The 55595-nt window shown below is 36.1% G+C and overlaps 4 protein-coding genes and 1 long non-coding RNA gene across 5 annotated transcripts; 3 read left to right on the top strand and 2 right to left on the bottom strand.

The window, feature by feature from the left end:
• Nucleotides 1-13917: 13917 nt before the first annotated feature.
• Nucleotides 13918-19011, bottom strand: LOC112710811 (uncharacterized). The gene is made up of 2 exons (XM_025763226.1): nt 16771-19011; nt 13918-16671 (listed from the first exon to the last, which is right to left on the bottom strand). Exons 1-2 carry the CDS (start codon nt 19009-19011, stop codon nt 13918-13920), a joined length of 4995 nt encoding a protein of 1664 aa, XP_025619011.1.
• A 6248-nt stretch (nt 19012-25259) lies between these two features.
• LOC112784344 (serine/threonine-protein kinase SRK2I) lies at nt 25260-31509 on the top strand. Its single transcript, XM_025827548.3, has 9 exons — nt 25260-25937; nt 26961-27035; nt 27117-27218; nt 27315-27368; nt 27523-27615; nt 29190-29282; nt 29996-30100; nt 30196-30294; nt 30867-31509. The coding sequence occupies exons 1-9, from the start codon at nt 25761-25763 to the stop codon at nt 31155-31157; spliced, it is 1089 nt and encodes a 362-aa protein (XP_025683333.1). The 5' UTR covers nt 25260-25760; the 3' UTR covers nt 31158-31509.
• Nucleotides 31510-31709: 200 nt separating this feature from the next.
• LOC140184117 (uncharacterized) lies at nt 31710-34372 on the top strand. The gene is made up of 3 exons (XR_011880692.1): nt 31710-32057; nt 32898-33674; nt 33828-34372. It is a non-coding gene; the product is annotated as an uncharacterized lncRNA (long non-coding RNA).
• Nucleotides 32837-48743, bottom strand: LOC112784263 (probable disease resistance protein At5g66900). The gene is made up of 5 exons (XM_025827445.3): nt 47660-48743; nt 35881-36293; nt 34684-35021; nt 33979-34262; nt 32837-33866 (listed from the first exon to the last, which is right to left on the bottom strand). The coding sequence occupies exons 1-5, from the start codon at nt 48300-48302 to the stop codon at nt 33025-33027; spliced, it is 2520 nt and encodes an 839-aa protein (XP_025683230.1). The 5' UTR covers nt 48303-48743; the 3' UTR covers nt 32837-33024.
• Nucleotides 48744-51181: 2438 nt separating this feature from the next.
• Nucleotides 51182-51820, top strand: LOC112710798 (protein FAR1-RELATED SEQUENCE 9-like). The gene has a single exon (XM_025763206.1). The coding sequence runs from the start codon at nt 51182-51184 to the stop codon at nt 51818-51820; it is 639 nt and encodes a 212-aa protein (XP_025618991.1).
• Nucleotides 51821-55595: the final 3775 nt, after the last annotated feature.

Here is a 55595-nt window from a genome sequence, read left to right as displayed (position 1 = left end):
GACAAATTTTACCTGTGATTCCCAGAGGCTCAAGGCAAGATATAATTCAGTCTTCTATTAATTCTTCATATTTGTGGCATAACTGTAAGATTTTAAAGCTTACAAAAAATATGAGATTGTCACTAGGTGAAAACAACAACATACAAGAACTCAGAAATTTTGCAGAATGGCTACTAAAAATTGGTGATGATTTGGCTGGTGATACAACAAATGGTGAATCGATCGTTCATATACATCTGACATTTTGATTAAGAATTCTGAGACAGTTTTGGATGACCTCATTGATTTCATGTATCCAGATATGTTATCCAATTTATCCGTTGAAAATTGTTTCAAGGATAGATTGGAAGTATTGTTCTTATCCCAAGACTGAATCTAATTCCAAATAATGAAACATTGCCGGTCAGGTTTCAAAGAAGACAATTCCCAATTATCATGTCATTTGCAATGATAATAAATAAGTCCCAGGGATAAACTCTATTGAAAGTTGGAATTTATCTTCCAAGGCCAGTTTTCACCCATGGTCAATTGTATGTTGCGTTATCAAGGGTAACGAGTAAAGATGGTTTGCGAGTGCTGTTGCAAGATCATGGACACTTGGAAGATAACTGCACGATGAATGTGGTATATAGAGAAGTTTTTGAGAGCCTATAATAAAAAGGTAATAACAAAATATCTTACTAAATCTATTTATTTATTAAAATTTATTACTATCACTTAAAAAAATTTAGAAATTTTAGGAACTAATAGATGAATTCTTATTATATATTAATAGTTTGAGAATATTAAAATTATCATTAAAATTCGTATAATTTTATTCTCTTGACAAACAATTTTATAATTACGTTAATCATATAATTTTATATACAAATATTGATACAGTGTTGTTTTATGTATATATTTTGCATGTATCAAAGGATAGCATTGAATTGTTATTCAGTAAGTTTAAATTATTTATTGTTTATTACAAAACTTTCTGCATTAGGATTTTCTATTAATTTGTTATTCATTTTGACCTGATTTTGATATTTTATTACTTCGTAGTAAATCAACATATAAAACTTTGTTGGTAGATTTAAGTATTACTAGATTATTTATGGTCATATTGAGTATATATACCTGATTTATTGAAAAAAAGTAGATTAAATAACTATTTTATAGTTAATACAATTAATACTATATTAAGAAAAGAAAAAAAACGCATACAAGTTATTTTTTTATTAATTAAATTATTATAATTAAAATGAAATTTAATATAACAACTTAAAATTATAATTTCAATCTTATCACGTGCATGGCACGGGTGATTAAACTTGTTTAATATACTAAAATTGGGTTTTTCCCCAGCTACTAAAGGTGACGTGTCGATCTCTCATGCCTCTATTTTCCCTCCAAAACGAATAAAATTTTTTTCTATTCTAAATTATTTTATTGTAATTATATTATAATTAATACTAAATGAATAATATATAATTATACTAATTTAGCAACATATCTTCATTATAATTATATCAAATCAATATTTAATGCACTATTAAACTACTTATCAATTATCAATTAAAAATATTTTTAATAATTTTAATGATAATAATAATATCAATAATAGTAATAATAATAATAATAATAAAAAATCTTTGTTACCTGATTCACGTATATCAAATAATTTTTCTAAATTATTTTATAAAAATATTTTTAATATAATTATATTGTAATTAACATTTAATGAATAATATATAATTATACTAATTTAGAAACATATCTTTATTAATTGTATCAAATCAAAATTTAATGCATTATTAAAAATTTATCTTAATAATAAGTAATTTACATATTTATTTTTGTTTTACTAAAATCTGTATATAGTATTTTCCTGTGGTACATGAATCTAAATTTGAGAGTCAATTCATAATTTTGTATTTAGTATTTTTTTTACTACCTCATAAAATAAGAATGTATTTTTTGTTTTTTATTGAAGTTGATCCTTTTAAGGTACAATTTACAATTTTTTATAATATTTTTTATATACTCATTCTATTATATTATTCTTTTGATAATTTTTTATTTGTTGTTACTCTAAGTTATTCTTATAGTCTAATGTTCCAGTTTGATTGTCTTTTGTCACAATCATTTACAATGCATCACATCCATGAAATACCTCATCGAGTTGTCTTCACTGATTCGGGTTCCAACTACATGGATGTAAGCGTTCAAAGAAGAGGCAATAGTCTCTACTTTACCGAAGGATGATTGGATCTACTCACCTATTATGACCAATCCAATGGAATGTGGTTAAAGTTAGATTTTTTAGGAGGAGCTCGATTTTTAATTGAGGAATTGCATCCACGGAACTTTATATGGCAAGTTCAAGTTCCATCCCCTCCATGCTTTTTACGTCTGCCCGAAAATCTTCGAAGTGGAGCACATAATGAAATTGAATTCCCTCATTTTCAGTTCATTTTTGCTAAATTCATGACAAATTCAGATATGCAATTTCAACGATTGGTAATATATTTAAATTTTCTTAGTTTAAGCTGTTTATTATTAGAATAATTTTTTAACATATTTTGATTTTTTTTCAGAAATTACCAGTTTTCTTTTGCATGCATATCATGCCATTGAGGGGAATAAGAGTTAGTTTAGTTTCTCGGTGTGACAATTTTATAACTTGCCGCATTTCATTGATAGCGGATGATGAAGCTTATCTAACAAGAGGATGGTCTGATTTTGCATGAATTCTAAATATTGAAACTTACGATGTTATTTCAGTTGGTTGTCGTTACAAGAATGATTCTATACTATACGTGACTAAGGACTAGAATAGGTTCAATACTGTTTAGATAACTTGGTTTTACTATCAGTATTTGATTAAATTATAATTATAGAATTTTAAATTATTGTCTCAATTTATATATTACGATTATTTTTTGTGGATTTGCTATTTTTAAATAATTTAATAAAATAAAGTAGTGTCAGATATTATTAAGTTTATTTTTATCTTTTATTTCTTTATTTGTATTTTCATTATATTTAACAAAAAATGAACCTACACATATATTAAATTGTTGACCTAAAGACAATTTATTTGCCAATAAAAATAGATTTTATTTATAATTGGAATAAAATTTATTTGCCAATAATCGGTGGATAAAATTGAAATTACACCTGTGTCATATAATTATAATTAATTAATTGGTATAAAATGAAATTATACCCGTGCCATGAGTAATAATCTAAATAATTATATCTTAACAAAATATAATTTGAAATAATTTATAAACAATTATCTTAACAAAAATAATTATTTAATAATTGATTTAAAAATCAATGCAAAAAATAATTATTAATAATAGTATTATTAACTGCGTAAATAATATAATTTCAAATTATTACTTGAAATATAAATAATATATCGAAATCTATTGAGTAAATCAATGATTTTGCATCTTCATAATTTGACAATTATTACTCAATTAACCAGTTAATTGAATTAGTAATAACAATTTCCAATTTCAAATTTTGTATATTAAGTAGTTATTAAAAACTGGTAATAACGATTTACACGGAAAAATCATTGATAAATTCAATTAACCATATAGAAGATAATATACTAACAATTTTAGTATATTATTTATGGCAAGCAAAATTATTTCCTCATATTTTCTATTAAAATTGAAATTAGTAATAGTTTAAAAAAATGTTTATTAATAAAATTACTAATAGTCACATTTTTATACACAGGATATATGTTTTCTATATATTATTTAAAAAATATAATGAAACATGAATAATGAATGAGTATGTTATTTCTTCGACTAGTTAATTAATGTAAAATTGAGTACCCTTTTTTATTCGATTGAGGTCATATTCTGTTTGATGAAAATTTCAATCACCTTAATTAAATCCTGTGTTTGTGCCTTAACTTATACAGATAGTAATATGTTACATATTATTTGGTATATCTAAGTAGTTATTTTCCATAGTGGAGATGTAAAAAATCATATTAAGGTTTATTGCCAAATAATTAGTGGATGAATAATAGCAGATTATATTATTTTGGAAAAGTATTTTCATTATAATTATATCAAATCAATATTTAATTATGATAAAATATGTTAGTTATAATTATATTATAGAATTATAATAATTACGATATTTATGTTATATATTTTAATCATTTATGTACGTAAATAATTAGAAATCAAAATATAACTTATAATTTTCTGTGCCATGCAAGATTAAATAAGATTTATAATAACATAGATGATTTGTTACTTATTCTGATTAAATACAATAAATACATATTAATTTAGTTAAAAAAATCACTGTCTCCTATGTTTTCCTATTTATTTTTTTTAATTCATTAAATCCAGTCAATTATAATAAATTAATTATATCAACTAATTAATTCAATCAATTATTTTTTAATTTATTTTTTGAATTCAATAAATCAAATAAAATTAATTATACTAATTATTTATATTAACTAATTGATTTGATTAATTCTTAAAAATATTTTTACTTAATTTATTTTATTTTTTTAAATATAACTAATTAGTTATTTAATTTTATTAGGATAAATATCAAATTCTATTTCTAATATAAAAATACAAAATTTTATTCATTCCATTTTTATTTTACCACTATAAAAGATCATATATACTAAAAAAAATATCATTCATTTACCAATTACTCTTTCATTTGGTAGCTTTTACAACAATTCTTTTTCTTCCTATGAGGTGCCGTCACAAGAAGGCAACTATCATGAACACAAATCAGCACACACTCTTCAACTCTTGTGCTCATCAATTAGAGCAATATATGATACGTTATCCATTAAACATTTATAGAAAATGGTGTTATCATGTTTGCATAAATAAATAAAAAATCCATAATTAAGCTTAAGTCATTTATCTATTTCTGTGGTATATTGTAGTGTAAAATTACTTTTAATTTGTGTTGTGTAATGATATTATGGTTTAATTTAAGCTTTTATTTTAGAATTGTGTTATGATTTTATCTCATCCTTTTTTCTTAGATATTAAGTTGATATATTTTTATTTATTATTATTAAAGCAGATGTGATATAAAATTTGTAAAAAGAAAAAAACTTACATTCAATTTATTTTATTGTAGTCTTCTATTCTTTTATTTTTTTATTCTTTTATTCATTTTATTTTTTTTAAATATCATATAATTTATTATAATTTATACCAATTAATTAATTATAATTCATTATATCAGTTAGTTTAATTCATTAATTTATAATATACATAGTAAAATAGATCATTTGTTACTTATACGTTTATTTTTCTAAAATCTAAATCTGAATAATTATATTTTCAGTTCTTTTTTATGAACAAAATATTAATAATAAATAATAATTAACTATTCATACTTTTAATTAAAGTGTTTGGATGATTTTTATATTTATTAATATTAATTATTGATTATTTTTTCATAAATAAATTATATTATAATTTTATGTTAGTTCATAATTGATTAATAATTAATGTTTATAAAGCTATGTTACTCTAAATTTTATATTTTATAAATATTTTATTTAAATATAATTTTTTAACATAAAAATGTATTATTTTTAATAATATCATAATTTTATATTTCTTAATTATTCTAAATGAATATTTTATCAAATACTAATTAAAGCTATTCTTCCATTTGCTTTTACTAATATATTTTTTAACTATTATATAAAATTAAAATCGTATTGATGAATTAAATATTAAAGTTAATTTGACTTTTTATTATTTAGAGTGTTTTTTAATCAATAATTTTATACTATTTACTTTTTTTTAGTTTCATTTTGAAATTTAATTTAGTACTCAAAGGTAGTAAAATTCTGTTGATACTGAAATAAAGTTATAAAAGGATCCATAGGGTAGAATAAGTAAAATAATGTGATACCCACATTGCAACATTCAAATGAAACAACTTAGGATTTAAAATGTTTATCTTTCTCTTTCTCGCCGTCTATTATATTATCTATCCTATCATATAAAAATCAAATTTTTACCTTTAATGATAGAATCAACGTAGCATGCTTCTGTATTATTTTGTTTAACTCATTAAAGTTAATTCATTATGATGAATTAATTATATCAACTAATTGATTTGAATAGATATTTAAGTATCACATAATTTAAAATTATGTATATTAATTATTTGATTTAATTTTTATGATATATAAATTTAAGGAATAAATTAAAATAAGATAATTTATTACTTATTTAAATTGAATACAACAAATATAAATTAATTTAGTTAAAAATTTATTATTTTCTAATCTTCTATACATAAAAATGACCAAACAAAATTATAAAAATAATCTTTTTATCACTTTTGCTATTTTAATTTTATTTTCTTTGTTTTTTTATGTATAATTTTTTATTTTATATTAACTTTGTTTATTTAATAATAAAATATACTCATATTAATTCTATCATATAATAATATATTTTTCTCCTATATTAATCAAAGAATTTCAATAGTTATCAACTACATCTAATAGAATGACTGAGAAGTGAGAACTACGAGAAGTTAAACCCAGGTTCAAAATGCTGAAACAAAGAAAAGAAAACGGTGGATATATGATTAGAGAAAAATGTATAATAATGACAAAATATACTAAAACTGAATTTTTTCTCTAACTAATAAAAGTGAGGTGTTAATTTCTCATGAATTCATTTTTTCTCTAAAATGAAATCACTATTTTCTTTTCTAAATTTATTTTAAAAAATATATTTATTATAATTATATTACAATTAACATTTAACGAATAATGCATGATTATACTAATTTAGAGAAATATTTTTATTATAATTATATAAAATCAATATTTTATACATTATCAACTAATAAAAGTGAGGTGTTAATTCCTCATGAATTTATTTTCCCTCTAAAATGAAAGTAGTATTCTCTCTTCTAAATTTATTTTAGAAAAATATCTTTATTATAATTATATTACAATATTACAATTAGCATTTAATGAATAATGCATAATTATAATAATTTAGAAAAATAAAATAAAGTCCAGTAATTTATCTTCCGACTGCACACGTGTATAGAATAACTTTTAAGAAGGATTCATGTATAGTAAATACGGTCGATGATTGTAAAACTGTATACTAACATTGATATAATATTATTTTAGGTATATGTTTTGCAGGCATCAAAGAAAAGTGTTGAGTTGTTTTTTAGTAGATTTAAATTATTCATTGTTTATTAGAGAATTTTGTGCATTAGAATTCTCTAATAATTTATTATTTATTTTGAGCTAATTTTGATATGTTCTTATTTGACAGTAAAACAACATATAAAAATTTGTTGGTAGATCTAAGTATTATTAAGTTATTTATGATCACATTGAGTATATATGTTTGATTTATTGAAAAAAGTAGATTACTAAAACCAATTAATAACTATTTAGAGTTAATATATTTAACACTAGCTCAAGAAAAAACAAATAATACATAACATGTTATATTTTTATTAATCAAATTATTATAATTTAAATTAATCTTAACAAAATAATTTAAAATTATAATTTTAATCTTATCACGTGCATGGTACGGGTTAATATACTTGGAAATTACTGCACGATGAATGTGGTATATAGAGAAGTTTTTGAGAGCTTATAATCAAAAGGTAATAACAAAATGTCTTACTAAATCTATTTATTTATTAAAATTTATTACTATCACTTAAAAAAATTTAAAAATTCTAGGAACTAATAGATGAATTCTTATTGTACATTAATAGTTTGAGAATATTAAAATTATCATAAAAATTCGTATGATTTTATTCTCTTGACAAACAATTTTATAATTACGTTAATCATATAATTTTATATACAAACATTGATACTGTATTGTTTCATATATATATTTTGCAGGTATCAAAGAATAGCATTGAATTGTTATTTAGTAGGTTTAAATTATTTATTGTTTATTACAAAACTTTATGCATTAGGATTCTCTATTAATTTGTTCTTCATTTTGAGCTGATTTTGTTATTTTCTTACTTCACATTATACCAACATATAAAACTTTGTTGGTAGATTTAAGCATTACTAGATTATTTATGGTCATATTGAGTATATATGCCTGATTTATTGAAAAAAGTAGATTAAATAACTATTTTATAGTTAATACAATTAACACTATATTAAGAAAAGAAAAACAATATATACAAGTTATTTTTTTATTAATTAAATTATTATAATTAAAATAAAATTTAACATTACAACTTAAAATTATAATTTCAATCTTATTACGTGCATGGCACGGGTGATTAAACTTGTTGACATAATTAATCAATAGTAATGAATTTTAATAAGTTAAAAAATAAATTAAGGAACACCCTAAAAAACATGTCAAGTTAGCTTTATCATTAAATACAAAAACTTAATTTTTATATAATAGAACAAATTTGGTATAAAGCGAATTTTTTCTATTTCGAATGTCTCATTGAAGTAGAGCTAGAAGTGAGCCGCTGAGTCGAGCTACCAAACTCAAGCTCGACTCACAAAAATTGAGCTTGACTCATGCTTTGACTCATTAACAATCAAGCTTATTTCTTAAGTTCAAGTTCGTCCCACCAAAAGCTCACGAGCTGGTTCGAGCTTACGACTTGGTTCAAATAATAGGAACATAATCTATAATTTTATATCAATAAATTATAATTTTTTTATTTATGTCCTACGTCAAAATTATATAAAAAAGTAAATATAAAATTTTAAATAATTAAGATAAATAATATATAATTATATTATTATTTCATATGTATATATAACATTAAAAGTATATATATATATATTGAGCTAACTCACGAGCTAATGAGCTGAAATTATTCAAGTTTAATCTCGACTCATTTAATTTATGAACTCAATTTCAGGCTCAAACTTAGCTTACCAACGCTGTTCAAGAGTTTAGCTTATCGAGCTATTAACTTGTCGAACTCAACCTGGCTCATAAGTTGGCTTAACTCACCTTCAGCCTTACTTTAAAGAGACGCCAAATTAAAATTTGGATATAATTAAATATATAATTGATTTAGAAAATATATATTGTTTTAGCATGTTTGAAAAGTTATTTAGAGTAGAAAAAAATTATTTCGTTAAAAGCTTTATTTTTATTTAAAACTCAATCCTACAATATAAAATAATTATAATATATTAATAGATGTGAATTTAATTTTTAATTCGAAATTACTTTTAAATGAGTGAATATTTTTTTACAAATCTATTACTCTAAAAAACAAATTTTATCGAAAATTTATCTATAAAAAAATTAATATTGCAAATATTAAATATAATTACTGTAAAAATTATTTGAAAATCAAATTATTTTTTATCTGATCTATTTACAAATAAAACAAATATAAAATTTAAAATTCCGAAATGAATATTTATTCCAAACCTTTAAAAGAGAAGACGATTCTTGAATCTTGAGTGAATTGTTATGAAAAAGACTAGTGTATAACGGGATTGAATTCGTATTGTTGCAATTCCAACCACCCTCTCCAAGTAACGCTTTCAGTCTCAGACTCTCCGTGTTCGCTGCCGCACCCGCCAACCTTCCCCCGGCCTCGCCTCCACCTTGCCGTCGTCGCCTCCTCTGACCACTTCGAGGTGCTAAGCTTTTAATTGTAAAAAACTATCCTTTTCAAGTTTTAACTTGATGATGTTGTCAAGAAACTCGTGTAGTTATAAGATTTGATCGATAACTTTGTTCATCAATTTAGGTAACTTGAATTTACAAATCATGTTCTTTATTTCAAGAAAAAAAACAATAATAGTAACAGAATCGAATTGAATTGTACGCAGAAAAGAATGTCATCGACGAGTACACCATGCGCGGTATGCAAGTACCGTAGTCGGAAGTGCACACCGGAGTGCATTTTTGCACCGTACTTCCCAGCGAACAACCCAGAGCGCTTTGAATGCGTCCGCCGCCTCTACAGCGCCAGCAAAGTTGGCAAGTTCCTCGTCGAGCGACCTCCATCCCAGCGCGAGGATATGGTGAAGGCCCTTGCGTTCGAGTGGAAGGCACGCTACCACAACCCGGTCTATGGTTGCACCCTCGAAATCATGATCCTCAAGCACCTCATCGACCAGAACAGTGCCCTCCTCGAAAAAATCAAGATAGAACTTAACGCCTACAGGAACCCACAAGCCATTCAAGGTCCATTCAACCCTCCTCAGGAAATGCCTCCCGCCCAAGAACTTGAGTTGTTGCAACAACCACCACAGCAGCAGGCACTACAACAACTGCAACTTCAGCCGGACCCAGGGGAGCAAGAGTTGTTGCAGCCCCATGAACGTGAGTTATTGCAAGCTATGATGGAATCGGACCCAGGGGAGCAAGAGTTGTTGCAGCCCCATGAAGTTGAGTTCTTGCATGCCCAAGAACTTGAGTTGTTGAAAGCTATAATGGAACCTGTTGTAAGCTATGATGGCCTCATGCAGCAAATGCAAGTATTGCTTCAACAACAAAAACATCAAATAGAACAACTATAACAACATCGACGAGAACAAGAAGTATTACAACATCGACTAGAACTACAAGTCTTACAACAACAACAACAACAACAACCGCAGCAGCAGCATGATCGCTGCTCATGACCTAAGTGGCCCAGTAGTTGCAAAAGCACCCCAATCTTTCATATTTGATAGCCAATTCTACATTTCTTTTGTTTGGACTAGAAATTTTAAGGTCTCTTTTGATTGGTTTCGTAGCATCAAGCATGACATTTTTTGTATAGTTTAATACTCTTTGGATGGGGATATTGGTATCAACAATTATAGTAGTTGCAATGCCATTTTTTAGTTTTAATGAGATTATATCAACAATGAATTTTTTGTATAGTTTGGGAATGTTGTTGGAATTTGCATGGTTTCTTTAGCTTAATTAGGAGATGTTCCGTCCTAGATAAACCGAGGTATGCGTAGTCCAGAGTGATTGCTGGATTCCTGGTCCGAGCTATAAGTCGCCAGGGAACAGCGTTGTGGATGACCTCGGTACCTTGAAACACGGCGGCGGGAGCACCTGCAAAAAGGACTCCGACGCTCAAGTAAGTGTGTGAATTAAGAGATAAAGAGTGATTAAAACTGGAGTGAAGTTTTGTGACCTGTCTTTGTGGGTTGCGTTGGTTGGTTTTTATAAGTGCGTCCTACGTAGAGGAGATGTGGTCTACTGTTCCGATGTATCTGGTAAAGGCCGTTGTTAGTATCTTTGACCAGAGGCGCGATCTTGCTTAAGGAGTGGGTTCTGTTGTTATGGATAAGAGGCCGAGGATAAGGGGGGTGGCCGAAGATATCGCTAATCATGTTAATGACTTAGCAGGGGAGTGTTAATTTGTTTATTCCGGGTTGATTTCTTGGGGCGAGTATATCTTGCCTAGCTGGTGCTAACTCCAAGGCCGAGATATCGGGGAACACGTCATAGCCCCCAAGCTCGGCTGGTGTTGTGTTAGGAACATTAGCTGAGCTTTTGAGAATTTGGAATTTTTGTATGCTGTACTTCGCACGATTTGAAAATGCATGGTGGGCTTGGATGGTATTTTTGATAACCGGTCCTGTTTAGTAACCTGTGTCAATTTTTATTGCACATTAATTCTTGTTTTGGTTCCCCACGTTTCTTGCGGTTATGTTTTTAATGTTGCCCACTAAACTAGTGGGCTTTGCAATAACCACATCTTTTGGAACTTACGCTTTTGGTTCCCTATCTTCTCATCGTTTTTTGTCTTTGCCATGTCTTCGAAAGGTCAGTTCTCTTTCTTCGCTTTTTACTGTTACTGCTTTTTTGTGGATTCATGGCGGGGAAAAATTGAAAGAGAAGCTTCAAGCTGTTGAGGTTAGGGAGGGTGATCCGTACCATTGGGTTAATGAAGATGTTAGGACTCGTTCATCCTCTTTCGTTAGTGTCGATTCCCTTTCTGACCTGAAACGATTGAACTTCTCAAAAAGTGGTTCTGGAGTTACTGTTGAGCTTCTTCCATGTTCTAGTGAGGATAGGGTTTATGAGAGGAGGGGAGATTGGTTGTATTTTTATATGTACACCCCCTGTCTGGTTGAGCTTGGTTTGAGATTTCCGTTTTCGTTTTTCGAGTGCGTTGTTCTTACCCAACTGAACTGTGCTCCGTCTCAACTACACCCTAACTCCTGGGCGTTTCTTCGTGCTTTCGAAGTTTTAATGGATTATCTTTCCTTCCCCTGTTCTCTGAATTTGTTTTTCTCACTTTTTCAAGCGAAAGCTACTCGAAAGGGGTTGTGGGTCTGTCTTAGTAGCTTTCCTGGTCGTTCTGTCTTCCTTCTCTATAAATCTTCTTTTAAGAACTTCAAGTCCCTGTTCGTCAAAGTCCGGTCTGTTGAGTCAGAGTACCCATTTTATCTAGATGATGAGCTTTGTGAAAAATTTCCTCTTTTTTGGTGTGCCGAGCTAAATCAGATTCTTGAGGCGTGTGAGAGGAGTGAGGAGGAGGAATTTGTGTTGGATTTTTTAGTTGAAAGCGTCGCTGCTGGGGAGTGTATGTCTATTTCTGATATTTTACGTTTGTATGATTCGGGTGATACCGAGGGTTTGAGGGCTTACATAGGTAACGTTTTATCTGTTCTTCGTCCATGTTGCTACTTGTTTTACTCTGCTGACGTTTGTTGACTTCTGCGTAGGTGGGCGAGTACCTCTCTTAGATCCGTCGAAGTTGCAATCTTTTTTGAACAAGAAAAAGGAGAAAGGCGTCGGGCCTGCTGAGCCTAAGGAAGGAGGTGATCAGGCTTTTTCCTTCGTTAGCCGGCCGGCCTCATCGTTCAAAAGGAAAAGGGATGACGTTTCCTTGGAAGTTATTTCTGAGGCTGATCAGGAAGTTCATGGTGGTGACTCTGCTTTTGATCGGCAGAAAAAGCTTCATGGCTTTATTGCGGGGTCGAGTTCTCATTCCTTGTGGAGTGAGAACTACAACTTTGCTGAGCTATCTGACCGAGCTTCTCAGTATCCGGGAGACATGCTTATGACTCGTCGGATTGGTATGGAGGGACTTTGCAAGTTCATTCAGGTTTGTGTTTTGCTTATTTGGGATCTTCTTGGCTCTCTCTTTTTTTAAAAAATTCTTACTTAGTTGTGATGCTTACAGATCGTCGGTTCTCGCTTGATGTGTGTTGGTCGTACCGGCGAATTGATTGGTGCCGAACAGCAAAAAGACGTGGATAAGGCCGAGACTATGGAGAAGTCGTACAGGTCAAAAATAGAAGCTTTAGAGAAGTCACTGAAGGAGAAAAATGATGCCCTTGCTAAAGTGAAAGAGTCGGAAGAGGAGGTGACTCGGCTGAGGGATCAGATTCGGCAATTGCAAGATGAAGTGAAAGACAGTGATGTTGCGAAAGGGAGACTCACAGCTCGTGTTCTCGAGTTGGAGGAGAATGGTATGGAGATGTTCTCCTATGGCTTTGAACGGGCTGTGAGTCAGATTTCTTTGTTGGCTCCTGAATTTGATACCGATCTGTTAGATATGACGAAGGTAGTTGTAAATGGGAAGTTGGTTGTGGATGGGTCGGCGGAGGAGCAGGGTGAGAATGTTCCCCCCCTCCTTAGTTATATTTGTAAGCGAATGAATGTGTTTTGTAGATGGAATGTTTAGTTAGTTTGAACTGTATTTGTTGGTTCCGACCGTGTTTTAGGTCGGCTTTTGTTTTGGTTGTTTGGAACTTGCATGTTTATGATAACGAATATATCTTATAATTCATAGTTGCGTATTGTAGAATCTAGAATGTTTGGATAAACTTTGAACACTGTTGGAATATATTGTGCGTCAGGCCTCGTTAAAACCCTCCTTAGGCAAAAACCCCTTCTTGGGAAAAAGGCTCTAAGGGGGAAAAAGAGTACCTTCATCTGCCATTTGTACAGATCAAGATTGGTACATTTTCAAGGATGAGATATTCCAGGTCCTGGCAATTGGGTTGCCTTGTAGTGTTTGCAATTGATAAGCCCCCATGCCGAGTACCTTTATTACTCGAAACGGACCTTCCCAGTTGGCGGCGAGCTTCCCCTGTGTTGGGGGACGTCTGGCCTCTTCCGTTTTTCTGAGCACCAAGTCTCCTTCTGCGAATGTTCTAGGCGATACTCGTTTGTTATGTTTCTTTTCTGCTATCTGCTTTACTGCTCTTTGCCTTATGGCTGCTAGCTCCCTGGATTCCTCGGCTAGGTCAAGTTCGACATTGCGTGCCTGCAGGTTGTGTTGCTCGTCGTATAGGTCGGCTCTTAAGGTGGGGATGCCGACCTCAATAGGAATCAGTGCCTCGGACCCATAGACGAGCTTAAAAGGTGTTTCGCCCGTGGTGGTTTGAATTGTTGTGTTGTAGCCCCATAACACTTCCGGGATCAGTTCCGCCCATTCTCCCTTAGCATCGTTTAGCTTTTTCTTTAATGCCTGCAATATAACTCGGTTAGCGGCCTCAGCCTGCCCATTAGTTTGTGGGTGTTCGACCGAGCTAAAGTGATGTTTTATATTAAAATTTTTTAAAAATGAGCGGAGCTTATTGTCTGTGAATTGTCTACCATTGTCAGATATGATTTCCCTAGGAATTCCAAATCGGCAAATAATGCTTTTCCATATGAATGATCGTACCTTTTCGGCAGTTATCCTGGCTAATGGTTGTGCCTCTATCCATTTTGAGAAATAGTCTACTGCTACTAAAAGAAATTTTACCTGTCCTGGTGCTGTTGGAAATGGGCCGAGTATGTCGAGCCCCCATCTATAGAATGGCCAGCTTACCTCCATGGTGTGTAATAGCTCGGCTGGCCTGGTAGATATAGCTGCATGTTTCTGACAGTTCTCACACGCTTTGACTTTTGCGATACAGTCCCTCTTTACGGTCGGCCAGTAATACCCTGTTCGGATGATCTTAGCTGCTAGTGCTCGTCCTCCGATGTGGTTTCCGCAGACTCCCTCGTGGACCTCGTCCATTACTTCTTTTGCTTCATCGTCGTTTAGACATCTTAGCAGCGGTTGTGAGAATCCTCGTCTGTAGAGTTTTCCTCCTATGTTCGTGTAAAGACTGGCCTTTCGCCTGAAGTGTTGTGGCTTGAGCTCATGTCTTGGTATGGCACCTGTACTAATATATTCAAGAAAAGGAGCTCTCCAATCATGGAGGTGGTTAACATTTATCACATGTAATAGCTCGGTGCTTGGTTTTTCGAGTGAGAGCTGTGTTAATGCAGATGTTTGTGTGTTTGCTCTGGTAGCAGCGAGCTTGGATAGTATATCTGCTCTTACATTTTGTTCTCTTTTAACATGCAGTATGTTAAATGAATTAAATTTTGAAATGAGATCCTTTGCTAAGAGCCAGTATTGCTCGAGCAGCGGATCTTTTACTTGGAATTCTCCTCGGATTTGTTGGACTACGAGGAGGGAGTCGCAATATGTGGTCAGGCTCTGTGCTTGGGAGTTGAGGGCGAGCTTGAGTCCTGCGATGAGGGCTTCATATTCGGCCTGATTGTTGCTCACTGGGAAGTGGAATTGGAGTGCTTGTTCGGCTATCACCTCATCTCCCTCTTTGAGGATTATTCCTGCCCCACTCCCTTCTCGGCTTGATGCTCCGTCAACATGTAGTTCCCAAGACTTGTCTCGTTTTTCGGTTGTCATTTCCGAGATAAAGTCGGCCAACACTTGTGATTTTAGTGCCGACCTTGGTTGGAACTGGACGTCGAATTCTGAAAGCTCGATGGACCATCTGGTGAGGCGTCCGGCCAGTTCTGGCTTTGTCAATATCTGCCTTAATGGTTGGTTTGTCCTTACTATGATTGTATGGCTCTGGAAATAGTGTCTTAATCTTCTTGCCGTGGTTATCAGTGCCAGGGCGAGTTGTTCTATCTTCGGGTATCGTTGCTCCGTTGGCTGCATGACTCTACTTACGAAGTATACTGGTCGTTGTATCTTTCCTGCTTCGATCACAAGAGCCGAACTTATAGAAAAATTTGAAACAGATAAATATAAACATAAAGGTTTACCGATTTCTGGCTTTTGTAGTATTGGAGGTGATGATAGGATTGTCTTAAGCTCGGAAAAAGCTTTCTCGCCTTCTTCTGTCCAATGGAATTTTTTGTTCTTCGATATTGTTTGGAAAAGGTGATATGCTTTGTTTGATGCTGCGGGTATGAACCGAGATAATGCTGCTATTCTTCCTGCTAATTGCTGCGCTTGTTTTATTGTTGTAGGGCTTGACATATTGAGTACCGCCGAGCACTTCTCAGGATTTGCCTCGATACCTCGCGAGGTAAGCATGAATCCGAGGAATTTTCCTCCTCTTACTCCAAAAGCGCACTTTTCCGGGTTCAGTCTCATATTATATGCTCGGATTTGTCTGAATATCTCGTTGAGGTCTTCACAGTGTGACATTCCCTCTGTGGTTTTAGCGACCATATCGTCCACATAGATTTCCATGTTGCGCCCTATTTGATGATGGAAGACCTTGTCCATCAAGCGCTGATAGGTTGCACCTGCATTCTTTAAGCCAAAAGGCATTACTCGATAACAAAAGTTTCCATGTTCTGTGATGAATGCTGTCTTGCTTTGGTCCTCAGGATGCATGAGTATTTGATTATACCCAGAGTAGGCATCCATAAAGCTCAGGCTTTTGAAGCCTGAGGCGTTGTCTACGAGCTTGTCAATGCAAGGTAAGGGGTAGGCATCTTTAGGACATGCTTTGTTTAAATCTGTAAAGTCGACGCACATGCGCCATTTACCTGAGCTTTTTCTTACCATTACCACGTTTGAGAGCCACGTGGTGAAGCGGATTTCTCTGATGAAATTGGCTTGAAGGAGCTTATCTGTTTCTTCCAGGGCTGCCTTGGATTTCTCTGCTCCTAGCTTTCTTTTCTTCTGGGCTATAGGTCGGCTTGTTGGGTTAGTGGGGAGTTTGTGGCAAATGACATCGGGACTTATTCCTGGCATGTCTGCTGGAGTCCAGGCGAATAGGTCAGAGTTGTTTCGTAGCAGTTTTATGAGGTCCGACCTTTCTTGTTCCTGTAGCGCTTGACCAATGTATGTTACCTGTTCTGACTTTGATGTCAATTGGATTTTCTGAAGCTCATCCGTCGGTTGAGGTCTTTCTTGTGTGTGTTCTCGGGGGTCAAGCTCGGCGTGGGACAGGATCTCCTTCCGAATTTGTACTGTTTTGACTTCGTGCTGCTTTTGTTTCGTGTCCGACCTTTTTAGGCTGGAGTTGTAACATTGCCGAGCTTGTTGGCGATCTGAATGAATCGTTGCTATTCTGCCGTCCTGCGCCTGAAACTTAACACACAGATGAAATGTTGATATTACCGCTCTGAACATGTTCAGAGCTGGTCTCCCGAGAATAATGTTGTAAGGGCTGCTGCAGTCCACTATCAGATACTGTATATCGAATGTTCTGGATAGTGGGTGTTGACCCATTGTCGTTTTTAACCATATGTATCCTTTTATTGGTACCCTTTCTCCGGAGAATCCCACGAGTTCTCCGGATGAAGGTTGTATTAGTTTTTCAGACAAGTTCATTTTTAAAAAGGTAGAATAGAAAAGGACGTCTGCACTACTCCCTGGGTCCAGAAGGACTTTTCTTACCAATAGATCTCCTGTTTGGATGGAAATTACCACGGGGTCGTCTGCATTTGGTGCGACCGAGTACACGTCTGATTGATTGAAGGTGATTTCGAGGTTGTCGGCTTCTATGTGGCTGTGTGGGGTTGTTTGTTTGATCGCCAGCATGGTGCGGTAGCTTCTTTTCCGTGCCGACGCTGTTTCTCCACCACATGCGAATCCTCCTGATATGCAGTTGATGATTCCTTTTGGGGGGTTGTTATTCGGCCATTTGTCACTTTCCTTGTTTCTCGGAGTTTGTTGCTCATCCGAGTTCGTTTTTGCTCCCTTATGTCTTGTACCCTCGATGTATTTGTCCAGGAGTCCTTGCCGGGCTAGTCTTTCCAGCAAGTCCTTGGCTATGATGCACTCATCGGTGGTATGGCCGTATTTCTGGTGGAAGGCGCAGTGTTTGGTTCTGTCCACGAATCGTTGGTCTTGGTAACTTCCGGCTCTGACAGGGGGTTTGATAATTTTGGCGTTGAGTATCTCCTTTATGATCCTTTCTCTTTTAGTGTTGAATCTGGTGTAGTTGTCAAACTTCGGTGTGAGTTTAAACGTCTTTCTAATGCCTCTGTCGTCCCCTGATCTGATTGTTCGGCTCTCTTCCTTTCGTGGCTGCCTTCTATCTTTGTTCTCGGCCTCCCGGAGTTCTTCAATTTCCATCTGCCCCGCGGCCCTTTCTCGGAATTCCTCCAAGATTTTCGGCTTCGTAACAGCAATTGTTTCTCTGAACTTCCCTGGTTTGAGGCCGGCCTTTATGGCGTGTAGATGGACAGCAGGATCCAGGTCAGGTATTTCCATCGTCGCGTCCGCGAATCTGGTTAGGTAGTCCTTCAGGCTTTCTTGTGGACCTTGGCGGATGGTGCCGAGGTAATCTGATCCGTGCACGTAGATGCGGGCGGCAGCAAAGTAATCTATGAAGGATCTCGCCAATTCTTCAAAAGAGGAGATCGATCCTTCAGGCAGCTTTGAGAACCAGAGGAGTGCCGCGCCGTCAAGGTAGGTCGGAAAAGCCCTGCAAAGAATAGGTTCGTTTTTAGGTCCGTTAAAGAACATCATAGACTGGAATTTCTTAATGTGAGCCCGGGGGTCACCAATCCCCTTATATGGCTCGAGCGAGGAAGGTAGTGTAAAATGTTTTGGCATTTGGTAGTTGGTAATCTCCTCGGAAAATGGGTTGTCCAAGGTTAGTCTCTCTTTCGGGGGGTTGGTGATCAAAAGGTCAGTCCCGGCCGTGGGCGAGCTTTTGGGGTTGCTTTCATCCCGCTTGTTGGCTTGATTTTGTTGCGATAGTTCGGCTAGCCTTTTGACCTCTGCTTGGAGCTCAGCCATCTGGGTCATAAGCTCGGCTTGTGTGAGTTGGCGGGCCCCGTTGTCTGCCATGGTCGGGGATCGTGTGATCTGAAAAAAGGAGATCAAAGAAGCAATAATAAAAAGAAAAAAGTGGGGTCAATTGCTTCGGGCCCCACGGTGGGCGCCAAGTGTTCCGTCCTAGATAAACCGAGGTATGCGTAGTCCAGAGTGATTGCTGGATTCCTGGTCCGAGCTATAAGTCGCCAGGGAACAGCGTTGTGGATGACCTCGGTACCTTGAAACACGGCGGCGGGAGCACCTGCAAAAAGGACTCCGACGCTCAAGTAAGTGTGTGAATTAAGAGATAAAGAATGATTAAAACTGGAGTGAAGTTTTGTGACCTGTCTTTGTGGGTTGCGTTGGTTGGTTTTTATAAGTGCGTCCTGTGTAGAGGAGATGTGGTCTGTTCCGATGTATCTGGTAAAGGCCGTTGTTAGTATCTTTGACCAGAGGCGCGATCTTGCTTAAGGAGTGGGTTCTGTTGTTATGGATAAGAGGCCGAGGATAAGGGGGGTGGCCGAAGATATCGCTAATCATGTTAATGACTTAGCAGGGGAGTGTTAATTTGTTTATTCCGGGCTGATTTCTTGGGGCGAGTATATCTTGCCTAGCTGGTGCTAACTCCAAGGCCGAGATATCGGGGAACACGTCAGGAGAAAATTTCCATCATTAAAGAGACCTTTTAAAGTGTCATTGAAAATAAAGAGTATAATTTTAATGTACCTTATACCTTTTTTGTTTTTGATGTATGTAATAAGTATTGTTAGCAAAAATTTAAAAAAGTAATTATTATTTACAATGAAAGAAATTTTATTATTTACACGTTATTTGTATTATTTAAAAAAAATTAATTTTTAGATTAAAAAATTAATTTAAAAAAATAAGATAAAAATTTGAGTTTTTGCACGTAACAAAATTAATTTTAAAATGGGTGACTTTAAAATTAAAATAAATTAAATATAAATAAAATAAAAAATTGTTATATATATATATATTATAATTTGTATATATAATAGTAATAAGTATTTCAGTCTAATGGTATAATTTGTACTTGACATGCATGGCACACATGCATGCTACATAAACAAAGATTTCATTTTTTTCATTCATGCATGGTATGCTTACAAGTCGTGTAAGCATAAGGGCAACACGTGTATTGAAATGTGTAGAAACGGTGTTGAGGGAATGGCGCTGATGATTGATGAGTCTTGGTTTTTTTGTTCTCATTTTCGTAAAATGAAAGATCGTATAATTAGTTGTTATTGGGGTTGCTTGGGGAAAATAATAGGTGGGCTGCATGAATTAATGGGACAACTATGTTGTTAAAAGATAATATTGGGCTCCTATATACGTGGCCCTAATTGGAAGAACACGAAATGGAAATTTGTTTGACATAAAAAAAAGAAAAAAACAATTGCTCATGTATAAGGGTGGCAATGGGTAGGGTAGGGTAGAGTTTGGAATTAATCCTAACCCTACCCATGGGTTGAGATTTTTATATAAACTCAACTCTACCTTATCTGCGGGTTGAGAATATCTCAATCCTAACCCTATCCGCTCTTAACCCGCGGATATACGACCCTACCCGCAAGTTACAAAAAAAGATGCAATATTATTAGATAACTTGATAATAATTTAAAATAGAACTGACTTTTATGTAAAAAAAAGTTTATTAAATTATCAATTAATGATATTTTTTTAATAACTAAGGATCTTTTGCATTTAGTGAGAGATCTTTGATTCAACATCCACTTAAAATATATTTTTATATAAGTATATAACATATACATATATAGGGTGCAGGTTGGTTGGATAGGGTTGAGGCTCAACCCACACCCTACCCGACCTGCACGAAAACCCTACCCGCTGCGGATCGAATTGGCAACCCTACCCGACCGAATGGAATCGGATTGGGTACTCGCGGGTAGGGTACATATTGCCACCCCTACTCATGTATATTTTTTTAGTTTTTATTTTAATATAAATACTGTTATATAATTTTTTTATTAAGATTTTTTACCCTTTCAGGTTCCGCCACCGATAACATACAATATAATTATTCTTACTTTTAAATTAGTCATAATTATATTAATGTTTCAAAAATAGAAATAATAATACATAATATATACTTATTATTATTGTAATAGTTTTTATTTATCTTTAATATTTTAATTTGTTACAAAAATATTTAATTTAAATTTTTTTATATATTTTATCACTAATAAAAATATTAAAAATAGTTAATTTTTTTTACTAAAAATAGGAAGGCTCGAACTCGCAATATTTTAGATGAGTATGAAAAGACTATGTTATTTGAGCTATAACTCATTAGCAGTTTAAATGGCATAGTCTCTTCATATTCAACTAGAGATCGTGGGTTCAAGTTTGGTTAAAAAAAATAGTTAAAATTTCTTACATCAATAGTAATATATATTTTATATTATTAATATTATTATAGTAGTCAAATTAATAACATGAAATACACTTTTTATTATATATTCTATTTATTTTTTTATTTTATCATTAATAATGAAATATATAAAAAATTTAAATTTATTTTTTTGTAACAAATTATAATATTAAAAATAAATTCTATTTTCACGAGTTGCATTACCTAATTCTTTTGGACCTTTATGCAAATCCTAACAAAATTTACTAAAATACCCAAACACATCAAGCCCATAAAGAAACAGTCTATTAACCCCACCTACTTTATCATATTTAACTAACCAAACTATTATCTCTAATCAAACTCTTAAACAAAACGGGAGTCATTACACTATGCGTATGAACCATCCACGCGTCTTGTGTTAGTGTTGACACGCAATGACAGTATACTATGTTGATAATTCCAATAAGGACGACATAATTTTTCAAAATAGTATACATATGTTTCATATATAGAGGGATAAACTTAATTAATGAGTAAGGCTGTCATATGAGAAAATTTTTTACTCATATCTAATTTTATTAACCTTATTCTCCTAAATCCTAATAAATAAACATGAGAGTTGCAAACTAAGATGAAAAGATGCATATATAGGCGCCTAATTTTTCAAGGTGTTTTCTTCGATGCCTACTTCTCTTGGTATTTGGTAGGTGGCGGCCACAGAAGTTATTTTCGATTTTCTGTGATAAATTTGTTAGCATTTTAAATATTCTTTGGTAGAAATGATCATTTATCTATATCGCTAATAAAAATAATTCAAAAAAATATGAAAATAAAAAAAGATTTTAAAATATTAAAAAATATAATAAAAATTGATTTGAAAGACACTTAAAATAAGGTTATTTTGGGTTTGAATGTAAGGTTCAAATTCCTTTTAGGACAGCATCTAACTTCGACTGATGTTGAGGCATCGCTGTCTAAATTTCTCGTGAAGAGGTGGGGGTGATACTTGTAAGGGACTTCAATACTTAAGTTAGTAAGGGTTTAAAGCAGGTTTTTAGTAGATTAGGTCCTAAATATACTTGAGGCTATCAGTGTATTTATAATAGAGTAGATAACCACATTTTTAGAATAGTTTCACTTTTAATGGTGGGTAACTGTTTTCCTTTCCTAAGGAAATTGTTGATATCTCTTTTCTAGATAACTATGAGATATCTGAGGAGTTAGTTACTTATTTGAATAAGTAGAGCCGAACTGCCGTCGTCGCGTCCGACCTCTATAAGGTCGGGTAGTTGTAGTAGTTGAATCTCTTGAGTGGGCTTATATTCATTTTGGGTCTGTCTATATTTTTGGATCAGGGTATGAATAATGTCCCTGCTCGAGTCCGAGCTTTTTGAGGTTGGACTCAAACATTTGTAGATTAGACTGGTCTCTGGCGGATTAAAACATTAGCTCAAGCAAACTGTCTTCCTTAGGGCAAGGTCTGCCACTCGACGTGTTTTAAAATTTGAGACATTACGTCTTTTTGTTGTGTTGCGTACATTACTCTACGGTTATCTTAGTAACCATGCGCCATAAATGAGGTGGCAAAATTACTCTTTTGCCCCTGGTGTCTTATAAATACCCAAACTCATTTCTCTTTCTTCTTTTTCGATTTTTTTGAGACGTTTGCACTCAATATTTTTTTTCCTTTTTCAATCTTTTCAACTTTCTTTCGTGCAACCACTCTTGCATTCAATATTTCTTTATCTTGAGGCTTAGAAGACTTTGCTCACGCTTTTGAGAGAAATTTTTGCATTTTGCTACATGTATGTGCTTCGTTTTTCCAATTAAGGTTAGTCTTTGCCTTTCTCGTTTATTTTGTTCTTGGCTAGATAATGTGCTTCTAGATTTGAATTTATTTTTATTGATTTGACGATGATTCTTTGTTTATTTGATGGTTCTGTGTCATATTTATTTGAGAATTTGCTTCGTTCTTGAACTTTTATTGTTGTCGCTCTTGAACTTTTATTTTTGTTACTGAGAAACTGAGTGAAATTTTACTTTGTGTTGCTTCCAAATAGTTCCATATTTTTCATTGAAGATGTGACCATTTCGTATTTGTATGTTTGTTTGGCATACGAAGAATTGTAAAAATTGTGACGTTCTTAGTTGACGACAACCCAACCTCTTTTGATTTTGTGTAAATGCTTATGTTGTTATACCTGGTCTGCCAACTTATAGTGATGATTTTCTTTTATTGTATTATAGGTATAACTTTTATGTCTCGGTCAGTAATTCACAACATGTTCTCTAAAGTCTCGTCTGACCTGACTTGAATAGATATATCTGTTCTTACTCCTATTTCTATTATTGATAATGAGTATGCTGAAACCTTTCGTAGGCATTAGAGGTTATGTTTAACTCGAGACAATGAGATAAAGTACAAAATTGTAGTTGCCGATCATGAAGAAAGGGCATGTTTCTCCCGACTTGATAAGTCGGAGTGTCATTTTATCTATATGTATGATTGCTTTTTCACAAAATTAGAAGTTATCCTTCCATTCTCCGAGTTTGAATTTGAGGTCCTTAAGGTCTGTAATGTTGTCCCTTTCCAATTGCATCCTAATTCTTGAGATTTTTTGAAAATATATCAACTTTTTTTTATCATGAACTTGACGTCCTTCCTTTTCTTAAGGTCTTCTTTTATCTCTTTGTTCTCACCAAACCTTTCAGCTCCAAGAAATAGGGCTAGATCTCCTTCTGAGTTGTTCAGAGAATAAAGATTTTTGCCATTTTGATGATTATTTTCATGACTTTAAAAATTACTTCTTTAAGATATGTTCTATGGAGGGTGTCCAACCTTTCTTTTTAGGTGAGAAAGATGAGCCCTTTTTTTCTTTGTACTGAGAAGAACATCCCGTAATAGTTAAGTATAATTTGGACGACTTGGATGAGGTTGAGGAGAGGGTAGTCGGTTTGTTCCAGGAGTGTTGGGGCAGTCTCTTTATCTGGATACCAAGAAATTTTAAGGAAATCCAAACCAACTTCAATCCGAACTAGGTAGCCTTCTTTTTCATTCTGTAGATGTAGTTTTGTTAATTTTTGTTGTGGCTAACATGATCTGACTTTGATGTCGTGCAGAGAATATAACTTTCAAGACGGTTGTTATGAAAACTCTTTGAACAACCAGAAAAAATGTTGTCACTCAAAAACATTCAGTTGAAAGAGATTGGTGAATCTAGCGACCTCTTTTCTCCTTCTAAATCGGACTCAGGTGCCTCAGCCTCAGTAAAAATTATTACTGACCCAACTTTCCACCTGACTATCCCTTCTAACTCGGATAAGCAAACAATTCCTATTTCACCTCCTAATCTCTAACCGAACCCTAAAAAACATAACACTACAAAATTGGTGGGCATTTATGAGCAAGGTTTTGATGCAGTAGTTTGGAACGAGAAACACATCATTCTAAATAGCTTTATTAGCATTGATGATGTTTATGTGAAAAGCCATCTTCAAGTGCTTGCCCAAGATAGAATTTGGACTGTTGGGGTGTGTGTGTAGTTTTGTTGAGGAAATTAGATGATGTAGTTGCATCGGCTCAATTAATTTCTGATTCTTCTCTATTTGATGTGTTCTGCTATTGTTGTTGGTGCCTTTATTGTAACAACACGCATGTTTCATAAGTACAAATAATAATTTTTTTTAATGAATAAATGTGTCAATATTTTTAATTTTTATGGATAAAAATAATAATTTATTTTAAATTAAAAGAGATCACAAACAAATTATTCCATTTGAAAATAATAAAGAGATCAATCTTTTCGATAGAATTAATTTTTAAGAATTTTTAAAGAATAAAACTTTACTAAAAACAAAACTTTTAAATCCAAAATATTTTAGAATTAATTCGGATGCTTATTCATTTGTTATCTCTTTGTTCTTTCGCCTAACTCAATAAACAGCGGGGGGCAAGGTGAGACCGTGAGAGCAAAAACCGACAACATTGCTTACGAGGCAACAGAGCACAACCTGCGTCATCATCTTTCGGATACACACACTTCTCTAACAAAAAAGAGAGTGCACTGAGCAAAAACGACATCGTTTTGCAGTCTCATTCTACTCGACTACTCTCCAATCCCATCTGCACTTTGCTTCCTTTCCAACCCAATCCACACTTATCTATTCCCTTCCCCCCTTTTTTCCCCAATAATCAGCATCCCATTTCCCGCATCCCAAAACCACTAAGGCACTAACCGTCCTTCCACCTCCAATTCCAAAACGACGCCGTATTAATTATTGACCCCCCCTCCCTTTCTCTCTCTAATGTAACGCCGTTTTGCCCCTTCAAGAAAAATATAGAAAGAGGAAAATAAGGTTCTGTTGCGTCGTTTTGATCGAAACGGCGATGGATCGGGCGGCGGTTACCGTCGGACCCGGCATGGACATGCCGATCATGCACGACAGCGACCGTTACGATCTGGTCCGTAACATTGGGTCCGGAAACTTCGGCATCGCAAGATTGATGCAGGATAAGCAGACCAAGGAGCTCGTTGCTGTTAAATATATCGAACGCGGCGACAAGGTTCGTTATAGTTTTTAATTAACCTCTTTATTATCATCTTTTTGCTTTTTTCACTTTTATATCTACTTATTTTGGAAATTTTCTTTTCTTTTTCAACGTTTTCGGTAATGAAAGGGGGAAGAAAAAGGAAGACTTTATCACATGATTTTTTCGGTGCCGGATGAGTTTGTCTTTTAGTTGCTGACGTATGATGTATATGAATATGTATATTTGTATATATACTATTTATGCTGTGTTTATGGTTTCTATTTTTGTTCAAGTGCTTTGGCTAGTTGGTGTATGATTTTATTTTTTGTTTTTGGTTTTCTTACAAATTTTGAGCTATGGAAATTAAAGTTTCGTACGTTTTATCCTCCGGTTTTTCTTTATTTTCTCGTTTTCAATTTTAACGAGCTTATTAAATTATTCATGGGTTTTGCAAGGTGACCAAGGAAATGGGAGAAAAAATAGTGGGTGGTCTAACTAATCCATGTTTTGTTATTCACGACTTTCGGATTTTATGGATTTATCTATATATTTAATTTTATAGTGCACAACGCGGTTTAAAAGATCTCAATCCTTGTATGAGATGATGCTCAATTGTGGACATGTTTGATCGGTAAGAGTGGATGTGCGCAATTGTGGCTTGTTATTTTGATGATGGAAAATGGTGTCACTCAGTTTATTTGAGTTAATAAGCAGCAGCACTGATCAATTTTTCTGCGTTTACCAGTTATATTTGGCTGCTTTGATAATCGAAGGGGTTTTAGGGTAGGGTCAGGTGGAAGTTGGTCCATGTTGGATTGGTTTATTTTGCATCAAACGCCAAACTTCAAACCTTGAACTGAGTAACAGGGACTGGTTTAGATGATTTATGGTTCACTTCATTTATGGGTTTACATATTCTCACTTTCTCGATTATTCATGAACTTTGAGACGAACCATTGTGATTCAATAGTTGCCAGATTTTTTTAATCACCATTTTCTTTGGGATCTATTACTTAGTGCTGGACTCATCTCCCCTTTTTTTATTGTGTGGCGCAGATTGATGAAAATGTCAAGAGAGAAATCATTAATCACAGGTCTTTGAGACACCCTAACATTGTTAGGTTTAAGGAGGTTTGTGTACTTTACACATTGACATTGTATCTGTATTGAAGTGGGTGAACGATACTTGACCTTATATGTAATTTCACTCAGGTTATTTTAACACCTACGCATCTGGCCATTGTAATGGAATATGCATCTGGAGGAGAACTGTTTGAGCGAATCTGCAATGCTGGGCGCTTCTCTGAGGATGAGGTTCTTACACTATTTATTTACTGTTTCTACACTGGCCAGTTTTTCAATCATATTTGTTCCATATCTAACTTGCCAACCCATTTTCATATGCTGCAGGCTCGTTTCTTCTTTCAACAACTCATATCTGGGGTCAGCTACTGCCATGCAATGGTAACTAAATGTTCCTCTTTTTCCACTGGCTGATTTAAATTGTATTCTATCTACACCAATTCTGGACTGTAGTTTAGGACTTTAGGTTAGGTATTAGTCTTCTCAACATCAAATCTGATCTATCAGTCTCTTGTTAAATTATTTATTCTTGAAGCAAGTTTGTCACCGGGACCTGAAGTTGGAGAACACTTTGCTGGATGGAAGCCCAGCACCACGTTTGAAGATATGCGATTTTGGCTACTCCAAGGTCAGGGTTTCTATGTTTTCCTGGTGTAATTGGTTAGGCAATCTTTTGTTTACCTTTAAACGATTCTCTGTCACAAATTTTAATGCATAATTCTGCTACCATTTTCTATACAGTCCTGAACTAGTATGCTTCTGACTTATGTTTTCTTCTCTTTTAAAAGGAAAATTATAGAGTTACTTTGCTTTTCATATTTAGATCACCATATGGAATTGGATAGCTTGTTAGCTATCTAATGTAATTTAAGTAATTTGGGATATTTGGATGAAGTAATACTGCATGAAATTTCTAGGTGAATTTTGGTAGTCTGAATTCTTTGATGAACTATTGTTTCATCATGCATTCACATGTACTATAGTTGACTTGTCTAATGTAAGGCTATATCTACAGCTTTGATTAGAAAAGGTCAAAAGGATAATTCGTCAACTATCTAGCAGTGGAAGTGGTGATAATCTGCTTGGGAATTAGAGAGGGTCAAATTTGAATTTCAGATGAAAACTGGAAAAATTGGTCCCTGAATCTGTTCTGGTGTGTGAATTTGCTTCTCTAGCTTTCTCTGTTTTGCACATAGGTGCATTAAGAAAATTTCTAATAAAGACAATCTTTGGAAGTACATGGCTTAGACGTAACTCGCATTAAGATAGAATTATATGGAGTGTAAGTACAACATGGTAATGGGGAACTCTTACATAGAAGTGAAAATGGGAAAGCCATTATACCATCTTGATTGTATTATTCAAGACAATGGGGAAATAGAGAATGATGTAAACCACAGGATTCAAGCGAGTTGGTCAAAGTGTAGGAGGGCTTCATATGTGACATAAAAATACCTTAACACTTTAGGGTAAGTTTTGTCATATTGCCACTAGACCAACTATGTTGTATGAAATAGAGCGTTAGGCGGTAAAGGGTAACATGAACATAAGCTTATTGTGGTCGAAATGAGGATATTTAGACAAATGAGTGGTTATACGTGAATGGACGAAATAAGGAACGGGGACAAAAGAGAAGGTTGGAGTGTTACCTATTGTTAAAATGACGATGGAATCTTGTTCTACGTGGTTTGAATGTATGGGGAGAAGACCAACGGAGCATCTGATCAGGAGGGTAGCAAATGGAATTATGGAAGATAGACAAGTGGTTAAGGGTAAAGACCTAAGAAGACTTTGGATAAGGTAGTAAAGAGAGATCTAAGCATAAATGGGCTTATTATATATATATATATATATGGCAAGGCGCAATAACATGGTTTGATCCATGTAGTCAACCCCATCTTGTGCTATTGGGATAAAACTTTGATGATGTAAGATGTTGTTGCTCTTGTTGGTTTACCGGGCATTCTTGAGCAATTTTAGCACTTGGCTATTGCCCCTTTCTTACGTTGTTAAGTCAGTTATACTTGTAGCTGTGTTTTCACCTTGAGGTGCTTCAAGTTTGTTGTAATCCTGTGGGTTAATTGACTTAGTTCTTAGTTCCCTTCTGGCGTGCAAGAATGCTATCATTAGTCCCTTAATCTAATAGAGGGTTTTAGAGCTTTTCTCTATCTTACAGATTTGATTTTATCTTGTTATTTGCAGTCTTCGGTGCTTCATTCACAACCAAAGTCAACAGTCGGCACTCCTGCTTATATAGCTCCAGAAGTATTGCTGAAGCAAGAGTATGATGGCAAGGTAGTGTTTAGTTTCACAGTGTTGTTCCTTTTCTGTATAAATGTTTACTCTCACATTTGTTTTGGAATGAACTTTTTTTTGTAAACTTGTCATAATTAAGAGGTCTGCTATCATGCTATAAGGATCTAAAAAGCAATGTTATTTTGATCTGGACCAATTCAGGTTGCAGCAATATTTGAAAAATCTTAGTTACTATTCTATAGCTCTTACATCATTATCTTAGATTTCTTTCTTGTGTTGGGTAGAAGGGTATCCACCCCCAATAGTGGTGACTAATTAATTAAGTGGATTAATTTACATGATGCACCCTTTTCCTTATAACTTAATAATAGATCCTTCATTTATTATTATTATTATGGCAGATAAATAAATATATAACGTTTTCAATTGGTTTTAAATTATTTATTTATAAAAATAGAGCCGCACCTAGTTTTCGGGTTGGTTTGACATATATTTAATATTCAATTCAATATCTGAATCTTAACAATTGCTCTAGTTCAGCACTTGCAGACAACTTGTTATTGATTAGTTAATTGCACTTTCCTTCACAATTGGTTATAAATTTGTTGTATATTCTCTGCCGAGTTTGTCTTTAATGCAATTTTCAATACCGGTAGATAAGTCCAGGTGCGAAAATTGGATTGAATATCGTAAAAAATGTTCCACATTGCTAATGGGTTTCTGTTTCTGTGTTTCCATGCATTTAATACCAGATTGCAGATGTCTGGTCGTGTGGAGTAACTTTATATGTGATGCTAGTGGGAGCATATCCTTTTGAAGATCCTAGTGAACCAAAGGATTTCAGGAAGACAATTCAGGTTAGATCAGTTCTCAAGTTGTTTGCTCATTTTCTTCAGATTATTTTTTGAATTCTGATTGCTTTAACAAACTGTGTGTGGTTGCTTTCTTGCAGAGAATTCTCAGTGTCCAGTATTCCATTCCAGACTTTGTTCAGATATCTCCTGAATGTCGCCACCTTATCTCAAGGATCTTTGTTTTTGACCCTGCAGAGGTAATTTCTATTTCAAATAATTGAGCAACTACTGCATATAAGCCACTATCCCTGAATTTTTTTATTTATTATATATATTTGGGGTATATTTCCACTTGAATGTCTTGTTAGAAGTTACCTTACTCATATGGGAGATGAAGCAAAACTTTTTGCATCACTTGATATGGATTTTATACCTTTTTTCATGAGTGCTGTATGGTGGTATACCTATAAGTCCAAAGTAAGTGTCCAAAAAATTAATTATGCACAGGAATTAAGGAAATGGTTTGAAATATCTTGGTGTTTTTAGATAATTAAATTGAATGTACTAAACTGCCCACATTACCTGAATGTTTTCATATATTTACTCTATCTTTTAACTTCTCTCCATTTCATTTGATAAGGTTACAAGTTGAGAAATTTAATTAGATGTTATCTAGCTTTTCAAATAAGCACATGCGAGGGATCAAATCAAATTTAAAAATCGACACTTATTTTGTACCGGAGATAGTATATTGTAGACTTGTAGGCATAGCAGCATTCTGTTATTATATTTGTTTGAATCTTAATGCCTTCTGACATGAATGTGACAGAGAATCACGATGTCTGAGATCTGGAACCATGAATGGTTTTTGAAGAATCTGCCGACAGATCTGATGGATGAGAAGATAATGGGCAACCAATTTGAAGAGCCAGACCAACCAATGCAGAGCATTGATACGATCATGCAGATAATATCAGAAGCTACCATACCAGCAGCTGGGGCCTATTCCTTAGACCAGTTTATGGCAGATAACATTGACATGGATGATGACATAGATGAATTAGAATCCGAATCTGAGCTTGATATAGATAGCAGTGGGGAGATAGTGTATGCCATATAAGTTAATTATCATAGTTTGCCCTTGAAGGACAGCATCTTAATGTTGTTGGGCTTTAATAGACTTTCTAGCATCATGGATTCATGGAAAGATAAACGTGGTGCCTGCATTCCTTGTAGATTAGGGTGGATAGAGTTTTATTGTGTTGTACCTATTATGTATGGGGACATTGTTCTAACTTTCATCTCACCATTGGATCCGGATCCAACGGTTGATGATGTGAGTTGACACTCTCTCGTACATAATATATACACATAATTTTTGTGTGGATAAATAGAGAGAACTTTATGTTGACTTGCATACTAGTGCATGCTTCTTGAAGTAGGCAATATCCACAATCAGTTGCTGCGGGGAAGTATATTTATATTGAAATTTAAGTTAGGCTCATTAGGAGAATGGTTTGCATGCCCCTGCTTGTTATATACATAGATGCTCCGTATAAACAGTTGATTCGGGTGGGTTTTGTGAAAAATAGATTAAGTGAAAAATAATGGTTAAGATGAGAGATTCGAGATAAGTAAATTTGTGAGAAAAAATACTTCTATTAATGGCAAAGAAGCAATACAAGAACTAATGATGAGAAATAAAGGTGGAGAATAAGTGTTGAGACCTCCACTAATGTCACAAGAGGATGAATGAGCTTTGTTTAAAATGGACAGGGGTTGGTTAATGGTTGTCGAGTGTTTTGGTGGAACACCAGAATACCAGTTTTTACTCGTGAAGGTGGTGAATGAAATGAAGAACAATGAAAGGAAATTTGGGTAGAGGAAAAGATGGATTTTTTAGCTTATTAGCTTCAGAAATCAGAAAGGTCTAGAAGAAGGTGAAGGTGAAAATGAAAAGTAGTGAAAGTGAAAGTGAAAGTTTGGTTAAAGATCTGTAAAGAAGAAGATGATCATCAAGGTAAAGTGAAAAATGAGAGTACTTTACAGAAGTGGTTTGAGGTCCTTTTTATAGTGTAAAACCATGATGAATAAGAAATCTATTGTCCAATGGTTTTTAATCTGATATTTGATTTACTGTTTTTTCCAAAATATCTTTGAGTATTCGTGTCACCTCAAGTCTGTCAACTGAAAAGGTAGGAAGTTGATTCCCGCACATTAAACTAAAGTTCTTGACATGTGACATTAGTGAAGGAACATCTAGTTTGGTTTTTTTTTTTTTTAACTAGATAACACTTTTACACTCCAAATTCAACCAATCCACTTCCACCAATATAGTTCCCACCGAAGAGAAATTCAACTCCTCAAAGTGTTCTTTTAAGTTCCATCCTTTTAGTCCAATATCTTTGGGAGGAGCTTAACTCTTTTTTGATCATGTTTATAGGTCATTCTTAAAATTATTTATGTATAAAAAATATTTATATTTTTAGTACACAATCAACCGTCAAATTTATTAGACCTATTTGTGACGTTTGGTATCTAAGTATTTCTTCCTTAGAACATCGGTTTGTTTTAATTCTTTTTGAAGGAAAAAAAAAATTACCATTATTTCTAGTCTGCATGTGGCCCCGTCGGAATTTGTTACACAAGCAACTATTATTTAGACAGCAGCAAACTTGGTTGCAGAATGTTTTTGTGGATTAGCTCATTCCAAATGAGCACCTTCTGCACCAAATGCAGCGCCATTTATTTCATTAGTTTTATCGCTTTTTTGTCTTTTCTGCTTTCTTAGTTCATCTCTATCAAAAAACATGTATATACATTCTTTTGAACTTTATACATTGCATTTTTCTGATAGCAGAGTACCCTGCGTCTGCCTAATACATATTTTCACAATGGCTTTTTACAATACAACAACATACAGAAGTTGAGTGATAATTACAATGGAGTTTCAAATTCTTTAAACAGACTTCAAGGAATTGGACTCGTCAATGAAACCCAGGAAGCCAACGTAGGTTGATATCTGCTCTAACCTTCACTATCATCAGATTGGGAAGGCTGGTGAACTCTTTGAAATGTTCCCATAAAGCAGCCGCCTCATCGTCGCAGATCACATGAATCACATGCTTCAAATTTTCGAAGGATGTGACAGAGTGCGGCAATTCGTTCAATCCTGAGCAACCCCACATATAGAGCTTCCGTAGACTATGCAACTCGCCGATGTCTGCTGGTAACTGGGTTAGGCTTATACACTCTGATATGTCGAGACACCAAATCTGTTGAAGCCTTTCAACAGATTCTGGCATCTCTTTCAAATCAGAGCAGGAACTAAGTCTCAAAACTTCCAGATTCTTCAGCATAACGATTTCTGGTGGTAGTTTAGAAAGCTTATGACAGTTAGTGATACTAAGCTTCTTCATGGTCATAATGTTACAGAAATCAGAAGGCAATTCCACCATATCCATGCAATAGTCAATGTTCAACTCCACTAAATTTGGCAGTGCATCTGAAATTTTGATGTCACTACTTCCAAAAGCCTGCTTTGTAGTACACATATAAAGTGACAGATTTCGCAGCTTCCTCAATTTGCAGAGGCTAGGAACCGAAACCTTTTCCAGGCTAATCCTTTTCAAGCATGGTAATGAACTAAGTACCTCAAAGTTGTTCAATTCACAAGGATGGAAACCCTGATTTGTGACTATGAGAACTTTGAGTTTTCTCATTTTCTGAATGAAATCCGGAAATGTATACTTGTTTGAATGGATATTTAAAATCAGAACTTCGGTTTCAGCAAGGTTCATGTTGTACCAGTCAGGAGTGAATGTTTCATCTGCAGAGAAGCGAACAATATATATAGGCATCAATAACAGAAGACCATGGATGTGACACAAGACAAAACCATTCTTATCATGATTGGGACAGAGAGAGAGGGAGAAACATACCAGTTGAAACAAACATTATGCGAGCAGTGACTTGTTCCTGCTTCTGTTGTTGTTGTGTCCCCCTTACAGATAAGAATGACAGCGTGCGAGAAACGATACCCGGCTGATTCTGGCCTACCAACCAGTTGGGACAATTTTTCCCATTCTGAGTCAAGTCGATCGCCAGCCTTTTCCTTCGCTCGATCGGTTCTTGGTTGCTTTGATGGTTTGCTAGCTCTCTAAGGAGATCATGCTGCATAAGGAAGTGGTTATTGTAGTACATTTCCACGTCCGTTGCAACTTTCCTGTTCAACAAAGATAATAACAAGTTATCCATTGAATCAAAATCTTCCAAAAGTTCAATGACAATAGTCTATTTGACTACATTAATATTATTGTTATTCTTGCTTGCACATACACACAACCTCATAGATACTTATGCTATTGAAGCATGCATGTTTGATTTTGGATAAAGTTGTTGACAGAAAAAGTTTATACAAATTATGCAATGCGGTAGCATTATTTCATAGATTTAACTTTAATTGAATTCAATGAAGGTGTTTTTCAACACATTTTTCCTATAAGTTACCCCTAATATGCAAGGACCATCTTAACAACATTTACTAAAAAAGTCATTTTTAACATAAGAACTAAAATGTTTTGGCTGTCTGTAACCTTTATAAAGCACTAAATATCAACCAAGATAACATAAAAGATCCTGTGTACCTTGTAACAATGACATTAGCCAAATTCTTGGAGTCTAAACTATGAATAATATTCATTGCTTTTACTCCATCCTCATCAAGTTCATGCAGTTCTGTCCACATGTCATTCAGCAAAGGAACGCGGATCCTTTGATCTTCAGGGAACAGACCTAGGTCCATGAAACACTCCTTCTCCTTGTCGTCTTCCACTATGTCTAGACAATTTTGAAGGTGAGAATCCAAGTCTTTGTTGGACTTCAGCCGTTCCTTCATTGTTTGCCAGAACTCATAAGGATGATGACATAGGGATCCACCAATAACTTTTAGAGCCAGAGGTGAACCATTACAACCTCTCACTATCTGTGTTTCATGAAACCAAAGAAGAGCCAATAAATAAATTGTAAATCTGCCAATGCAGCGTGAAACAAATCAACAATTCTTGGTTACAATGTTCCGGTAACACATTGTATGCTTACACAAAAAATAGTATAAGGTCAAAAAAAATTATATTTTACGATATGACTTTTTATTAGAGGTAATGCTTAGATTGATCCTTGAAATTTTTAGCGCTTATCAAACTAGTTCTTGACCTTTGGAAATGACTAAGTTGATCCTGAATTTACAAATTGTGAATCTCTTTTGTGCTAAATTTAATTGTTGTTAACACGATGCTGACATGGAGCGTTAAAGTATCAGCATGGCATTTCTAATACTAATAGTAAGTGACATGGTTATGACTTAGGTATAATCAAATTGGTACCAAAGTTGGTTAATTGGACTTATTTTGATTAATTTTTTTATATTGTGGAGAAACTAAAATAAATCCAATTAACTAATTTGATACATGTATTTGATCATGTTGAAGTCTTATGTCACCACGGTTGGGAATGTCACACCAACACAACATTCTATATAAACGCCGTGTTAATGACAATTGAATTAAGGACGAAGAAGATTCACCATTTATAAATTCAGGGATTAATTTGACTATATTTAAAAGTCAAAAACTGTTTTGATAAATTCTAAAAATTTCATTGACCAAATTGAGCATTATTTTACTACAGTTTTTATCTAAAATGCCAATTTATTATTGGGTTGAGCACAATCCAGTGCTCACTACAGTTTCTATTATTATTATTATTATTATTATTATTATTATTATTATCAATGTGTAACTACAGCTTTCTATTATCTCAAGACTCAAGGTAAGAAAGTGCACCTCATGGACAAGATTTTCATCAGGCTTATAAGAGTTAGTGTCTTTGGCTTGTGTAAAGTGATGGAAGAGGGATACGGCATCATCATCACCAAGTGGTTTCAAGTGGAACTGAGTATGGAATCTGCGAAATGCAAATCTTGAAGTAACTACAATCTTGTAACCTGGAATGGTGGAGAATTTGAACTTTTCAACAATTGAATCTGTGCCAGACCATACATCATCCAGGACCAATAATATTGGTCTACCTTTATCCCCAACATGCCTCAGCAAGTTCCCCAGCCGGTTAATTGCCTCTTCATCGGTTTGAAACTCGGGTGCCCGGTGTCCACAGTGTTCAAATAGTGTCTGTACAATGCTCTTCAAGTTGGGTGATTTCGACACTGTCTGGAAGAAGATATTGTCTGCAAACATGCCTAGCCAAAACCAAACACATGAGGGTAATATGGATCAGATTCTAGACAATTTGGTTATCAGGCTTCACATTAGGCAATGCACGATCTCTTCTGAAAACTTCACACAAAGATATTATTTGCGCACTAAAAAATCAGCTCTAATCCATTTGTGTATAAATACATAATTAATTTTTATTATGTATTTTATATCAATCATACTTATATATTAAAAGTCAGCTACTAAATTAATTATGAATCATAAATATAAAATATATATTAAAATACATTTACAAGTTACAACTATCAAAAAGCAACCTAATGAATAAATAGTAAGATGTTGCTTGCTTTGGTTCCATGGAAGGATAAAAACACAAGTTTCCATTCCAAAAAATGCCAAGATTTCTATAAGTATAGACACTTTGTTAAAGTGTTGTATTCGTATGTCGGACATACTTTAGAAATGACATCGATATTTGTTCGACACGCGTGTTTTATGTTTTCAGTTATGTTTTAATAAAAAATAATTTTTTTAAAATATGTTTGGACACATTTAAATACCATCACGTGTTATATCCAGTCTTATTCTTAATATTTATTTTCAAAATGAGTTTAGAAACAGTATATATTATTACTTATTAAAAAAAATATTTTAAATATTTTATATAATTAAAAATACATTAAAATATTTAAAAAAATAATTTATATTTTAATATTAATAAAATATCAAAATATAAGTACAAGTCATCTAAATTTGGATCCTCTAAATTATAGATTTTCACTTTAGAGGATAAAGTATAATCTATAACCATTGAATATTTTCTCTTAGTCCCACTTATAGAATAAATGGTGAGAAATTACACTTTATCCTCTAAACAAATTTAGAAAATTCACATCCCATGTTTCGAGTCCATGTCAATATCTGTGCATCATACATAACAAGATTCTAATTAGAAAAAAAAATTATAATTATTTAGGCATTTCATCCTTTAATTTAATTTGTATCTAATGACTATTAATTGGTGCAAATATACTTGCACGGATATAAAACTAGTACTCATACACACACATAATTTTTTTTTGTTAAAAATTAGATAGATTCTAACGCTTTCATTGATTTACCAAGGTTTTTTTTTTTTTTGCCTAAACTCGGGCAACTAGGTGATTAGTTTTAGTTAATCCAATTGAACATGTAGATTCAGTATGTGTTTTTGGAACTGTTCATATCCTGTCTCAATGATAAGACCCAGGTCCAAATGAAATGCCCAATCCAAAGGATTGAGCCTCATCGTCCTATACCGACCTCCTCCCTACGAAGTCGGTTCTAACCACGACTTACCCTAAAGAAGTCGGGGACGAAGATTAGCTGGTAGATAAACATTCATTCAAATGAGTAACTGCCCCTAAAATCTCTCTACCCACTTCCAGGAGCCATATCTCAACTTTCCTAAGATAAAGGGACGGTTATCCACCTTAAATGGCGGAACTACTCCAACGGTGGTTATGGGTTCACCACTATAAATACACTGACACCTCTCAGATATTTCAGAGGCCCAATACTCTCTAGACCTGTCTTGCTCCTTTGCTGACTTTGGCATCGAAGTGTCTTTGCAGGTACCACCCCCCATTCTCTCCTGCACAAGTCGGACGGGGGCCTTGGATCACAAACCCACTTGGATACTTCATCGTTCAGACGATTGGGCCAGCCAAACTAATTCAATTCATTAATCTCCGGTTACCCAACGTAACATTGGCGCCGTTCCTGGGGACCCGAGAGATCAACCAGTAATGGCAGACATGTCACATGAAGACGGTCATGTGACATCGGATTCCGAACAAGAGAATCTAGATACCGAAAACAATGACGCAGACCTAATCCTTCACCAGGGAACCAACGACCAACATAGGGAAGGCACCTCCGGATTTAAAAATCCGAAGATGAACTCCTCGGAGGGGCGTGAATCGGAAAAGGATGGACCACCCCATGCAACCGAACTAATGAGGCTATTCCATGGCCACCAAGGACGCTTGGAACAGCTGGAACAGGAACGGGAGCGACAAAGGGAGATAGAAAAGCACCTAAGAGAGGAGATGGAACGACGAAAAGAGTTAGAAGAAAAACTCTTAAAGTTAGAATCCTCCCTCAAAGGTCGGAACTCCCGTGGCGATCGAGAAGAGTCACCCCCAGGAGGGGAGGACCCTTTTAGTGAGGACATAATGAGGGCAAAAGTTCCAAGAAACTTCAAAAGTCCTGATATGGACCTCTATGATGGAACCACAGATCCAAAGCATCATTTAAGTAATTTCAAAAGTCGGATGTATCTGGCTGACGCTTCTGATGCGACACGCTGCAAAGCTTTCCCAACCACCTTATCGAAAGCAGCGATGAAGTGGTTCGATAGCCTCCTTCCAAGGTCGATCACCAGTTTCAAGGACCTCTCGAGAAAGTTCCTAATGAGGTTCTCCATTCAGAAAGACAAAGTAAAGCATGCACCGAGCCTCCTTGGAATAAAGCAGGAGGTCGGAGAACCTCTACGGGATTATATGGAAATGTTCAACAAAGCATGCTTAGAGATTCAAGACCTGCCCGCCGAGGCAGTCATTATAGGACTGGTAAATGGGCTTAGAGAAGGTCCCTACTCACAGTCCATATCAAAAAGGCACCCCACCTCCTTGAGTGATGTACAAGAAAGAGCTGAGAAGTACATCAACATAGAGGAAAATGCCAGACTGAGAAAGTCGAGCTGGCGACCTGGGCACCTCCCCTCGATAAAAGATAGAGAGAGGGAGCCCAAGAAGAAAGAAGACCTCGGTCCCGACAGACCCAAGAAATATCACTCTTATACTCCTCTAAAGGTTTCCATAGTGGACGTATACAGAGAAATTTGCAATACTCAAAGACTGCCGCCTCCCAGACCCATTAAAAATAAAAAAGGGAGGAGTCGCAGCGATTACTGCGAGTACCATAAAATATATGGTCACTCAACAAACGACTGTTACGACCTCAAGAATGTGATAGAAAAGCTGGCTAAGGAAGGCCGACTTGACAGATATCTCATGGAGAGGTCAGACAATCATGGGAAGAGAAAGCGAGATGACGCGGAAGGAAGAGACCCACCACCGCAGACTCTGGAAAGACATATACATATGATCTCAGGCGGATTCGTGGGAGGGGCTCACCAAGTCCTCTCGCAAAAGACACCTCAAGCGAGTCTACCAGGTCGGAAGTAAATCACCCGACCTTCCTACCATCTCATTCACAAAGGAAGATGGGCAAGGAGTAATCCGTGGACACGACGATCCGGTGGTGATAACTATGATCCTAGCCAATGCCCATCTCCACAGAACTCTAGTGGACCAAGGAAGTTTGGCAGACATCCTTTTCAAGCCTGTGTTTGATAAACTGGGGCTGGACGAAAGGGAGCTGAGAGCTTACCCCGACACCTTGTACGGGCTAGGCGATACGCCAATAAAACCATTGGGTTTCCTACCCCTCTACACTACTTTTGGAAAGGGAGAAAAATCCAAAACTCTGAATATAGACTTCATAGTCATCGACGTAGGGTCAGCATATAATGCCCTAATCGGCAGAGCTACCCTGAATCGACTCGAAGCGGTGATGTCTACCCCCCATCTCTGCATGAAATTCCCGACACCAGCGGGGATAGCAACGGTGCGGGGGACCAGAAATTGGCAAGAAAGTGCTACAATGAAAGCTTGAACCTAAGGGGAAAAGGCAAAGAAGTCAACACCATAGAACTCGGTGGCGTAAGGGCCAAAGAAGAGTTGCGACCACAGCCAGGGGGAAAAACAGAGGAAATACAGATCGGCAAAGAAAAAGGAAAGAATACCAACATAGGAGCCAACTTAGGGGAAACCCTGAAGCAAGGGTTGACTAAGCTCCTAAGAGACAATTCTGATCTCTTTGCCTGGAAAGCTTCCGACATGCCTGGGATAGACCCCGAGTTCATGTCCCACAAGCTTTTGGTATACCCGGGATCCCACCTGTACAACAGAAAAGGCACAAGCTCGGCCCAGAACGAGCCCTAGCGGTGGAAGAGCAAGTACAGGCACTCCTAGAAGCCAGCTTCATCAGAGAAGTCGAATATCCAACGTGGCTAGCAAATGTAGTACTAGTCAAGAAGCAAAATGGCAAATGGAGAATGTGTGTCGACTACACCGACTTAAATAAGACATGTCCCAAGGACCCTTATCCAATCCCAAGTATTGATACCCTAGTAGACTCTAACTCGGGATACCAATACTTGTCGTTCATTGATGCCTACTCGGGATATAACCAAATCCTGATGTATGAGCCAGACCAAGAGAAAACATCATTCATCACGCCCAGAGCAAATTTTTGTTACGTGGTCATGCCATTTGGATTAAAAAATGCAGGGGCCACATATTAAAGGCTGATGAACAAAGTGTTCGCTTCCCACCTGGGGAGCTTAATGGAAGTCTATGTAGACGACATGCTGGTAAAAACTAAAGAAGAAGTCGACCTCTTGTTAGACCTATCGCAAGTCTTCGACACCACAAGGTTACACGGGATGAGGCTAAATCCCGCAAAGTGTACCTTCGCGGTGGAAGCTGAAAAATTCATAGGGTTTATGCTAACACAGAGAGGGATTGAAGCAAATCTTGATAAGTGTAAAGCTATCCTGAAAATGAAGAGCCCGACTTGCTTAAGAGAGGTCCAACAACAGAATGGCCGACTAGCAGCCCTTTCCAGGTTCTTGGCAGGATCAGCACTCAAATCCCTTCCACTGTTCTCTTTATTAAGAAAGGGATGCCAGTTCGAATGGACTCCAGAATGCGAAGGAGCGTTCCAGGAGTTCAAAAGATTCTTGAGCCAACCACCAATCCTGACCCGACCTCTAATCGGGGAAGATCTCATCCTATATTTGTCCGTAGCAGACAAAGCTGTCGCATCAGCCCTGATAAGGGAGGACGAGGTCGGACAGCATCCAGTTTACTTCATCAGCAAAGTTCTACAGGGTCTCGAGCTAAGGTACCACAAACTAGAGAAGTTTGCCTACTCCTTAGTAATAGCCTCACGAAGGCTACGGCCTTACTTTCAAGCACATACTATAAGAGTCCGAACGAACCAACCCATGAAGCAAATCCTGCAGAAGATGGATGTTGCTGGGAGAATGGTTCAATGGGCAATAGAGCTCTCCGAGTTCGACTTAAAGTATGAAACTCGGACAGCAATCAAAGCCCAATGCCTCACTGACTTCATAGCAGAATACGCGGGGGACCAAGAGGAAAAACCAACTACATGGGAACTCTATATAGACAGATCCTCAAACAAGACAGGAAGCGGTGCAGGCATAATACTGGTCGATGAAAGGGGAACTCAAATAGAGGTATCCCTCAAATTTGAATTCCCAGCTTCAAATAATCAAGCAGAATATGAAGCCCTGATTGCGGGGTTGAAGCTGGCAGAAGAAATTGGTGCAACAAAAGTGATGATATACAGTGACTCTCAAGTGGTGACCTCCCAGATAAATGGAGAGTATTAGGCTAAAGACCCAAACATTAAGAGATACTTGGAAAAAACTCTGGAATACTTAGGGCACTTTGCGGAAACCGAACTTAAGCATATTACTCGGGATCTCAATAGCAGAGCAGATGCCCTCTCCAAGTTAGCAAGTACCAAATCAGGAGGGAATAATAGAAGCCTGATCCAGGAAATTCTCCAAGAACCCTCTGTGGTAAAGGCAGAGGGCAAACGAGATGTCCTTGAGGTAACTGGGCTAAATCTCGGATGGATGAATCCTTTGGTCGAATCCTAAAATTCGACATCCTCCCCAAAGAGGAAAAAGAGGCTACGAAAATCCGGAGGGAAGCACAATACTACACTCTGGTGAAAAATACCCTCTATAAAAGAGGAATATCAACACCATTGTTGAAGTGTGTACCGACCTCAAGGACCATTGAAGTACTAGAAGAGGTTCATAATGGGATCTGCGGAAACCATCTCGGAGCTAGGTCACTAGCCAGAAAAGTAATCCGAACTGGATTCTACTGGCCGACCTTGCAGAAAGATGCCACAGAGTTTGTGAAAAAGTGCCAACCGTGCCAGATGCATACAAATTTCCACGTGGCTCCCCCCGAGGAGCTCATCAGTATAACTTCTCCATGGCCCTTCGCAAAATGGGGAATGGATTTGTTGGGTCCTTTTCCCCAGGTGCCGGGACAAGTCAAATACTTGATCTTGGGAATAGACTACTTCACAAAGTGGATAGAAGTAGAGCCATTGGCTACCATCACAGTCCAAAGAAGTCGGAGGTTCCTCTACAAAAATATCATCACAAGGTATGGAATACCTTATTCCATTACTACAGACAACGGAACCCAATTCACCGACTCTACCTTCAGAAGCCTAGTGGCCAGTATAAAAATCAAACACCAGTTCACCTCGGTGGAACATACACAAGCCAATGGACAAGCCGAGGCAGCCAATAAAGTCATACTGGCAGGGCTGAGGAAAAGACTACAAGAAGCAAAAGGAGCCTGGACAGAAGAGCTCCCACAAGTGTTATGGGCTTATCGGACGACGCCACAATCTGCCACCGGAGAAACACCCTTCCGACTTGTCTATGGCGTAGAAGCTATGATACCAGTGGAAATCAGTGAGCAAAGCCCAAGGGTGATTCTCCATGATGAAATCGGGAACATACAGGGGCACAAAGAGGAGCTTGAATTGCTCCCCGAAGTCCGAGAACAAGCCCAGATAAGAGAAACAGCATTGAAACAAAGGATGATGACCAGATACAACAAAAAAGTCATTCGAAGGAGTTTCACCTCAAACGACTTGGTCTTGATCAGAAACGACATTGGAGTCAGCAAATCGGGGGAAGGAAAGCTCGCCGCCAATTGGAAAGAACCCTACAAAATTAGCGAGGTCTTAGGAAAAGGTTATTATAAGGTGACCAACCTAAACGGCACCGAGTTACCAAGGTCGTGGCATGCTTGTAACATGAAAATGTACTATAGTTAAAAGCAAACTCTACTCCCTGATGTACTCTTTTCCCAACTTCACGATTTTTTTTCCCAAAAATCAAAGGGTTTTTTCTGAAGAAGCGTTTTTAACGAGGCATCATAGTAGAGGCTAAGGGGGGAATAGATTACTGAAAACCCTTAGTAGCAGTAAAAGTACCTTTCCAATTTCCAAATAAATAAAGATCTTTTACAATATCTCTTATAAAATTCCTTCTCGTTTTGCTTTTTCTTTCTACGAAACGCGCCGACTTAAGCTCGACAAAGCGTGAAAATCCCATGAACCGACCTAGATGGTCGTCAGGATAAAACGACGAGGTACAAGTCGGTGTAAAGAGGTTATAAAAGTTGATCGTGAGAAACTCGGAGACATTCCGACTCATAAGTCGAAATGAAAAACCGAGTATAAGAAAAAACGCATCGCAAAAATAACCTAAGTCATAGGAACTCAATAAACCACAAAGTTGAGTATAAGGAATGGTGAAAAAGAGATCGAAAAACCTATTAAAAAGCCAAAAGACTGTCCTAAGTCCTTAAAGCGAAAAAGCTCAGGAGGACAGACAAGCCAAAGAAAAAGGTTTTCAAAAAGGGTCGAAGAAATTCTCTAAAGTATCAAAAACAGAAAAGCATGCACACCAAAGGTAACTTAAACCCTTATCCAAAAAAAGGTATTTATAAATATTTTGTTTACGGCCTTAAAAGGCCAAGAGGAATGTCAACAGACCACTACCACTACAAACATAAAAACAGTTTAAAAAAGAGGGGACCCATAGGCCGGGCCCCCATATAGCCAACAAATTTTTAAACATCACCACCAGGAAATGTCGGATCACCACCAGAGTCGGGAAGAGTAGTCGGAGCGCCATCAGGTCCAGGGAGAGAAGTATCCATAGGAGACAGAGAGGAAGTTCTGTGAACCTCCGAGGAACTCGGAGCATCCTTGGAACGAGGAGGGGACTCAATTATCCTCTGCCCCCGAGTCTTCAACTCGGATTCAGAAACAGGTCAGGGAGGGGACACAATAGCCCCATCGATCACGACCTTATCTGGATCCAAGGGTGAGAGATCCAGGTCGGGAGCAAGGACTCCGACCTGCTCCTTAAAAATCCTCCAGGCCTCCTCGGCTCCTTCAGCAATAGAGTCCTCCAACTCGGCGTAAGCAGCTCGAGAATTCAACAAGCTAAGTCCTTCCTCACCACCACGAGGTCCTCGAACAAGCTCGAATAACTCTCCTATGCCTTCTTCCTCAAGCCCTCCTCCATATTGCATTGGGCTTGTAACTTGCTCTCCTTCTCCAGAAGGCCATCCCTCTCCTCCTTCAACTCAGCGACCTCCTTCTTCAACTCCTTCTCATGTTTCTGATACATGAGAAGCCTTTCCTCCAACTCTTCAACCCTCGAGGTTGAACCCAGAGAGCTAAGAGGAGTCTTCTAAAAAATATCAAGAAACTTGGTACACACCGTCGCCGCCCTGGTATTCTCCTGAGCCAGAATAGTGAGGTGGTTCCGGATAGAAACATCATCCATACCTACACGGATATGGGGATAAATGTATTTCCGGATAAATGCAGGAGCATCCACCTTAGCCTTACCTTCAAAAGAAGAACTAGACTCTAAAGTCTTGCGCTTCTTCTTCTCTGGCTCAGGAGAAGATCAGGGGGAGGGGGCGGCTGAGAAGAAGCCGAGGAGGAAATGACAATGGGTTGAGAAGGAGTCCCCAAACTTTGGGAAGAAGGGGGAGGAAGAGGAAGAGGAGAGCTAGTTACCCTGGCGCCGCCAGCCCTGGCACGGGACCTCGCCTTGGCCTCCTGGACTCTCTGGTAAGATTCATTAGAATTCTTTTTCGACATCTCTGTAAAAAACAATTAGTAGCCAAAAAATTCAGACAAGTCGGTAAAAACAAGTCGCAAGTCAGAAACAAAGCAGAAAAATAAAAGCTACCTAGTTGTGCCTGGACAAAGGTCGGCGACCCCTGGAGAAATTTTTTGATATCCAGATACGGGGCCCTCCCTCACACTTCTCGGAAGAACCCCACAATGGCTGCCTCCACTTCATCCAGATCATCCAAACTATATTTCTCACAGGGGGAGGCCTCCAACCAGTATAGAGGAAAGCGAGGAGAAGAATTCTCATCCAAGAAAAAGGGGTGGTGACCTTCTATGCCTTGAACTTTAAAAAAATAATTTTTAAAATCATGGAAGGATTCATCAAAAAGGGTGAAAATTCTCCGACCTTGTATAGCTCGAAAAGACACCCACTGTTGCTTGTTATTTTGTCCACTGAAGGGCTTGGTCATGTGGAAGAGATAAAAGAAAATCCTCAAGGAAGTCGAAAAGTCTAAAGCGTGGCTGATAAACAGGTAGATTTTCAGAAAACTCCAAGAGTTGGGTGAAGTTGGGTAGGAGCAACTCGGTAGTGACGTAAGATGGCCATTTCGAAATCAGAAAATGGAAGAAAAACACCCAAACGGGTAACCATGCTCTCATACATGTAGAAAAAATGAGGGACCGCCTCAGTGTCCCTCCCAAGACAAACCCGGTCTTCTGGACCCGGGACCACCAATTCATACTTCGACTCATCCTCCTCAGAAGTACAAATTTGGTGATGAGTGCGAAGGTCGGTGATAAATTCGGTATCGACCAAGGGTTCCTCCCCTAAGACCGTGGCATCGACCCATTGAGCAAGAACTTCTACAGAAGACATTCTTTCCTAAGGTATGATGAAAACCTACTAAGGAAAAAGAAAAAGAATAAAAAACGAGAGTTCCTATGGGGGCATGGAATTAAACAGAAGCCTACGACGTCACTCCCTCTAAATAATAAAAGGCATGCAAACAGAAGCGCTTAGTAAAAGAGAAGGGGAGAAAGAACCAACCTTTGCCTGGAAGAAGGTAGAGGAAGAAGAAAGCCTTCAAACAAAAATGCTCCACGAACAGATGAGAAGAAAATTTGAAAAATTGCAGAAACGAAACAACGAGAGAGAGGAAAAGTATTTATAAACATGCTAGGGGCATAATGGTAAAAATGGAGCAGTCATTAATAGGGTGCACCGTTACCAAGGTAATTAAATCCTACGCAAACCTCTAACGGACGCGACGCTTGATTAGACGTAACTGACAATCAAAAGTCACGAAAAGTCACGTCAGTTCCTAATAATCACGTCGGTTCCCTCACAGGTCGGCTACAACCCCGAGTAGAATACTCGAACCCAAGTCTTAAAAGAAGTTGGGCTCGAGTAGGGGCACTGTTCATACCCTGACCCAATGATAAGGCCCAGGTCCAAACGAAAGGCCCAATCCAAAGGATTGAGCCTTCTCGCCCTATACCGACCTCTTCCCTACGAAGTCGGTTCTAACCACGACTTACCCTAAAGAAGTCGGAGACAAAGATTAGTTGGCAGATAAACACTCATTCAAATGAGTAACTGCCCCTAAAATCTCTCTATTCACTTCTAGGAGCCATATATCAACTTCCCTAAGATGAAGGGACGGTTATCCACCTTAAATGGTAGAACTACTCCAACGGTGGTTATGAGTTCACCACTATAAATACACTGACACCTTTCAGGTATTTCAGAGGCCCAATACTCTCTAGACCCGTCTTGCTCCTTTGCTGACTTTGGCATCGGAATGTCTTTGCAGGTACCACCCCCCATTCTCTCCTGCACAAGTCGGACGGGGGCCTTGGATCACAAACCCACTTGGATACTTCATCGTTCAAACGATTGGCCAGCCAAACTAATCAAATCCATTAATCTCCGGTTACCCAACATAACAGGAACCATGAGAAATAACAAAAATATTTGGAAGATAATAGAATAATTTTTTGCTAATCCGATTGGACACAGCTAGATTTTTCAAAATTATGTGAAATAACAGCGATGCTTAAGAGATAATAAAAAATTAGGCTAAAATAATCTAAAATTCTTTATTTTGTATTTTTAATTACTATTAGAATAATTAAATAATTTTAGATGTAGTAATTATGAATATTACATTTATAAAAATTATAAATATTAAATTAAATAAGATAATTTTAGATCATTATCTCTCTATTATTAAGAAAACAATAACTCAAAATCATTTTATTTATCTTAATATTTATAGTTTTATATATATTACATTTATAGTTACACATTTATTATATCCAATATTACTCAATTATTCTAACAAATAAAAAATAAAAAAATACAAAATAAAATAATTTCAGAGTGCTTTGGACTTAGTTTTTATTATCTCTCATACATGATTATTATTATTCTAAAAATGGTAAAAGAAAGACCCTTTCAAGTGAAAAAAGAAATTATGAAATCCAAAAAAAAAAAGATTCAAAAGAAATTAAGAAGCAAGTGAAGCACATGGAAGAGAATATTCATTATACATACCTTTGACTTGTTCATCCCAACAGAGCTTCTTAGCCAGTGTGCTCTTTCCAGATCCTCCCAACCCGGTAACCAAAAGAACACGGTCACCATGCTTCTTCAGAACCTCAACCTTCAACTTCTTCAAAGGCTCCTCCAACCCCACTGTGAACTCAGGCTTCTCAGGAACTCCACTCACACCCCGCAAAACTTTCTCTTCTCCTAACCGCCCTCCATAATCATCACGAATAATATCAAGAATATTCCTCACGTTATACAGCACCTCCATCACATCCCTCCCGATCTGCGTTTGCACATTCACAGACAGAATCCTCCCGAGCTTCTTATTTCTTCCTTCAATCCTGTCATGGTACAGAGGGAAAGAGGGAAACCGCCACCAACGAAACTTGGAGCACTTCTCCACTATCTCTTTCCCTTTGTTTATCTCCTTCTCCAAACTTGCTACTGTATCAGTACCGCGATCCAACTCTCTCGCGTATTGTTTCATTTCTTCGACCAGAGGAGTCAACGCATCTAAGGTCTCCTTCTTCGTCTTCAACACCGATTTGAAATTCTTACCTTTCTCCACCATTTCTATGGCCAGTCTTAGCACTTCCTGCATTCCAGCACCAACCGCGCCACCACTAAACAGACTTCCATCCACCATAGCTAATTGAAAAATGAAGCAACAAGATGCAAAAATTTCTACTACTATATTTTGGAATTACTGCATTAGGTTAAGAGATTTTTTTTGGTGGAACTCGACTAGAACTATTTAGGAAATTTTATGATGTGGTTAGAGAAACAAGAGAAACCATATATACCTCTGTAAAAGGTCGGCCTAAGGTCCCACAGATAATTTATAATTGAAAAATATTTAGAGAGGAATTTGTGAGAAACGGGAAGTGCATTGCCAAAGAAGTTTCCGCTGATATTAACAATTGTATGGACGAAGCAAATGACGCGTCCTATAGAAACGTAAAAGCTATCGCATGGGTTCTCAATTTCGCAGTGTCATGATGGAGAAGCACCGGAGTAATTTCTTACTCCGTGTGGGACTGGATTTTTTTGACATTGGGAAAGAAAGATGATATATTCAGCGAGGGATTCAAACAATTTTGGCAAGCAAAATATATATAATATAAGCATAGAAATCACCATAATATAACATGATTTTTTTCAAACTCATGCTAATTTTGTGAGTAAGTTACCCTTACTTATGTGTCATCATCACAACTATGGATCAAAATAATTTTCAACCTTTCATTAATTGATGTACTTAAAAGTTAAAGCTCATAATGAATGTATAGCATGAATATACTACATTGTAATGTATGAGTAGTTGTTATATATTGCTACTGTATAATGTATTGAGAAAAATTTACAATTAAAATTTTTACACTCTAAATTGATTTCTTAACACAAAAAAAATCCTCCTTTTGTTCCTTAAGTTCAACATGCATTTCTGAAAAAAAGAAGACACATAGTTTCCACTGGTCCAAATCTCTTTCATTTTTTGGCCTTCGTTCTATACTATTCAACACGTTGTTCAACTCCAGGACCTAGGCACATAACTACTTATCCAACCCTCTTCGTTTTCTATTCTTCACTTCAACCACAGGTTCATTCTGTTATCTGTGGTTGTGGGAACCATCAACAGAAACTCTGTTGTTGCGGGAGCCATCACTAGAACTTTGTTTCCATCGGCCGGGCTCTGGCGTCGACTTAGGTGACGCTGAAGGATGACCTCTGTGTGCTTGCATGTTGTGAATTTTGTGAATTTAGTAGATTTACATCTGATCGTGAACAAGCTGTTGCAGGTGGAAGGGGTTTACCATCCACATTTTTCAGCCGGCTACGAATTATGTGCGGGTGTTTAATTAAGATTGCCTCCCTCCAGAAGTTCAGTTCTTTACTCATTGGATTTCAAGTTTCGGTTGTCATCAAGGTATCTCCGTTTCAATTTTTTAATAATGGAGGTTAGTTTAATTTTAATGGAAGTCGCTGTCTTTTAAACATTTCTCTGTTTATGATGTTGGGTTTAGGTTCTAAAATTAATATTCTAATTCACATTTTCCAGTTATATGCTGTGACTAGGTTTGGGGCATTGAAATTAAAACGTTATACTGGACTCTTAAACAGTTGGCTTAGGTTAAGTAGCCTTAGTTCCAGTTACTGTAGTTTTTTTTTAAGTAGTTTAGGTTAGCTTCCTGTAGTTCCTGCCATTGGTTATGTTTATTCACATTTTTATTCACCAACCTGGATTTTGGCAGGGGTAAAATTATGTCCAGAAATGAGGATGATGTCAAGAATGATTATGATAATAATTTGGGTGATGATTTCGATTATCAACCGAATGCAGAAGATGATGCTGAAGACGACGATGTGGATTTGCTGGATTCTACTAGAAAGAGTGAAGAAGTTTGTGGTGTAAAAAGAATAGCGAATTTAATGGTGGATGATATTTGGAACCTGGAGTTTAGGACAGAGAATGAGGCTTGCCAATTTTATAACGTTTATTCTTGTTGGCATGGATTTGTAATAAGGAAGGAAGACATGGTTAGGGATAATGAAGGTAGAATCATTAGCAGGCAATTTGTTTGCAATAAGGAGGGCTGGAGGAATATGAGGTATCTTGATCTAGATGATAGATCAAGGGAGGCAAGGTCACTAACGCGAACCAAGTGTCCAGCTCGGCTTGGGGTAAAGCTTGACTACGGTTGCGTTAGATTGAAGGTATCATGTTTTGTGGAATCTCATAACCACGATCTGACGCCACCCCAATTTGCGCATCTGGTTCCAGCCAATCATCGTCTTAATGTTACTTATAAAGTCCAAGTGGAAAATGTTTATAGATGTCAAGACGTGCTATATTATGGGGTATATTGCGTTCCAGAAATATCGTCATGCTGGCTTCACACGCAAAGATTTGTACAACCACATTGATCGTTATCATCGGTCAAAAGTTAAAAACGGGGATGCCAATGCGGCAATAAACTATTTGATTGGCAAGACAAACAACGATCCGCTGTTCTTTGGGAAGTATACGTTTACTAGTGATGAAAGGTTGGAGCATATTTTTTGGGCAGATGGGTAGTCAATTGTCGACTATCACTGCTTTGGAGATATTGTTGCCTTTGATTCAACCTACAAGAAGAATAAATACAACAAGCCTTTGGTCATTTTCTCCGGATACAATCATCATGGGAAAACTGTTATCTTCGGCTCCGGCCTACTATCCGACGAAACCATAGAGATGTATAAGTGGTTGTTGGAAAACTTTGTTGAAGTGATAGGTGGGAAAGTCCTAAAGCAGTAATAACTGACGGAGACCTTGCCATGCGAGATGCAATCAAGAATGTTCTTCCTGATGCGACCTATCGGTTATGCGGATGGCATCTTCAGAGAAATGCATGTGAAAATATAAAGAATCCTAATTTCCTACGCGATTTTAAGGGTCTTATATCCAACAACAACGACCACAGAGACTTTGATCGGAGATGAGCAGCCATTTTGGATAAGCACAACCTTGTTGGGAGTAACTAGATGGAAAAGACATACGAAACTCATGCAATGTGGTCCCATTATTTCCTCCGGGATAAGTTTTTCGGTTACATAAGGACGACGTCACAGTGCGAAGGTATAAATTCTCTCATCAGATTTTATGTTAATCGCAAGAACACCCTCATTGACTTCATGCATAACTTGGATAGGGCCTTAAAGGAGTATAGAAACAATGAATTAATAACTGACTTTAAGTCTCAGTGCTCAGAGCCAGTGATGATTACCTCGTTGGAGGTATATGAAAGATCTGCATCATGTTATTTCACTCGAAACATTTTTAAGGAAATTCGTAATGAGATTCAGAGGGCAAGGGCTTTGAATATCAAGGTACTAAGCACAACCTTGGACAAGGTAGAGTTCAGTGTGACTACTCTCGGAGACCCGGCCAAAGATCGACGGGTGGAAGTTGATAGAAGTAAGAATATGTTCTCGTGCTCGTGCAAGCTGTTTGAATCACGTGGTATTCCCTGTAGTCATATTTTCTGTGCCATGAAGTTCGAAAACATAATTGAGTTTCTAGATTCGTTGATCTACAAAAAGTGGACAAAGAATGCAAAGAACGAATTTATTAGCACAGAAATGCCTGTGAATGATGACGTCGAAAGGGTCTTAAAGTTTTGAGTTAGTGCATTGGCATCGAATTGCAACAAGCTGTGTGATATTGCTTGCAAGGATCTTGCAGACTTTGACAAAGTCCAGTCTGAATTTGTCAATTTAGTTATCCGCCTGCAGTCACACAAACAAGGCAAGTCAACTCCTAATGTTAATGTGGAAGGAATCAACGATCCCTTTGTTGTCAAAAGCAAATGAGCCCCTTCCAATAGGTCTTCTTGGAGGAAGAAGAGAGCATGCTCTAATTACCACAAGTACGGTCATTACTACAAGCGCTGTCCAGATCTGGTGCAACATAATGTGCAAGGTAACCCTCGCGATCGATCGTAAGCAATGTTGTCGGTTTTTGCTCTCACCTTGCTCCTCGCTGTTTATTGAGTTAGGCGAAAGAACAAAGAGATAACCTTAGAAAGTATTTTTTATTTTAATAAATAAATTAATTATAATAATATATCTCGTTTAAACTTTTTTTGAGTGACTTAAAAGAAAATAAACAACAACTAAGAAAGAAAAAATAAACAAAAAACTACTTAAGAAAGACAGTCCCGCTGAATACTACTCTCAAACTCCTTCCAAGGCAACGGAAGCTCCACTTGGGGAGAAAGGGTCCTTATTGCAGTCTTTGCCGTGATGTCTGCTACTGTATTTGCATCTCTTAAGATCAACCGAAGATCAACACGCTATTTCCAAGACATGATATCTCAAATTTTTAACACCAAAGGATTAATAAACCCAGAGCAATCCTGTAAATTATTGATAATAGTAAAACTCTCGACACAGTCTGTCTCACATATAATGTCTTTTTATCCCGAGTCCCATGCTAAAAGAAAGCCTCTCCAAATAGCAAACAACTCTTCTTGCAAAATGTTACGACTCTCAATTGTTCCCAAACAGCCTCGTTGCCACCTTCCCTTCCAATCTCTGCTAACACAAGCAAAACCAACTCGAGCACCATTGCCAGGATAGCTAGCATCACAATTAATCTTAAAGGTACCCACTGAGGGGGGGGAATCTAAGAGCCAATAATGGTGGAGGGGATAGATAGTTGTTGCAACTCAAAAATATTTCGGAGCTCCTTTTCCAAGGACAAAGCCATACCAAGTATCTTGTCTGTGGTCCAATGCTCGTGAGGATGAATGATCTCATTATTTCTCGAATGCCAAATCCACCAGAGACCAGAAAAGAATCTAAAGGGGCGTTGTTTGCTGTTATGTAAGAACGAACTCATCAAATCCACTGGTTGATCAGAGATCCCTAAATCTTGTCAAACTAGTTGAGCTTTTGGACAATCCTGAACACAATGTAAAATTGATTCCTGGCCTGAGAAACCTTCTTTTAGGATATCCCAAGCTTAACATATACTCTTCCAAACATAAGATCCCCTTCCTCGAGACTGACTGAAACAATCATCCTTAGAAGAATGGTATTTCTCAGTCAACAGTTGAACCCAGAGCTTGTCCAGATGGTGAAAAAGTTGCCAAACTAGCTTTCCAAGAAGAGCAATATTAGCACAAAAAGGGTCTCTAATTTCCAGACCTCCAAACTTCTTAGGGGTGACCAACACTTTCCAGTTAACTAGATTTAGGCCTCTACCATCAGCTTGACCTTTCCATAGAAAGTTTTGCATCATGAAATCTATCTTATTAGTTACCCCTTTAGGGGAAGAGAGATACTTGCATGCGATAAGTAGGAATCGCAGTCACTACCGAGTTATCTCGTTTACACTGTATGTATTTTAAAATAAAAATTTTGAAAATAATAAAAAATATTAATAATATCAATAATCTAAACTTTTAGTAGGCAATTAGTACATAAAAAGGTTGGTAGGAGAGATTAAAATGGATATATTTGATCAATTAGTACTCAACAATCAAAATACCCGTTTACTAATTATTAGGAGAGATTAAAATGGATATGTTTGATCCTATGCCTCCGAGAGTTTGGTTCTTCGAAGAGGCTAGAAACATCCTATCTGAACCATACAAGGAGACAAATTATGATTAAGATTCTTGGAAAAAATCTTAATTACACAACTATGGTTTACAAACTAAAAGGGATATGAGGATCACCGGTGGATATGAGATCTTGGATGATGGTTTTGGATACTTCCTCATCATATTTGATCATTAAATTAAAATTTTTTCTTAATTTTATAATATTATTTTTTATATTTAAACTATAAAGTTTAGTAATTATAGAAGAATAAGAATTTTATTATGACTATTTAAATAATTGAGATTTTAGAATTTAATACTTTAATTTTCTAAAAAAAGAAAATAAATTATATTATCTCTAATTTTAAATTAAAATATTTGATTAAAAGTCAATTAATAAATTTATAATCAAATAATACTTTCAAAGTAATTTTAAAGGATTAAATTAGATAATCTACAAACTCTCGGAGCCATATGATGCAATAACCGTTTGCTAATTGATTAAACATATTCATTTTAATCTTTCCTACCAACCTTTTTATGTATTAATTGCATACTAAAAGTTTAGATTATTGATATTATTGATATTTTTTATTATTTTCAATTTTTTTTAAAAATAGATGTATCTCGTTTATAGTATAAACGAGATAACGAGATATACATGTGTCGCGTCCATTTATCGTATCTCGTTTACACATGCAAAATTATCTCATTTACACGGTAAACGAAAAGTATTTATTTTGATAAATATTTTTTAAATTATTTATTTCAATAATTATTATAATTAATTTATTTATTAAAATAAAAAAATCCCTTTAGAAAAGATAAAACAAATGAATAAACATCCGAATTAATTCTAAAAAATTTTGGATTTAAAGTTTTGTTTCTAGTAAAGTTTTATTCTTTATGAATTCTTAAAAATTAATTCTATAGACAAGATTAATCTCTTTGTTATTTTCAAATGGAATAATTTGTTTGTGATATTTTTTAACGTATAAATTAACATTTTTATCGATAAAAGTTAAAAACACGGACACGTTTATTTATTTAAGAAGAAAATTACTATTTATACACATGAAACGTGAATTCTGCATAATAAAATTATCCAAATACTAAAAATTATCATATTATTCTCTCTCTCTCTTTCTCTCTCTCTGAAACATGCGTACAATAGAGACACCAACAACAATAGCAGAACACATCAAATAAAGAAGAACTAGAAACTAATTGAGTTGGCGCAACTACATCATCGCAGAAAAAAAAAGATCCAAGGACATAAATTCAATCAACAAAGTGCAAGTCCACCATTTTGTCTTTGCTCATTTTCTCACTCTCCAACAACAACAACAACACCAGTAACAATGATAAAGGAGTAATAGAAAATGAGAGAAGAGATGAAGGATGTAAAGGGTATCGTTACAGAACTAGGTGTTAAAGTCATCGGTGATAGTCCTCAGCAAACTCCCCACCCTCTGGTTCTCTGACGACAACAACCACCAGTGGATGAACTTCTCCCCTTATCTTTTTGCGAAGCCACGGAGTCCATTCCTCGTTGGAGACCGCGTCCTTGCGCTCTGCAATGTCGGCTCGTTGTGGCTGATGAAATTCGCGTGACAGTACTGATGGTTGGTGAATTAAAGTCGCTGTGGCTGATGGAAGTCGGGTGACAGTGCTTTAGGGAGTTCAGCAAGTTCAAGATTTTTGGAGGCAGAGATAGGGTTTGCTTCTCAGCGAAACATATCGAGAGTGAGAGGGTGTCGGAGGCCTTAGAAGGTGGAAGGGAAGGTATAGTGGTGGTGATTGTGGGTCTCTTGGCCCTGCAATAGCGGTGGATGAGGCTAGCAGCGGAA

Source organism: Arachis hypogaea, chromosome 1 (assembly GCF_003086295.3).
Source record: "Arachis hypogaea cultivar Tifrunner chromosome 1, arahy.Tifrunner.gnm2.J5K5, whole genome shotgun sequence".
Lineage (NCBI taxonomy): Eukaryota > Viridiplantae > Streptophyta > Magnoliopsida > Fabales > Fabaceae > Arachis > Arachis hypogaea.
Note: the sequence above shows the minus strand (reverse complement) of the source record. Positions and strands in the feature narration are given on the sequence as shown.

Bases quoted from the DNA above. Each gene is read 5' to 3' on its own strand.
- LOC112784344 (XM_025827548.3), top strand. From the start codon at position 25,761: ATGGATCGGGCGGCGGTTACCGTCGGACCCGGCATGGACATGCCGATC. The intron at 25,938-26,960 runs GTTCGTTATAGT...TGTGTGGCGCAG, and splicing joins ATATCGAACGCGGCGACAAG to ATTGATGAAAATGTCAAGAG. The intron at 27,616-29,189 runs GTCAGGGTTTCT...TGTTATTTGCAG, and splicing joins GCGATTTTGGCTACTCCAAG to TCTTCGGTGCTTCATTCACA.
- LOC112710811 (XM_025763226.1), bottom strand. From the start codon at position 19,011: ATGGCAGACAACGGGGCCCGCCAACTCACACAAGCCGAGCTTATGACC. The intron at 16,672-16,770 runs GTAAGAAAAAGC...TGCATTGACAAG, and splicing joins GGCTCTCAAACGTGGTAATG to CTCGTAGACAACGCCTCAGG.
- LOC112710798 (XM_025763206.1), top strand. From the start codon at position 51,182: ATGGAAAAGACATACGAAACTCATGCAATGTGGTCCCATTATTTCCTC.
- LOC112784263 (XM_025827445.3), bottom strand. From the start codon at position 48,302: ATGGTGGATGGAAGTCTGTTTAGTGGTGGCGCGGTTGGTGCTGGAATG. The intron at 36,294-47,659 runs GTATGTATAATG...GGTTTTGGCTAG, and splicing joins TTGGGATGAACAAGTCAAAG to GCATGTTTGCAGACAATATC. The intron at 33,867-33,978 runs GTATGTTTCTCC...GCTTCTCTGCAG, and splicing joins CATAATGTTTGTTTCAACTG to ATGAAACATTCACTCCTGAC.